General features: G+C 38.5%; 3 protein-coding genes across 3 annotated transcripts; 2 read left to right on the top strand and 1 right to left on the bottom strand.

The window, feature by feature from the left end:
• Positions 1-3,777: 3,777 nt before the first annotated feature.
• Positions 3,778-7,813, bottom strand: polr1g (RNA polymerase I subunit G). The gene is made up of 3 exons (XM_028465223.1): positions 7,502-7,813; positions 5,648-5,780; positions 3,778-4,749 (listed from the first exon to the last, which is right to left on the bottom strand). Exons 1-3 carry the CDS (start codon positions 7,581-7,583, stop codon positions 4,116-4,118), a joined length of 849 nt encoding a protein of 282 aa, XP_028321024.1. The 5' UTR covers positions 7,584-7,813; the 3' UTR covers positions 3,778-4,115.
• A 2-nt stretch (positions 7,814-7,815) lies between these two features.
• Positions 7,816-16,215, top strand: irf2bp1 (interferon regulatory factor 2 binding protein 1). The gene is made up of 4 exons (XM_028465222.1): positions 7,816-8,883; positions 9,725-9,928; positions 10,819-11,143; positions 14,795-16,215. The coding sequence occupies exons 1-3, from the start codon at positions 8,087-8,089 to the stop codon at positions 11,117-11,119; spliced, it is 1,302 nt and encodes a 433-aa protein (XP_028321023.1). The 5' UTR covers positions 7,816-8,086; the 3' UTR covers positions 11,120-11,143; positions 14,795-16,215.
• A 4,782-nt stretch (positions 16,216-20,997) lies between these two features.
• Positions 20,998-26,246, top strand: foxa3 (forkhead box A3). The gene is made up of 2 exons (XM_028465722.1): positions 20,998-21,373; positions 22,434-26,246. The coding sequence occupies exons 1-2, from the start codon at positions 21,302-21,304 to the stop codon at positions 23,745-23,747; spliced, it is 1,386 nt and encodes a 461-aa protein (XP_028321523.1). The 5' UTR covers positions 20,998-21,301; the 3' UTR covers positions 23,748-26,246.
• Positions 26,247-63,002: the final 36,756 nt, after the last annotated feature.

Below are 63,002 nucleotides of genomic sequence, written 5' to 3'. Positions count from 1 at the left end.
TTTTAATTAAAAATAATCAGCTAATCAAAAATAACCGGATGAATTTCTTCTTCTATAACCATCTCTCCACTCATCGGTGAGTCGATCCACATTGTATTTTTTGTGTATTTGTGTCGTGCCAGACTCCATTGAAATTCCTGCTAAAATAAGCTAGCATTAGCTCTGGAACACACGTGGTCAGTCTGACCATTTGCACTTTTTATTTAAATAATCTTTTTACTTTCATATTTATTAGCAAAGCTAAATTGTTTTTATTATATTAAGATAATACTAATAATGTGGTTTTGAATATGCTTTGACATTTTGAATGAATTAGATATATTTTGTGCAACAACAATGAATTATTTAAAAAATATGTTGAAGACATGCATGTTTATGATATGGCTTAGCTTTACAGCTAATGATTTTGATTTAAAAGTGCACTTTATTTCTTTTTGAACTATGAATGTATAAAATGAAGCTTCAAATTGATTACAATTAATATGGATTTTTCTGCTGTGATTTATAGAATGTATTTATAACTGTTTATTTATTTAATAAGGACCAGTTATTTAAGAGTGCTAAGGTCAATTTATTTTCTTCTTTAAAAGGTACTTGGGCTCATTTTATTAGCTTTTTGACTAATTGTTGACCTTGTTTCATAGGTTCGGTTTTTTCTTAGTTCTGGATCACCTACCACTCTCAACCACTAGATGGCGAGCCACCACCCAACCATCGCTGCATCGCGGTAGGAATATCTCATCTTTTTGTTTCCTGGGACACTCGGACCTCATACCTGGGATTTATTTCATTTTTTGTTTTCCATATATTTTTCCAATGCGAGAGAACTTTGCGGAACCCTTCACATGTCAATCAACTGCAAAATCAAACAAACTGAACTGAGACGCACCAAAGGAAACTAACTTTGAACTGAACTTTGATGCTGAATTCTGAAATAAATGATTTTCTTTGTTTTGTAATTGTTTTTTTGTTGTTGTTTATCATCTATATCTAATTATTAATAGCAACTCAATAATATATATAAAATATATACTGACTCCAAATATCTTTAATATACATACTAAAACGAAATTATTTTGTCTGTCAATTATTCACGCACCTATTTGTGTTTAGTCAGTTCCTGAGCTCATAGTGCGTTACAATAGCATAACAAAATACATTGTTCTCCTAGAAGTTCCTCTTCTTCTTCCACAACTCCTCCTATAGACTATTAATGCACCACTAATGACACGTATGTCATCTCATAAGGACAATGTCAAGGATGTGCAGTTGACCTTTTTTGGAGCCAAAATGTCAAGGTCGTGTCAAGTGATCTTTGCTCAAGGTCATATTTAAGGTCAAGGTCAGTCTTCTGTTTTTCCTGCATTATTATTTTCAAATTAATTAATAAAAAGAACAAACTTGTCAACAAATTCAGATACAAGTTGTTATTTTTGCCAGTTTTCTCAATTTTCAGTTGCCACATACGTATTTGTCTAGCCTTGGTTTTCTCTTGAATCTCTTTGTTTAATCCTCTCTGATGGTGTATTTTAAGACATAATCCGACTCTTCTCTTTATATATTTCATCCGTGTGAATGTATTCACGGTGCAGTAAATGTTCTCACAGGATCAGACACGGACGCTGAAATTAAACCTGGATCTCATTAAAGGTGACCAAAGTCTCTCCATCTCTGTTCCTCTCAGACCGAAGCTTCTATTAGAGCTGAGCTGTAGCAAATTATCACTACCTGTCACCACCAGTACCATCACCATCACCTTCATCACCAGTTGTCCTCTACCAGAGGAAGTCCTGCTGCTGTTCTTTATTCACCTAAAGCTGAAATAAGACTAAACTGTGATTGTATCTAATCTCAGGGTCACATGATCAACATTCATGTCAGTGTTTAAAATAAAGATCAATCAGAGCATTAACATCAAAGGGTTTATGTTTTATTTGACGTATTTGTTTTATTTTTGTGTTTTTCTTTAACTGAGGGATTTTATGCTATTTTGTTTGTTTTTGGAGAAATGTTGTGTACTTGTTGATGATTTAGTATTTTTTGTCATTACATGGGTTTTTTTATTTTGTTTTGTGTGAAATTTGTTTAGTGCATTTCTTTTTTCATTTTATGTATTGTAGTTTTGGGGGATATTTTGTGTGTTTTTAAGTCATTTATGTTTGTCATCGTTTTGTCTATTTTATGGTCTTTTTGTTTCATTTTCATCAGTTTTTGTCAAATAATTGTTTTTAAGTAACAATAGCTAGACTATGACTAATTAAAAAAAATACATGGTAATAAAAAATATTTTAAAATGTTTATAGTTTTATCAACAAATAAAAACTAAACTATAATTCCAGTAAAATCCAGCGTCTTTTAGCATCACTTAATTTACAGGTAAATCATTTTATTTTAGTCAGTTATTTTATTCATCAATGATTATTTTTTAAAGGAATAACAATTTCACATTTTATAAACATGAATTATTTAAACACTGGTCTTTGTCTAGAGGAAGGGGCGGGGCTTACCACATGTGATGATCTGCTGTTTGTCTCAAAATTCAACATAATGCAGGTGTAAACATGTATGTTCACAAGCAGAATTATAGAATTACAAATGATAATTCACTTGAAATGTTTCAAGTGTGGATATATTTGTTGAAATGCAGCATCTTATTAAAAAACAAACAGCTGGAGGCCTCGTGTGGATAACCTGGACCATGTGGAGGAGCTCAGAGTAGAGAGTGGTCCTCACTACATGATGTGATCCAGATCAGTGTGTGTGTAAGTTCACCTCACACACCTGAGGACCTGTACAGCTCACACACTGGTCCCACATTCCTGAGGATCCACAGAAACCTGGCGTTCATAGAAAGAGTCTGAACATCAAAGGGAGACTGACAGTTAACAATGACGTCATCACTTTGTGTTTGTGACTCAGTGAGAGCAGTGGACACACACACACACACACACACACACACACAGAGAATACTGATGTTTAACAGCTTTAACCTGTGCAGAGGCTTTAATAGTTCAACTCTTTCTACTGCTGCATTCTCGGTGATAAACTAGACTCTGGCGCCCCCTACCTATAAAACATCTGCATTACACCAACAGATTTATGTGGATTTCATTTATTTAGTGACTATTTCTAGTTTGTCTACAAATAAATCACCTTTACTGGTGAAATGATTAACTGCCGTAGTTTAAACAGTTTTCTTTCTGTTGTTTTTTTGGTTTGGTTTTTTTGTCATTTTGAATCATTTTCATTCCTTTTGTGTATTTTTCTGTGTTGAAGTCATTTGTCCATTTTTGCCAGTTTATGAATATTTCCGTCCTTTTGTTCAATTTTTTTTTTTGTCGTTTCTTGTGTTTTTATGTCTATTTTTATCATTTCGTGTATTTTTCAGTCCTTTGTGCATTTTTCTTTGTTTGTATTTTTGAAGTTATTTGTACATTATTCTGTAAGTTTGTGTATCTGCACAGATGCATCTAATAGAAATGAAATACAAAAGTTTATATTTTGTCATCTAGGAATTTGTAATGAAACAGTGACATTTTGTGGGAAATTGCAGGACTTTGGAAAAATGTGAAGTTCTTCCAACAATTTGACTGCGATCATGTTTTAAAAGCATGGTTAATTGTGATCCACTGCAAATATTACAATGATTAATCTTTTCTCTGTTATTTTAACTTTCTCCTGCAGGCTGACTATGGGGCTCTTAAGGGGCAGATTCGGCCCCCGGGCCGTAGGTTGGACACGTAGTAAAGCTGTGGTTAATGAAGCACGGAGTCAAACTGCAGGAGGTGAACACGAGGTTTATTTGGTGCTTTTTTCTGCTCGGTGGGCTTTGAAAACATCTCACTTCTTTTTTTCATTCTGTGTTTTTCAAACGTTACACAACTGAGTGAGTCACAACCCAAAGCCTGCGTTCATTCTTTGTGGGTGAAATCACAGCTTTGACCCAGAGGAAAATATTGCTGTTCAACTGCAGAACAAAAACACGCCTCACAGGCTTTTATTTTTAATCATACGAGCGACGCCTCGGCTGCGTCTACGTCTGATCTATCGTTACAGTCACAGAAATATGACTTCCTGCTCCATTAGAGTGAAGAACACACACACGCACAAAATGATTAGTCATCATTATGTTTGCTTTTCTTCTTCTTTTTCTTCTTCTTTTTGTCGTAGTTTTCCGTAACGTCACCGTACGATGAGTCCAATGGTTCAGATTTCACACTGACCTGCTCCTCCTTCACCTCCACACACTGTCCTACTCCTACCTCCTCCCTCTCTTTTTTCTTCTTCTTCTTCCTCCTCCTCGTCTTCTCGCCCTCCATCAGAACTTCCTCAACTTCCTGTTTCACCGTCACGCCTTCCTCCGCCTCCTGGAGTCTCTTTTCTTTCTTCCTTTTCTTCCTGTTCTTCTTGTTTTCCTCCGTGGTGGCGTTCCCGTCCACCTCGCTGAGGGCGGGGGGCGTCTGGACTCTACGCTTGAGTACCACTGGGATGGAAGGAGGCGGAGCCGCTGGGATGACGTGTGGCATGCGCTCAGCACTGCCGTCCTCATAGCTCTCACACACGTTCACCAGACCTGAGAAGGCGGGGCCTAACACCATGGGTTTGGATGGTCGGCAGTTGGCGGTGAGGAGGCGGAGTTCTGATGGGCTGTGATTGGATGCCAGGATGTTGTAGATCTTTTTCTGACCCCCGTCAGAGGGAATCCTGAAGGTCTGCAGTCCTGAGAGCGCCACCTTCACCCCCTGGAAACTGGAGGAGGAGGAACGGCCATGTTAGGATCATCATCATCATCATCAGGTGTGTGAGCGTGCTCAGTTTAACACACAAGGTCTGAAAAAGGAACCGTTTGTAGCTTTTTATACCAAACAATCATTGAAACACACATTGTTTATTACATTATTGTTTTCATTCACCAACAAAAAATAAAAAGGCATGTTTTGTTGCTTTGTGTGTTTTTGAAATAATTTTGTATATTTGTTATTTTGTGTGAATATGTTTTTTCCATTTTATGTGTTGTTAATTTACGTATATTTCTGTTAGTAGTTTTTATACTTTTCTTTAATTGTATGTGTTTTGGTTGTCGATGTTTTGGTTTTCCTGTTATTTTGTGCATTTTTGTTGATTTGAGCATTTTTTTTAAAGTTGTTTTTTGTATTTTTGTCAATCATTTCTATATTTATCTCCCATTTTGTGTGTTTTAAAAGTCAAATAGTACATTATTTTAATTCTGTGTGTTTTTGTTTTAAGTTATTCTGTCATTTTTTGTTGTTGCTTTGTATATTTTCCTATCATTGTGTATATTTGTTGTGATTTTCTATATTTGTCATCATTTTGTGGGTTTCTGTCATTATGTGTATATTTTGTTGTTTTGGGAGTTTGTGTGTATTTGTTGTAATAATCTACATTTGTCTCATTTAGTGTGTTTTTGTTGTGGGTTTCTGGGTTTGTGTTGTCATTTTTGCATGTTTTTTTCTGTCGTTTTGTGTACTTTGACAGTTATTTTGTGTGTATTTGTTGTAATATCCTATACTTGTCTCTTATTTTGTGTGTTTGTTTTGTGGTTTTGTTTATTTCTGCGGTCATTCTGTGTACTTTTTGTTGTTGTTTTGTTTGTTTTTCCTGATGCACTGTAAGGTGTGTGTGTCACCTCTCAGGGTTGAAGCCTGTGGGAGCTTTGATGAGCCATAACTCGCTGTTGTCGTCCTTCAGGCTTTTCGTCCACGTGCTGCGACATGGCTCGTGGCAGAACGTCACAAAGTCAGAGGGACACTGGTATCTTACTGTGGATGCAACGGTAACAGTTTATTATACTTCTTATTAATCACAAGAGATCAACCAGAGTTTAAATCTATCACCTTCACTTTCTCAGAGTGAAGACAAACCTGTTCTTGTTATTTCTACTTCAAACACTTTGCTATGACGTCATTTAAATATAATTATGATGTTTTTGGAGTCGTTTTGTTATTGGTTGGTGTATTTTTCTGTTACTTTGTGGTAGTTTTATGTGTTTTTGGCATTGTTTTGTGCATTTCTTTTTCTGTATTTGTGTGTGACTTAAAAGTAATTGTATTATTGTGGTCATCTTAATTATTTTTTCTGTAGTTTTGTGGTCCTTTGGTGTACTTTTGTTTGACATTTTGTGTGTTTTTAGAGTCATTTTTCTTGTTATTTGGTATATTTTTCTGTCGTTTTGTGTTTTTGTGGTCGTTTCGTGCATTTCTGAAGTAATTTTGTTTATTTATGTTTGTTTTGGAAGTCACTTAGCGCGTGCGCGACCGGCGGGGGTCATAGGTCAAGAGGGATATAAATGTAAACAACGTTTGTGCAATGCACTGAGATTTTCAGCTGACTTTTTGTACAATAATGGTCCCTAATCTGTCTGACATTCCAATATATTGTAAGGTCAACACTTCAATGAGTATTTGGGCTTTTATTTGTAATGGACAAGGAGTCGCAAAAAAATGAAGTGTCTGGCATAATCTATGGTTAGCTGAATGTGTCAATAAAATTGATGATTATAAGGTATATATATAATGTTTAATTTTATAAATGATAACTAAATATACAGTATATTAATGATAGAGGTACTATGAGATGAACAGAATATAATGTATCACCTATTTCTTGATTTGGTCTAATGTTAATGTGTTGATGACTAATAATTGATCCATATCACAGACATGTACTGTACATGTATATAAACTAGTCATTATATGACAACAGGCAGGTATTACAGTATGAGTTCTCACTTGGAAAAGATATATTTATGAGGTACACTATTCATTAACCAGGTTCATATGATTATTTTTATTTATATTACGCTATTTATTATATTATTTACCTTTAACAATGTGAAGGAAGTGCACAATATGGAAAAGGTCATTTCATTTACAAGTTTTCTTTGTGTAGTCTGCGTATGTATAACAATCATTAATATTAGTGTTGTTTTTTTAATACACCGCTCGGTGTTTAATAAAGTATTTTCTGATTCTGATTAAGTGAAACAGCACTGATCAGCTGAGTCATGTTTACAAAATGTGACAATAACCTGAGTCACTGTTGAAATGTCAGGAAAAACCGGAATTTTCAGCTCGTGCGCAGCATTAGCTTTAGTAGCATTAGCTTTAGCAGCTAACTTAGTCTTTCTGCCTTGGAAACTAATGCCACGTTTGCACACAAAATCTTTTAAGAAATAAACGCTCCAACGACAGAAATAATGTAAATCTGTCAGACTCGCTTTCTACATCGTCATCCATGGAGCGTTTATCCCTCTTGACCTTTGACCTAATGCGGAAGTACTGAACCAGAGTGAGTGTGTGAAAATGTTTACAGCTGAAATATCTTAGATCATGTTTTGTTGTTTTCAATAATCAGTTAATGATTTTACTTTAAATCATTAGCCAAACTTCTTAAGCTTATCACAAATACTTTAACACAAATTAAAAGGCTTTTAAAAAAGTAGGAATCATCACATATTCGGAGCTAAACCGTTCGCACTCACCGTTTTCTTTAATTCTTGATTCGGCGGGAGGAGCATCGGTTTCTTCTTCTTCGCTGGACGAAGATGAAACGTTTTTCGGCATTTCTGTAGTTTAAAAACTACATAAACTAAATATTCTAAGTGTGTCGTTAATGTGTTTTTGTCTGCTGAATCAGAGCTATGCACACGCACATGTCTGGGTAGAAATGAACTCTGAACTCTAATGACGTCACTTCCGTGTCAGACCGTGTTGTAGTTTGATGGGGCGGTCAGAGTATGAGATCGGGACATCTGAAAGACTACAACTCCCACAGTTTCCTTCGCTCGGTTACGTAACCTCACAACGTTCGTTGGAAAAGCCGTTGACAGCAGATTTTTTAGGCCGAGGCGGGTAAACAAATCGGAAACATGGAAAAAGAGCCGCAACGAGTCTGAAGTTTGAGCCCATTTCATTCTTAAACGATGTGTGACTTTGTTTTAAAGTGGTGTCGGCTTCGTTAACGTAGACATCTGTAGGTAAGGAAAGGACGTGCACCTGTCGAAGCTAACTAGGTTAACGCAGCTAACCCGTGCTAGCCGTTAGCTCGGCGTCTGTAGGTCCGGACCATGTCGTCGCCGTCCTCCTCCTCCAGGCGCCAGTGGTGCTACCTGTGCGACCTGCCCAAGATGCCCTGGACTGTGGTGTGGGACTTCAGCGAGGTGGTCTGCCGCGGCTGTGTCAACTACGAGGGGGCGAACCAGATCGAGTTCCTGATCGCCAGCGTCCGGCAGCTGAAGCGGACTCACGGGGTGCAGGACGGCGGCGTCCGCTCTTCTCCCGGTCCTCCGTCCAGTAAGCACCGGAGCGAGCAGGCGGTGGAGGGCGGTCGGCAGCACGCGGAGCGCTACGAGCGGGGGTCGAGCCGGGAGTCCACGGCGGCCCGTGTGCCCCCCAACGGGCTGCACCGGGACGGACCGCCACCCCCGGAGGTGAACCGTCAGAGCCCCAGCGGCAGTAGGAGACCCATGCTGGGGGCCGCCATCCCTCCCAGCCTGGTAGGCCAGAGCATCGCGGGCATCCCCCACGGGCTGCTGACGGGGATCCCCGCGGGTTTGACGGCCCGGACAGCACCCATGAGCTCCCCCATGATCTTCCCCGCCCCCGTGCTGGCCGAGATGAGCCGCAGACACTTGGGCATCGGGATGGGCATCCCCCCCTTCATCACCCCGGAGCTGGAGCGGGAGCTGAGCTCGACCCAGAGCCAGAACCAGCCCAAAGCCCAGAGCCAGGCCCACACGGCGGCCTCCGGCACTAAGAACACCGGCCTCACCTCCTCCTCCTTCTCCATGGCCGGGGGTGTGAGCCAGACCAGCCCCAAGCCCGCCTCGTCCCCAGCCCGCCAGCCGCGGCCCCTCACTTCCAGGTCTACACATTTCTAAAGTCTCTTCAATAATAATATAGTGTCTGAAAAACTCAAACAAGGCTTTATATGTAGTCCTGTCATTAATAATTAATACAGTGTGTTGTCATTTCATGTGTTTTTGGTGTAATTAATTTTTTGTGGTCTTTGTGTATTTTTCTCTCATTTTGTGCTTTTTATTGTTGTGTGTTTTTGAAGTAATTCTGCGTATTTTTCTCTCATTTGTCTTTTTTTGTTGTTTCGTGTGTTATGAGTCAATTTGTGTTTTTGTTGTTGTTTTGTAATTTTTCTCTAATATAGTTTTGTGTTTTGTTTTGTTGCCGTTTTGTGTGTTTTTTGAGTCATTTTGTGCATTTATGTAGGCTAGTGTGTACTTCTGTAAATTTGTATGTTTTTTAAGTCATTTTGTGCTCTTAATTTAAGGGCCACTCAAAATTAAAGGAGGGACCCATGTGGCCCCCAGGCCACAAGTTGCCTTTGTCTGTCTACACTCTCATCTTCTACCCCACACTCACACATACCTGTAGCACATTTTCCAATTAAATGCAAAAATGTATTTACACCTGTATGTCCAATCTTTAATCTACCCAATGCAATCTGTTCTCTTCTATTATATAATATATATTATATTTTCTCTTATATGTCTGGAACACACATGAACCTGACATCTAACTTTAAATTAAACATAGTTTAAAAACACTTTTTAACCTGTTTGATTTTATTCTGTTCTGTCCTGTGTAAAGTTCTTACTATTGCCAACATCTCTACTGTATACTGATAAATGATCTGGGGTTCTCTCCCTAATTAGTCTGTTTAATTTTGTGTGTCCGTTCTTCTTGTCCAGGTCCGGGGCCGAGCTGCTGGGGTCTAGCTCCTCAGCGGAGGCGGCCACCACGGCTGCGGCTCTGCCCCACAGCGGCGCCTCGGAGCTGGGCTCAGCCTCCAACAACAGCAGCAACTCCACCGGAAACACTCTGTCCTGCACCCTGTGTCACGAGAGGCTGGAGGACACACACTTTGTCCAGTGTCCGTCAGTGCCAGGCCACAGGTTAGTGTGTGAGCCACATGTTGAGAAACATCAACGAAACCATTGCTCGGTCAAAAACACACAGAGTGACAGAAAAATGTACTAAACAACAACATAATTACATTTGAATGACTGGAAAACACTCCAACTCTTTGTTGTTTCTTATGTTAATGTCCTCAGTCTGATTTTGTGTGGCCCCCAAATTAAATGCACAAAATGACTCGGAAAAATAAAATGCACTCAAAAGAACAGCAAAAATGACAGAGAAGTAAGTAGAACGACAACAAAAATACTTAAAATTACTTCCAAAACAAACATCATTTTAATAATGAAATGCCTTCAGAAATGCACACAAATAACAGTAAATACACAAAATGTTTAAAATGATCACAATAATACACAAAATTACTTTAAAGCCACACATACACAGAAAAGGGCTAAAATTAATGTACACAATGTCAAAACACAAAATATATATACAGTATTTTGGCATCATTAAAAAAAAACATTTTTAATTAATCCCAATTTCTGGTTAATTACTGTAAATAATTCCTATGAAAAGTTTATTTATTTTTTTAATACTCTAAAATGAAAATATAAAACATATTTAAAATATTCTCCTGAGTTTAAGTTCCTGTGAAAATTAGAATTATTGAAATATTAAATGAGGCTGAAAATGCTTGATGGGTGATTCATTAAGTTAAATCTGCTAAATAAATCTATTTTCTATGCTTCATAAGTCAAAACATTTTGCTGAAGTTTCCCAAAACATGTTAGTGAGGAAATAGTTGTGATTTCCATTTGTTTTCTGTAATAATGGAAAGTTTGAGTACCTTAAAAAGGTTTAATAATGAATTGTGAAGAATTAAGTGAAAATCCTACAAAAACCGTTGATTGTGGTTCCTGTTCAGGTTCTGCTTCCCCTGTACCCGGGTCTACATTCAGAGTAGACGAGGTGACGGTGAGGTCTACTGTCCCAGTGGGGACCGCTGTCCACTGGACAACTCCCCCAACAGCCCCCCCTGGGCCTTCATGCAGGGGGAGGTGTCCACCATACTCGGCACCGGAGCGCCGGGAGCTCCATCGGCAGCGCCGCCCGCTGCAGGCTCCGCCCCCGCAGCCACATCAGGAGGAGGCGGAGCGGCGGCAACATCTGGAGCAGCTGCAGGAAGTTCAGCAGATGTTACCGTCAAGAAGGAGAGGGAGACGTGATGGATGACGTCGATGGAGCAACAGGTACACACACACACACACACACACACACACACACACCTTCTAAATGTCCTTATTAGTAGATCTATGTATGAAAACACATTATTATTCACCATATTCATTTTATTTCCTCTTTAGGACTACTTTACAGTTTTAGAGCCTGTGTTCCTCCATCTTGAAATCATGTGATTGATGATGTCACACGGCCCCACTTCCTGTAAACATCCCATTGTTTTCTATTGGAGTGAAACATTCAGCCTGATTTTTAGATCATTTAGAAGCTTTTTCTCTTAAAATGCTAATTTGTAAGGATGCATTGATCGATCGACTCACTTACTTTGGGGATCGGCCGATTCTTGGAGTATATGTTTGCACAGCCGGAAACCATCGGTCTAGAACCCATTAAATTAGGACCCGTGGTTTAGGACCCTACTGCTATTTTTGCAACAGCACCAACTAAAGGCCGAATGTTTGAGAACGCAGGTTTATGAGCTGGACTTAGAGTGTGGGCTTTAGTCTCAAGATAGATGGTGATAAGCATATTTTTTAGTTCTGAATAATATCTACTGTAAATGATGCCTGCCACACCATCATGCTGCGAGAAGAGAGGGGGGGGGGGGCTGCAGCCCCAGAGCCGCGACCCCTTCAGGGACACAGGCCATGTGAAAAAAATTGGTGGTGAATTAAAAATAGCAAATTTATGCTAAACGTAGGAGGTGTTAATGCAATGGTCAGAATTTTTGTGTCATTAAAGCATCAAAATAATTAGCGCCCCATGCAATATCATTGCACCTGGCGTAGTGCTTTAATAATCATTAAATATAAATAAATATATCTGCTCTGTCAATGTGTTGTGCAATAGTGTGTTGTTTAGTGTGCTACCTAGGGCTGGGCGATATGGCCTTTTATAAATACCGCGATATTTTTAGGCCATGTCACGATACACGATATATATCTCGATATTTTGCATTACCCTTGAATTAACACTTTGATGCACAAAATCACACCAGTATGATGATTCTATATGTCTACATTAAAACATTCTTGATCATACTGCATTAATATATGCCAATTTTAAACTTTCATGCAAAAAAGGGGATATCACAACTAAGTCAAAGTTGACATAACTGTATTTATTAAACAGTGAGTGGCTCAAACATAAAATTGTCAACAGAAAGTGCACGTTCTGTGCAAAATTGTCACAGAGACATTTCAAAACAAGACATTAGTGCAGGATGCAACTCACATGGCATTTCAAAACACAAAATTAAAGTGCACTTTTTGTACATAATGCCACTACAATATTTTAAAACAAATAGTGCCCTTTTGTGCATGTTGTCATTAAGATGACATTTCAAAACAACACTAAATTTAAGTGCACCTTTTGTGCATAATGCCACTAAGATATTTAAAAAAAAAAAAAAAAAAAAAGTCCGCGAGTTTAACGGTATGGTCATTTTCAACACCGCACAGACTACAAGCTGCGATATATCGAGTATATTCGATATATCGCCCAGCCCTAGTGCTACCTTTATGCTTTAATCAGCTTATGAAATAATAACATTGTTTGGTTAACTGAGAGAATGCTGAGCTCACCCAGCATAGTGATGGTGTGCATGTGGGGTGCGCTTAACGGACCTGGGGGGGCGGGGAAGAAAGCGCCAAGCGGAGTGAGAGAGCGAACACGTGCAGCGCATACACGATTCCACACCAAAGAGGAGGACCTCATCAGAATCAGCATGGAGCTACCAGAAGTGATGGGCTATGATGTAGTGGTGTAACAATACATCCATCCACATCAATTAATTAATTAACAACCCATTTACATTGATGCACAATGAAAACATCGATAAACATCATCATCTTTAAGATACGCCTCCCTGTTTGGGGATGGTGGCATAATGTAGCAAAAGCTACGCAACAACAAAGCCTTGTAGTCCCTGCTGCCACCCACCCACATGTGTACACGGTGCTCTGCAGCCGCTGACCAGTAATGCCCCACTGCCACTTCCTGAATGTGGAGCTAACCGCTATAAACGCCAACGAAGAAGACACGCAAGTAACTCGAGAGCTGCACGGAACCTGAGTTGTTTACATTGTTGCTCTGCAAAACGATAAGGCGAAGAGAAAAAGCCACATGAAGAAAGCGGTAAAAATGATGAACGATATATCAGGAAATGAAATAATAATGAAAGCACAGCGCTACAGTAGTGATGCTGATTTAAAATAAGAATTGGGTTGAAGAAAGTTGTTTTACTAGTGGTTTAGCATGCACATGAATGCACAGACTGAGATGTGATACTTTCAGTCAGTGCTCGTAAATAGGTTTATTTATAATAACTCCTCACAACAAACAGCATCTGTTCATGTAAATAAACAGGACTACTGAATAACAAGTGTCTGGATGTTTACTTAAGATATTTATTTATTATTAAAGAAGGAAAAAAATGTATAAAAACCATATATGTAGCATTATTATCTGTGTACACTTCATTCTTTGATTATTACGTTTTAAAACCAAATCAAAACAAATAATTCATGTGGTTATTTTTATTTTACACAAATTCATCATTAACATGTCAATATATATTATTAATAACATGCCAATGTTAAAATAATAATATTATTAATAATAACATGCCAGTTTTTCCCCATCTGGTTCCAGTTTGTTACAGTGAAATCAACTGTTTTAAAGCCATATTTTTGTATTAAGAACATATTACACCGTAGTAATTTAAATAAAACTATTAGATACTTTTTATCACTCACACAATTCAAAGTCTACCACTTTGTTAAACGTTACAGAATGGTGTTTATACTGTTTATTTAATGTCTGAAACCTGAAAGACCTTAGAAATAAAATGGTCAAATCATATTCCAGTTGTTTTTTGGGAGTTGGTAAACATGTAAATGATTGTGTGAGATGGGATATTTCACATCATATCGATCACAGGCTTGTGAATCAAAATCGTATCAACATTGTATCGTATCGTGATGAAGCTAGTGACTGGGACTACCACCCAAAAGTCCTTCTATCCTCAGAGTTTGTGAATTTTCAACATTCCTTGGTTTACTCGCTAACTTCAGCCACCAGAGCGTGTCAGCGCACTGATTAAGGTTAAGTAATGGTCCCTTGGGAGAGCTCTTCTTCTCTGCTTCATTGTCAGAGTTGGAACTATCGCCCCCTGCAGTTATAGATTTTTTTTCAGTCACAACTTTTTATCCTCTTTCTGTAAATAAGAAGTTTACACCAACAACTTTAATTTTTCCTGATTTTTTTAGAGCAACTAAAAGCAGCACAAGTTATTTTGACTGAAAAAAGCTTTTAAATGATCTAAAAATCTACTAAATGATGTTAAAAAAAAAAAAAAAAAATCTACTAAATGATCTAAAAATCAGGATGAATGTTTCACTCTTATAGAAAACAATGGGATGTTTACAGGAAGTGGGGCCCTGTGACATCATCAATCACATGATTTCAAGATGGAGGAACACAGGCTCTAAAACTGTACTCTTATTTTTAAAAGGTAATAAAATGAATATGGTGAATAATAATGTGTTTTTATACTTAGATCTACTAATAAAGACATTTAGAAGATTTTAAGACACATTTGTAAAAACTTTGAAGGATCTTCTATCATTTCTACATGTGATGTTGACGTTGTTTCTCCTCAGAGTCGTACATCTGATGATGTTTTTCTCTGCGCTGCTGAAACACTTGAACAGGAAAGACACAAAGACCCGTGAAATGTAAAAACCTGGATTCAGTGACGTCATCGATTCCTCAACACTATCCCACGCCATCCACGGGAGTTTGTTTTTAATTGTCCTCCGTCTGACTCCATGTGTGCTCACCTTTACTTCTGCACACGAACAAGCAGCCACATCATCATCCATCCCATCATTCAACTTTACTCTTTATTCTGTTGGTTTTGTGGCAAAGATAATAATTATAAAGTAAACGTTGTTGTTGAACAGCAGGACGGAAGTTGTGATTAAAGTGTGAAAGCAAAACATCTAAACAGGAAGTACTTTTTTAATCAAATTTAAAAGGAATTCAAATCAAAGTAAATGTGTTTAATGATAATTTTAATGCGATCTCGACTAAATAATCAAATCAATCACATGTTTCTGTTGCAGTTTCTACTTTATCATGATCCCTAAACTCTCAGCGAGAAGCACAGAAACACTCGGCACAAATTCTAACCAATCAGCACGCAGACTGCACAGGCAGCAGAGCCAATCAGAGGACAGGTTTAAAGCGTTTTTCTATGTTTTATCGTTGCTTTGGCATCAGGTCCAGCCTGTACGCTTCACCGCGAATGTATACGAGTAGATATATCTATATAGATTTATCCAACCAACGGCCTCGGACTCTATTTTCTATAGTAGAATGTTAACTGTTCTATACTGTAAGGAGCTGTCGTAGTATTACGTGAGTCATAGTTTATGCAATACGTTGGAATACTTCTGTAACGCGCTGCTTTAAAACAAACGGTTTCCCCTTCGTCACAGATTCATTATCAGATTTTATTTATCCAACAGGAGCTAGTGCAGGGATCTCATGTTTCTGATCACGTAAAAAAACCAAAGCTTTGGACAAATATTATTATTATTATTCCTGCTCCGACCCTTTGAGATAAAACTTTTACATCAAACTCGTCTTTGCAGAAGTGTAATTAGGATTTAATTTGCACTGATTTGTCCCGCAATCCCTCGTGAAGTGCCTTTTTAGAAACGTTTACCGTGTGTGTGTGTGTGTGTGTGTGTGTGTGTGTGTGTGTGTGTGTGTGTGTGTGTGTGTGTGTGTGTGTGTGTGTGTGTGTGTGTGTGTGTGTGTGTGTGTGTGTGTGTGTGTGTGTGTGTGTGTGTGTGTGTGTGTGTGTGTGTGTGTGTGTGTGTGTGTGTGCGTGCGCGCGCCTCAGGAAAAGTCTCGTGCAGTCACTTCTTTATCGTCCGTGTTCCCTTCATCGTCTCAGCTTCTGTTTTCTTTGTTTTTTCTCGTGCCGGCTTCTTTCATTTGTGGGAGTTTTTGTAGGTTTTGATGGTTTTATTGCAGATTTGTGTAGAAAATAAAAAGCAAACATAAATGGGAATACGTTGTGGTGCTTGTTTTGTTTGTTTTATAGTCATAAAAATACGCAAAATGACAATACAAATGCACTAAAAACTCAAATGACATAAGAAAGGACAACAAATACAAACAAATGGTAGTTAGCAGAATGGCATGAAAAATACACATAATTACACAAAAAGTCAAAAGGAACACACAAAATAAAAGAAAAATACTCAAAATGTAAATAAAAACAGAAATAATGGTAAAAATACACTAAAGATGGGAAACTAATTAAAATGATTAAAAACACTGATAAATCCTTTGTTTCCTGTTAATGCTCACAAGTCTCGGTTCAGTCGCTTTATCGTTTGTTGTTTGCACGCTCTCAGCTTCTGCTTCTTTCATTTATGAGAGTTTTTGTAGGTTTTGAGGGTTTTATTGCAGATTTGTGTAGAAAATAAGCAAACAAATGAAAGATGGTTTGTTTTGTTTAATCATCTATCATCTTCTTTTCATGAGAGGTTTACGACTGTAAAGAGCTTGAAATGTTCAGTTATTGCTCCACTAAAGCTTTTCAAACAAGCATTGACTTAGATACAGTATATTGTGCTTTTATTTTGGAAGGTCATTGCTTATATTTAGCAAGCAGTGCAGACTATGCACGAGTAAAAAAATAGACACTTCCCTTATACACCTACTGATAATCATAAATATACAAAAAGACAATAAAAATGCACTAAAAACTCAAACAACAAAAGAAATGACAAATACACAAATATAATTAAAATGACTTCAAAACCCCACAAAATGACTAAAGATACGCAGGAAATGATGACATGGACGGTACACAAAACAGCAAATATGTCAGCAGAAATACACAAAATATTCACAATAACAAAAATACATAAAATGACAAGAAAAACACAATATTAAAGAAAAGTACCCAAAATATAAACAAAAATAGACAACGCAATATAACAATACAAAAAATGATTTCAAAATCACAACAAAAATACTGAAAAAGTCAGAAAAATAAAAAAAACAATTCCTAAAACGTATAAAAACCAACAAACAAAAAAAAGACCTAAATGACAGAAAATACATTAAACAATTCCAAAAACTTATAAAATGAGTTTCAGAATACAAAAAAATACTCTAAAAACACAGAAAATTGCAACAAAAATACTCAAAATTACATAAACATTTGTAAAAATGTACAAAAACTAACAACAACCCTGAAAAAAGACTAAATGACATGAAAGATACAAAACACAAAAATGACTTAAATACAAACAACAAAAATGCTTTGTTTCCTGTATTGATGCTGATTGGTCATTATTATAAATGCTGACATGAACACAATGTATCAGATATGTTACAATAATAATTTCTAAATAATACATTAATAAATCTTTATTTTAAACTTGAACATGAGCTTGTTATCAGCTCTCCAGGAACAGAAATAACATGAAGCTGTTATTAATGTGTTTATTTAAATGAATGCTGTTTATTGCTGATATAGTTTGTAAGTTGTGTTGATAGTTTTATATTATTTTTGTCAGTGAAATTATTATTACTCAAACAATTGAACCACCAGATGGCGCACGAGGCGTCATTTTGTGTATTAACAGTTGTTATAAAACTGACTGTTTTAAATCAATAACATCACGTGTGTAATAATAATAAGCAGGTCAGGAGCTGATCACTCCCATTAGTTTCCTTTGTTCAGCCAATCATGGAGGCGTTAATGGGGGGCGGGGCTTCACAGACACACCAGCACAGATGTTTATTACAGCTGCACATCTGGGCCTAAAGACCATGCAGCAAAACATGGAAATGATTCAACATATGTTCAACACGTGATATTTAGCATTTATTGATTTATGTTTGTCTAATTTATGCTTTTGAAGTAAAAGCTGAGTTAAATGTAAGCAACATTTAATTTATTAAAATACATCAGCATGTAAAGAATGAGTAAGAACTGATTTCACTCAATCAGTTGAGATTTTAAAAACAGGATTGATTATTCACACGTTTATTTTCATTTCAATTCAAGATGTTTGATTAAGTATTCTTTTTTTTTATTATTATTCTAATGGGGGCCAAATCAGACACTAAAAAAATACACACAGAACGGCAAGAAAAATTCACAAAATGACAACAGTTACACACACACGATAGTTAGATGATCAAAATCACTTAAAAAACCTATAAAATTACGTGAAAAAACCACAAAATGACCGAAAATACAGAAAAAAAACTCCAAAAACACACGAAACGAATATACACTAAATTTCAACTGAAATGCCCAAAATAACAAAAATACACAAATAATGCCAAAAATATACAAAATGAAAAAAAATACTAAAAATGTAAACAAATACACACGAAATGAGAACAAATATACACAAAATGTCAACAAAAATACACTAAAGACAAAAGAAAATTATTAAAATTATTCCAAAATTTTTTTGTTGGTTTCCTGTGTTAATGCTCACATTGGTTATTATTCTAATGCTGATATGAATGTTGATCATGTGACCCTTAGATCAGATACACTGCATATGTTTAAGTGAGTTTACAGCCTATTTTCTATCCAGTCTTTTGTTTCCTGTTTGCTGCTCTTTAATTGGATCCTTTGGAGGCCGTGCACGGTGCACGTGCACGTGTGCTTCCCAGCTGATGAGGATCCATTCACAGCTCAGATGTGGATTCTGTCCTGGATTAGAAACTCTTTGTGTTTAATGGACCTGCAGCAGAGCACAGCAGACACAGCAGAGGGCCGCGCACCACCACATGCTGCACAGGTCAGTGGTCGTCCGCAGCAGCCAATACGCACATTGAATGCACGTGCTCTAATCAAGTGGTTCCCAAACAGGGGTACGTGTCCTCCTAGGAGAGAGAGATTCAAAATATGGGGCTTTATGTTTATTTTTAGTTAAAAATTATAATCATACTAAGTATTATCAGCACAAAACGACAACAAAAATACACAAAATAAGAGAAAAATATACTGAACAAAAAAAGAACAGACAAAACAACAATAAAATACACAAAAACACACACACTGACACAGAATCATGTAAATACCAACAACACACATAATGATGATGAAATGATTTTGATTAGAACATGAACTGAAAATACAAAGATCAGTGTTGGTTCCACATCAGGAGGGAAATGACTGGAAATGAAAGAAGCTATAAAAAATAAACCTATTCGTGATCCACTAAATACTGTTTATTTCACTTGTTTATAAAATGAGATTGTACATCGTTATGATCTGTAGATAATTTTCTCACAGAATTCTGATCAAATTGTTGTAGTTGGACATAAGGGGGGGGGGGGGGGTCACATGATCGACATTAATGTCTAATCTGATCATTAACACTGGAAACAACAAAGACTTTGTGCTTGTGGGTTTTTTTTGTATATTTTTGTTCATTTGTTGTGTAATTAAAAAAAAAAAAAAAACTTTTTATCCAATTTTGTGTATTTAATCATTTTGTTGATTGGTTAAAAATAACTTTTCAGTTAATTTGTGTATAATAATTCCCATTTTGTGCCTTTCTGCTGTTTTGTGTATTTTTTCTTCTCATTTTGGCGTTTTTTGTGTGTATATTTGTTGTCGTTTTTGTTTATTTTTCTTTGCGTGTAATTGTTTCCACTTTCTGTACTTTTGTTGTCCTCTTATGTATAAATATATATTTGTATATATACATATATATATTCATGCATTTTGGGGTCATGTTGTGCATTTCTGCTGTTTTGTTTATTTTTTGGTTATTTTGTAAACTTTTCAGTTATTTTGCCTATAATTGTTCTCATTATCCTTTTGTTGTCCTGTTTTGTATTTTTCTGTATATTTGTATACTTTTTAGAGTCATGTTGATCATATTTGCTGTTTGGTGTATTTTTTTTCTCTTTTTTTTTTGTCTATTTTGTGTATTTTTCAGTTATTTTGTGTATAATTGTTGTCCTTTTTGTTTATTTTTTGTGAGTTTCAGTTATTTTGCGTTCAGTTGTTTTGTTGTCCTCATGAATATTTCTGTAAATATTAATAGGTCCTTTGGAGTCGTGTTCTGTATAACTGCTGTTGTGTATTGTTTTTGGGGTCATTTGTACATATAATGTTTCTGGCCAAACAAAACAGACCATTAGGGCCACATATGGTCCCCGGGCCACCTGTTGCATATCTATAGCATGAAGAAAAGAGTTTAACTTATTCACTGAGAGAGAGATCTGTTGATGTTTATAGCTAATCAGTTCATATTGCATCCAAAATATTATTTTTTCGAGCTTTCATTCGTGATGTATTTTGTGTTTTATAGAAAAAAGAAGGAAAAAAAACACATATATATATATATATATATATATATATATATATATATATTTGTTATGATATAATTTCTAAACATAGACATTTACAATAGTTTATATATTTTTGGCTACATAATTATATTCACAAAAAGTTCCCCTATATATGTTTAGATGTTTATTTATTTATTCTGGTCATTTAACTGTGATGATGCATTTTAATTATATATTTGTTATTTTATGTGAGGAAAAGACTTTAATTTTTGCACAGATTAATCTGTGAATCACTTTGGCAACATCTGGTTTTTTTGGGGATGTTGAACCAAACGCTGCGTCAGACTGGGTCAGTCCTGGGGGGTGAGGGCCAATCAACAGCACGCCAGGGGGCCTCCGCGGCCTTCCTGCTACTTCCTGCTCCTCTGTGATTGAAATGTGGGGGCGGGGCCCTCAGCAGCTTATATAAGAAGGGCTCGTGCTCCTGCGCAAAGTTTGTTGTTGCACCTTCGTTTGCGCACACACTCTGCGTCCCTGAAGGGCCCTGGACGCACACACACACACACACACACACACACACACACACGGGGGCCACGCAAAGAAGAAGAAGAATTATCAGGAGCCTCTAAACAATGGATGAGTGATTTTAAAAAAGAAGAAACTTTTTCACTGGTGCAGAATTTTCACTCAATATTTGGATTTTCCTTAGGAAAAAAAACAGACTTTTCACAAAGCGAAGGATTAATTTTTTTCCAACATTTTTAATAAAAATCTGGTGACGGAAAAGTTTTTCTCCTGAAGTTTTTCATTCTGGGATGTTGAGCTCTGTGAAGATGGAGGCCCATGATCTACCAGAGTGGACTACTTTCTACAGCGACGCCAACGAGGTGAGGACCAATAAATCACATATTATTTATTTATTCATTTATTAATTATTAACAAAAAAAACTGAGTGCGGGCTGAGGAAAAGTAGAAAAACGACTAAAACCGTTAAACGCGTTTTTCTGATCAGCACAAAACCACAAATCGATTTTATGAGAATAATTTATGACGTTTTAATTTAATGTGTGTAATTGTGTGAAGGATGAGGTGAAGGCCTTCATTTCATGAACAAAAAAACCCCAAAACGATTTATAATCATATATTTAACGCATTTCTACATTTAAATGTATTATATATATTTTTTAAATGTACTATAGATATACATATATATATATATAATTGTTTATTGTGTGTTTTTAACAGTTATTTATATTAAATAATTCCCAGAAGCAAAATGTAATTATTTAAACCTTTTGGAGGAAATACAGATATATATTAGATTTATTTATTTTGCGTTTTAATATTCTAATATTTTGTGTGGGATTTAAAACCGACGCAGCTTCTTTCTTTCTTTTCGGTTCGATATTAAAAACGTGTGAATGAAATGCAGTAACTCTTTAATTTCATCAACAGCCTGAGTTTCTCACCTCGTCTCGACCTGATGAAATTAACAGAAAGATAAAGTCTGATAATATTTAACTCGTTCTCAGTCAGCGGGGCGCGTGCACGAAGCTGAGCGCGCAACAGCAGCAGCAATAGAAAACTAATAATCTGATTCATCTGAGTTTCTGTTGAATTTAAAATCGGAATATGGAGAGAAATTAAATAAAAAATAAAGTCTGTGTGTAATGGGGTTTTTCATGCAAAAGCTCTTAAGCGTCGTGAGTTTTTGTTAATCGTGACGCACTTTTTTACGCACGTCCGTGTTCACATCGCCGTGTGAAATCCACGTCCTGTGCGCGCACACTGAGGCCTCTTTGTGCATTGATAAGAACTCAGAGTGAAGCTCAGCGCCTGCTGCTCTTCCTCCTTCACTGAAGTTCACATAAAATCACATTTATTTGGATTATTTAAGAGTTAAAATGATGGTTTCTGTGGATTAAACGTTGTTCCTTCTCCTTCCAGATGTATTCCTCCCCCAGCTCCATGAACTCTGGTCTGGGCTCCATGGGCTCCATCAACAGCTACATCAACCTGAACCCAGCCACGGCCTCCCCCGCAGGCATGAACATGGCCTACTCCACGGCCAGCCTCAGCAGCTCCCCCCTGGCCTCCATGGCGTCTGGACCTGGTCACATGTCCCTCTCCCCCGTAGCCTCGTCGCTGGGCTCCAGCTCCCTCACTCAGCTGGGCTCAGCCGCCCCCACCTCCCTGGGCTCCCTGTCCCACTACCAGAACATGGGTCAATCCATGGGCCAGCTGGGGTACGCCTCCACCGCGTCCATTAGTCGGTCCGGACCCAAAGAGATTCCGCCCAAGCCGTACCGGCGCTCCCTGACCCACGCCAAGCCACCGTACTCCTACATCTCCCTCATCACCATGGCGATCCAGCAGAGCGGCTCCAAGATGCTGACCCTCAACGAGATCTACCAGTGGATCATGGACCTGTTCCCGTACTACCGGGACAACCAGCAGCGCTGGCAGAACTCAATCCGCCACTCGCTCTCCTTCAACGACTGCTTCGTGAAGGTGGCGCGCTCGCCGGACAAACCGGGCAAAGGTTCGTACTGGACCCTCCACCCGCAGTCGGGCAACATGTTCGAGAACGGCTGCTACCTACGGCGCCAGAAACGCTTCAAGATTGAGGAGAAGGCGGCGGCCAAGAAAGCCGCCAAGAATCAGGAGGGCGGCGGCTCGGGGAAGGGCGGCCACGGCGGGGATCAACTGGTGGAGGACCACAGTCCCACCGGAGGGTCCGAGCCCGACTCTGCCCACTCCGACAACTCCCACCCGGGGTCGGCCGACGACCAACCCCCCCACCCGAACGTGCTGGTTCCTCTGGACTGTCCCACACTGAGTTCCTCGCACCTCCAGAGCCCCCCGGCGTCACTGCCATCCCCGTCCGTCTCCTCTTCCTCCGTCCCCCCCCCCTCCTCCATGTCCGTCTCCAACCCGCTCCTCCACTCCCAGTCCCTAGCGGGCAGCTCCCACCTCCTCCCCAGTGTCATGCACCACCACATGGAGCTACAGAGCGACGCCCTCAAGTCCCTGGACCCCCACTACAACTTCAACCACCCGTTCTCCATCACCAACCTCATGTCCAACGAGCAGAAGATGGACCTGAAGTCCTACCAGGACACCATGATGGCCTACAACAGTTACACGAGCAGCTCCCCAGTCGGACCCAAGCAGATCTACGACAGCCCGGGGCCCAACACCATGGACTCGGGGGCCTACTACCAAACTCTGTACAGCCGCTCGGTGCTCAATGCCTCCTAATGTGGACTCACCACGTGTTCCAAAAAAACCACAACAACTTTTTACCAATTCCTCCCAAAGTGGGAGACTGACTGGTTACATGGAGGTCAACGCAGAAGAAGAAGCTGAGGATGAAGAGCTTTTGTGTGTCTGTGTGTAAGTGAATGTGTGTGTGTGTGTGTGAGAGAGCTTTGTGTAGAACCTGTACCAGGGTGGTTCACAATATAATGTTTTTTAAAAAAAAGACTTTTCCATATTTTGTCAGATCGTATTTTGCCGTAATTGTTCCTATTGCTATTTTTTGAACATTTGGACAAAAAATTGAGCCAAAACAATCGGGGCTTCAAACTCATTTTAGTTCAGGGGCCAAAAATGGAGCAGTTTGATCTCAAGTGGACCACAGATTTTATTCTGAAAATCAAGTAATTTCAACATTATTATACCTTAGTTTACACTTCTGCGTAAATACAAATTATGTAAGAAAACGACAATATCCAAGCAATAAGTGACTTTAAACTTAGTAGATTTTGTGTCTAATTTCTATTTAATTAAGGAAATATGTCATCATTTGAGGAAAATTGAAGGATTTCGTAAGAATTTAGTTTTTTCAACAGTTTACCATTAAAAATGACTGCAATCATACAATATAAGCACAAGGACTGAAAATATTGTTGAGTTTCATTTCCACAAAGATTCACGTTTTCCTGGTCATTTTTCCGTTGTCCTTTGGGTTGAATTGGATGCTCCAATGGGCCCGATTTGACCCCCGGGCCATGAGTTTGACACGTGCAATATAACGTCAGTAAAGGGTGGCACACTTTTTCACATGTTTTATTGCTCAACTGAGGTATGCGTAACTTTCACAGATATCAGAGAATGTAAAGATAAGAAGGGAAGTATAGGTCATTAATAGTTTCTCCATATATTTATAGTAAATGAGTAAAAACATTAGAACAGTTCAAACACTATTCCTGACAATAGAACAAACATCAACATGGTGAAAAGTGTCATCATTTTAATTATTATTCCCCCAGAAAATCTTAAAAAGGGGAAACTTTTAACCCTTTTTACATATTTCCTTTCTCCCATTTTTGCCTTTTTTTAAAAAAAAAAAAAAAAAATTCTGACAATTTTTTCAGACTTTAGCTTCTTTTTGGAAATAACTATCCCCTTTTCCATATTTTGTTGTCCATTTTTGAAAGTTCTTCATGCTTTCATTCACATTTTGTCCTTTCTTTCATTTTTTTTGGCCACTTTTCATCCAAATAAGGTATTTTTGCCCAAAAATTTCACTTGTTTCCTTGTTTTCTACATTTTGCCTCTTTTTGTTCCACATTTTTGCCCTTTTCTACTATTATTTTGCCCATTTTTTGGCCACTCTTGACTGCTTTTGGCCCATTTTAGTCATTTTTCTTGCAAATTTTGGACTTTTTTTGGACACCTGTTACCATGTCTGCCTCCACTCTCTCGTCAAACGTAGCAGACCAGACCATCCCACTTTGGGTGGACGGCCCACCAGGTCAGTCCACCCCTGGTGCCACCCCTAAATGTGCAGCGATTGACTCCATTTTTGGTAATGGATGCTTATACAACGTCAATGTGAACAAGGTAAAAAGTGTTCTGGCAAAATGTGGTGAAAATCAATTTTGTAAACCACCCTAAACTGTCGTGTACATACAGCTAACATGGGGGAGAAAGGATATTTGCATTTATTTATGAAGGGAATAAAGTTTTAATATATCATTCGTATATATTTGTGCGCTCTGTCGACCAGTTACAACCCACATGGGACTTCTCTGGACTGGAGGGAGTCGGGTTACTGCTGGGCAGGTTGTTACTGCGGGGAGACAGATCAGCTCGTGTTTGTGTTACAGCTTTTGGTTTGATGATGATGATGATGATGATGTAAATGTAGCTTATGAAGTTTGTATTTAGAAGGTTAGTTCAGAGCGAGAGGATTAGGAAGTGAAGCATCTGTGGATGTGTTTGTGTGGTGGAGGGGAGGAGGCATTAACATACAGTACTTTGCACTATGGAGCTGATTGTGTGTGTGTGTGTGTGTGTGTGTGTGTGTGTGTGTGTGTGTGGTGTGTGGGTGTGTGTGTGTGTGTGTGTGTGTGTGTGTGTGTGTGTGTGTGTGTGTGTGTGTGTGTGTGTGTGTGTGTGTGTGTGTGTGTGTGTGTGTGTGTGTGTGTGTGTGTGTGTGTGTGTGTGTGTGTGCCCTCCTCACATCAGCTCAGTGGAATCATCAGTGTAACAAAGTCAGAAGGTGTCGAATGAACCCGTGAAGTCTTTTCCTCTCAGCGATCAGGAATCAATAACCCTGATCAATGGATTGATTGATTGGACACACACACAAAGTCTCTTATTTAAGCTAAACCTCGTGGCTTTTTTCCCCCGACTTTGAAATTGTGCTTATATAATATATTGTTGTTATTATTTTGTTTTTTTCCGACTGTTTTAAATGTGATTTTAATGATTCGTGTTGTTTCATTTTTATTATTAAAAAGGAAAAAAAAATGTGGGTGAAAAAGTGTGTCTGACATTTATTTTTCCAGAATTAACACAAATACAACTTATATAAAAGTATAAACAAAGTTATATCCAAGTTATTTGTTTATTACAAGTGTGCCACTATCTGCGCTCTTATTGTGAAAGGCTAAAAGGTGAAATGGGTCTTTAACAATAAAAAAAGGATGGGCCTCCACAAATCAGACCAAAAAAAAAAAAACATGTAACAGGTCAACAAAAATATATTTAACTCCAAAAACACACAATAAAAGAAAAAGTGGGAAAAACTTATAAAACAACAACAAAAAACACAAAAGGTCAACAAAAATATATATTTAATAAATCCATCTAATATTGGTATTTGTTTTTTAGGGCTGTTTCATTTAGATTTTTAAAAAGGGGAAAAAAATGATGAAAATGTATTCTTCCTGAATTAATACAACTTTATTATTATTTTTATTACAAAGTGGCTGGTAAACAACAATAAAAGTTACTGTATGACATTCTAAATTATAAAGGTATTTTTAAAACTTTTTTGTTAATTACAAGTGTCTGGGCTTTTGTTGAAATGGGTGGGTGGCCTCACAAAACCTACTTTATTTTGTGTGTTTTATCTATTTAACACATCAGATGTTGGATTTATAATCAGGCAGGCACCAATGTGCCAGAACGTTGTAGGTTTACGTCCTGCTGGGCCGTATTCTGTGTGACTGTTCTCCTCACTACCTCTAACACATTTCATTTTGCCTTTTAAGGCGACCAGTGACGCACATCCTGCAAAAACAAAGCTAAAGATGTATTTTTCTCTATCCTGCTGCGTGATTGGCAGCGTGGTCGCGCTCCATCAATCAATCATGGCCGTGGTGGGAATAGCAGCGTGTTGTTGAAACGCTGACCGTGGTGTGTGACATGTAGGACTGCTAGACTAAACATGGCGGGATCACACGGAGAGGCTCAAAGCAAAGGCCTCAGCACCACGGAGCTACGTATCTGACCCGACTCTGACCCGCCGCTACAAAAACCAGCAGCGAGACGAGCAAACACAACAAAAACACACGCCGAGGGTTTGAGATCCAAAGTGTGGAAGCAGAGCTGGACTTTTTACTCTTTCTGCTGCGTTAAGCTAACAGCTTCTGATGCTACGTACTCAGTTAGCGTGTAGACTCGAGAAACACAATCAGACACGAAAATACGCAAAAATTACCCCAAAAATACACAAAATTTTTCTGGAAACACACAATAAAGTAAAAAAATACACAAAATGACTTTAAAGACATGCAATCAGACAAAAACACACAAAATACCTCCATAAAGACACAATAATTCAGGAAAAAAAAACAAAATGACTCCTGACATCCAAATAAGGCAAATAAAACCACACAAAAGGTCAACAAAAATATATCTAATTACTCTAAAAAAAATGTATAGTACAACATAGGTACCTGAAACACACTAAAGTACAAAAACAGACAAAATGTCGAAAGAAATACAAAAAATCACACAAAAAGAGGGAAAAGATACACAAAATGATTCTAAAATGGGATCCAAGAAGGAATCGTAACTCGATCATGCAAAAATAAAATTCATTTTAAAAATCTGTAAGACGAATACGTATTTGGCAATTTGAAAAAATTGGCAAAAATGACAACCTGTATCCGGTTCTATTTCATATTATTTCGTGAGATGTCTCACTATGGGATGTCGCCTCTGCTACATTTCTCAGAATACCTATTTCACTTTGCCAATCCTGATTGGCCAGTGAAGCGCATCAGTTTGATGGGAGAACCTCCCACCTCCTATAAAGGATGGGACGAACAGATGAGAGTCATTCTTAAACTTTTTCTCGCGTGGTGAGCGCTGTCCTTCACTGCTGCAAGGCGTGAAGCTCCGAGCTCCAGCTCCGGCTGTCTGCACCCTCCAACGCTGCCGCTCCAGCGTGCTCGTTGGCCTTCAGCGGCCTCTCACTATGGTGACAGCCCAGCTGTTAGCTCTGTGCCACAAGACCAGAGCTCGCGGACCCCAACTCACCATAGCTGCCATCCCAGACCACGGCCCTCGAAGCCGTCTCCCTCCTGGGCCCACACCGCGGTATTCGGAGCTCCAGTCAACGCGGTCCCCGACATCTTGGACGCTCCGGTACATGTTGGCCTGAATCCCTGCTAGCACCTGTGCTAGTCGCCATGTGGTAGCACAAGTTAAACCACCTGTTCTCCCACCTGCGTCAAACAGTGATGGAACGTGATGCGTCATGACTCGTCTTTGTCCATGGGGTGGAAAAATATTCAACAAGGACAGACACAAGGCCTGCTCTGGATGCCTGCGAGTCGAGCATGCTCGAATGGCGATCGAATCCCCGGTCTCCTGTCTGCACTGTTCAGCACCCGGTGCCTCCATAGGAGACTGGCGTGGCGTCTCAGGCCTGAGAAAGGCCCCACTTCCTCCACACACGGCACGGCCATGGTGGATGCAGTGAAAACGGTTCCCATGGAAACTGCTGCTGTTCACGGCTCAAGCTGAGGCTCTCAGCTGAACCTGGCAGATATCCTGACAAGCTCTCTCCTTCTTCCCCGAGCTGCATGAGGAAGTGGCTCGTCCTTGACCCGCCCATTCACCGAGAGGGCTCCAGTTGCAGGCTCCTCTGTCCTCGACTGTGAGGCCATGGAGGCCAGGATGCTGCAGGTGGAATCGCTCGTTGCGGTGCACCTGCTTCCACGCCATAGGCACGCACCCACACTCATGTCAAAAACACAGTCATGTGGTCATCGCTCACACCTCTAGGCCAAAGGCCATAGGCAACCCAATGTGTGAAAGTGTTGCAAAGGGAGGCTTTGCCCCCCTTCCAGTTGGACACGGCGCTCCTCCCGTGGTCACTCTGTCCCCCAGAACAAGCAGTGCATGCTTGCTCCGGGGGGTATGGTGCTGTCCTCCCAACAGGGGGCTCCTCCACTGTGGGAGTAGTCCCTCTGGGGTTGGATGGCCGGCCGCCAGCAGGGGGCTTCACCGCGTCGCGGATGGATTCCCCCGTCGCGTGCAGCCTGCCGCCACCAGGGAACTCTGTCACTATGTGGGTGAGCTACCTCAGGCTATGCGGATGCCCTCCGGCAGAGGGTGCCATTTCGCCGTTCTCGGACTTTCTGGCTGCATACGGCCTACCTCCGGGAGAGGGCGCCACCGCACCAATGACGGTGTCTCTCACAATGAGGGCTCCGCTGAGGAGGTGGGGTGTTTGCCTGGCTACATACCTGGAGGATTGGCTGCTTTTGGCACAATCAGAGGCGAAGGCGAAGGCGCACGCGCGCATTCTGCTGGATCACTTGTCAAATCTGGGATTTGTGGTGAATGCGGAAAAGAGTGTGTTGTCCCCTACACAGGAAATAATTTCCCTGGGTCTGTCCCTGCGCTCAGTGCCGTTCACTGCGCGTCTTTCACCGGAGCGGGTGAAGACGTTTGTGGCGTCACAAATTGTTTTGAACGGGCACATCTGTTCAGTTCAGATTGTGGGGTAACCTGGTAACCAGGTAACGCCAACTCTGACATTTTCATCGGCCAACAAGTACTGACACCATTATCATTGCGAAATGCGGATGTTTATGTGCCGTAAAGGGCCGTTTTGGAAGCAGGTAGAGTCGAGTAGTGTGTGTTATTTTACTGGTTTGTTCTGATGTTTGATCTTATTGATTGTATTTTTTCATTGAAATATACAGCAAATTCATTGCATTTTCCAGCTGACAGTAATTCAGGGGCTATCTGATCTGGGGGGGTTGTGAGCTTTTCAATTACAGAAAACTTTGTGCGAGAGTTGTTGACATTTTTAGCAGCTGCATCACTTTGAACAAGCCATCATTGAATTTTTGCAGACTTATTTTGTACAGTTCTAGATGAATTTAGAGTTTTGTTGATCTCCATTTACGCTCAGCTCTTCTACAATCAGATTTCAAATTCTGCATTATCTCAGTCCTCCTCCAAGGTGTTTTCTGTGTGTTTGGTTTTCTCTTAGTTTTGATTGGAGCCACCACATCTATGACATTACAGACTTTTGTATTAAACTCATCCAAAAGATCATCAACTGTCTCAGCACTCAATGTTGGTGTCATTGCTATGGCTTCCATAAACTGTGCACACGTGTTGTCATTTATGTAACTTTTCTTTAAACACACATAACTAGGGGGAACAGATGTTACAGTCTCTAGGTCAAAAAAGACACAGAAATGATCAGATAGAGCTAAGTCTCTTACATCAACAGCAGACATATCAACACCTTTAGAGATAACCAGATCCAATTTTAGAAGCAATTTCCCCCTGGGATTAATAAAGGAATTCTGATTCTATCCAAAGTGTGACCTTGAGTGTGTGTCGGATCAGTCACATGTTGTATAAGACCAAAAGTGTCCATTAAAGCATACACTTTGGCAGTACTAAGAATGATCTGTTGGTTCCATCCTTTATAGGAAGTGGGAGGTTCTCCCATCAAACTGATACGTTTCACCGGCCAATCAGGATTGGCAAAGTGAAATAGGTATTCTGAGAAATGTAGCAGAGGCGACATCCCATAGTGAGACATCTCACTCATATTACTCATAAAACCAGGGCTACGAATGTAACCTATAGATTTGTTGACAAGTTTTTTACTAATTAAATTGAAAGTAATACAGAAGACTGACCGTGACCTTAAATATGACCTTGAGTGAAGGTCAAGGTCACACATTGAAAGGAAATGTTGTTCAATGGTACCAGTCTGAGCACTGGATCTCAATGTGTGGCCAAGTATTAAGGAAAAAAGTATTTTTTTTGGGAAGTCATGAACTTTGACCCCTACGATCTTTTTACTGGTAGGTCGTACAGCTTTGGTCCAATTAAATAAAATACTCCACATGAGATGAGCTGTTTATAAATGTAAGCATAGAACTTGTACGATAAATATTCATAGAGATACGTTTTTGAAAACACACACACACACACACACTGTGGTTTTGATCAATGACTCATGGATCCCACAGACTCATAATGCAACCTGTTGCTGCGGCAACTCCAGCCTCGACCTGATAATTTACCTTTATATGACCCAACATCAATACACGCACACACACACACACACTGTGTGACTAATCTGTGCATTACTTTGTTAGTGTGTGGAACACACGGATGGGCAACTGGTGGCCACAAAATGACTAAAAAAAGCACACAGCATGGCTCCGGAAACACACAATCAGACAGGAAAATACACAAAAATGACTCCAGACATCCAAAAAAGACAAGGAAAACACACAAAATGTCAACAGATAAACACATAATAACGCTAAAAGTACACAATAAGAGAAAAATTGGGAAAATTACTCCAAACACACAAAATGACAACAAAAGCACAGAAAAGGTCAACAAAAATATATTTAATAACTCCAAGAACATACAGTACAACAAAAAATACCCAAATTGTCAATAAAAACACACAAAATACTTCTGGAAACACACAATAAGGTACAAAAGATACACTAAATGACTCCAGACATCCAAATAAGACAAGAAAACCACACAAAATGTCAACAGAAAAACACAAAATGACTCCAGAATCACACTATGATGGCAACAAAAAACAATGATTATACAAAAATGCACAAAAACACAACAGAAAGATACAAAAATACACATAATGACTCCAAAAAACATACATTACAGAAAAACAATAAACACTTTTTTACTTTACACCCACAAATAAACCCTTTATAACACTACAGAGTATAGAGTATGTACACCTCTATGTACATACAACCTTCAAACACATACTCGGCCATAATTGACAACTCTACTTAAGCTCCTCCCACTATATGAATAAATCCTTCCGGCAGGCACTGTGTAACGTAAAGTAATGTAAAGTATTGTAAAGTAATGGCTAACCTGGGGCTGACCTACTTTCCAAACGTGACACTGGTATAGAAACGCTGCTGATAACAGTCTGGATGTCACAATGGAATAATCTGGAGTTACAAACGAGCACAGCAGCGTCAGCTGAAGATAAGAGTGGGACTGGGATTAGCATTAGCATTAGCATTCCTGTGGTTAGTTATTCCCATCAAAAACCTGCATTTGTCACCGAGCAGTAAAAGTGTGAGTGTGGTGAAGTTATTTAGTATAGTTGTGTTCCTTCTTCAACCTAAAAATAATCACATTTAACCATGTGACATCTTTACGTTTGCATGGATTTAATGATCTTAAACTGGATGTAAAACACATGTAAAAATATTGTTTCTTTGCATCACTTTCCAAAAGATGAGAAGTTGTATCTATTTTATATTAGATAAAAAGATTGGAGTAATAATTCTGAACTGATTTCAGATCTTAAACCGGATTAAACATCGTGATCTAATCCTGTTTTCTCAGAACTCTGGGTTTGCCTTAAAAAAGACAAGATTTTTTTTTTTAACAATTTGAGCCCATTTGTGCTCATTTTTATCCTTTTTCTGCAACTCCACCAAACTCACCATAATTTAACCTATTTTCATCACTTAATCTTGCAATTTTTTTGCTCTTTTAATGCATTTTTGCTACTTTATTCCCATTTTTGACACTTCTACATCACATTTTCTGCACTATTTTTCCACTTTCCAGACATATTCAGCTCTTATAAACCCTTTCCAACACTTTTCAACCTAAAGACACATGTTGACCCATTATTTTAACCTATTTTCACCATATTTACTGGTTATTTTTGCCAATTTAACCACATTCATGATTTGTTATGCTCAGTATTAATTGTTCCAATATTGACACTTTGAATCCTTTTTAGCATTTTTTCTATCCGTTTTTGTCCACTTTAATTTACAACTTTTAACCAATTTCTATGGTTTTTAAAATCCCACCTTCACCACCTTTTCCACCATTTTTGTCACTTATAACCCATTTTTTTCTGATTAAAACAGATGAATAAATAAATGTGGTTATCACAGATTCATAGAACAATAGACCATCATTTTACTGACTTTATGGATGGACCCCAAAAATCTCTCCTTTATTCCCCCTTATAGATGGTCCTGTCTCCACATGACTGTTCTTCAATGTTCATGTCTGTGTTCAACCACCTTCAGCTACAGTGGGGGTCCCTGCTCTATGGAACCTTTATTTTGGAGGGTCCCCGCTCTCTGGGACCTTTATTTTGGAGGGTCGTGGTCTGAGTTATAGGATCATCTGATAGACAGAAAATAATCTGGTGTTTGCCGTCCTTGGTCGGGAAGGATGAAAATCTGGGAAAAAAACTTCATCTCCTATCTTAAAGTGTTTCCACCTTGTCACATGATGCATCCACCTCTGCTGTTAAATCAGTAAAGATGTGTGTGTGTGTGTACTTGAAATCAACAGTGTATCCATTGTGTGTTTGTGTCAACATTCTAAAGGCTTCATGAGAAGAAAAGTGTCTCAATTCTTTTCTTTCTATGCAAATCTCTCCATCCTCTGTGGTGACTGTTGGACAGATGCCAGATAAAGATGCAAAACACCAAAGTCAAAGATAACTGTTTCTGTGGTGAAGGCTTTGCTAAGATAACATCTCACCAACTACTGGGTTATGCTGCACTCAGGCCACGCCCTCTCTGTCATTGTCTACTCTGGACATGTTTCACCTGAGGTCCAACAGTTTTCTGTGCTCGCTGACAGACGCCTTTAGGCCGTACCATGTGGGGTTCATCATCCAATCAGGAGGGTTTCTGTTCTGCTTCTGTCTGAGGCGTTTACGTCGCACGGTAAAGAACGACAGAGTAGAGAAATAAAAGGGTGTGAAAGGGTGGAGCGTGTTTTTAAGATGTGCAATGTCAATGGTGCAGTGCATCCTGGATCCTGTTGGGATGAGATGTTTACACAGCCTGAGGAGGAGGAGGAGGAGGAGGAGGAGGAGGAGGAGGAACCTAACAGTTCAGCCCCTCAGGTTCAACAGAAACACAGACGTATCATATCTCAACTCTTTAAAGAACAAGGATCAGTCGTTGTGTTTATGATTGAAAGAAAATTCAACCTTAGACTTATATTATGTATAACATTACTTTACTCTGATTCTGACTCATGGGCGGGGCTAACAACACACATTCCTATTCATTCCTATTGGCAATTTACAGACTCAGAGTCTAGGTCATTGATCAATAAATCAAAGATGTAAAAGTTTGTAACTGGAATGTTTATTTTCTGCTCTACTGTGAACCTTCTCTTATTGACATTTGGTGCATTGCATTGTGGGATGTGGAGTCATGTAGACGGATACATAGAGGTGTTTAAACTTTATTCTGCAATGCATCATCTATGGACGTGGTTCTCAACCTTTTCAGGCCACGAGAGTGGGGACCCTCCAAAATAAAGGTCCCATAGAGTGGGGACCCTCCAAAATAAAGGTCCCATAGAGCATAAATCTTGGTTTTAATCACTAATAAAATGGTTCAAAGTGAACAAAAATGGTAGAAAAGGTGAAATGGGATTTTAAAACCACAGAAATTAGTTAAAAGTTGTAAATTAAAGGGGATAAAAACAGACAGAAAAAGTGGTAAAATAATCATGAAATATGATGAAAAGAGGTTAAAAGTGACAATAATGGGTCAACATATGTGACATTAGGTGGAAAAGTGGTGGAAAGGTTTTATAAGTGCTGGAAAAGTGAAAAAATGTGTAGAAAAGCCATTGAAATGTGATATAGAAGTGTCAGAAATGGGAGTAATGTAGCAAAAATGCAATAAAAAAGCAAAAATATGGCAAGAAAAAGTGATGAAAATAGGTTAAAATATGACATATTTGGTGTAAATGCAGAAATGACCCTCGGTCTCTGACACCTTTGTTTTGGGGGTCGTGGGTTGAAAAGGTTGAGAACCACTGGTCTATGTGGGACTCCACATCCCACAATGCACTAAACTTTACAGTGAAAATCAAACCAAACTTTTGAGCTGCAACTTAAAATTATTAGCAAAGTTGTCCAAAAGTTCTTTCAATCTGAAGTTTTAGTGCTTACACCTTAAAACAGGAAGTCTTCGCTACCATGGCAACCATCGGATGCCTCATCAAACAAGTTGAAGGTTACATAGAATTGTGTTTCTGTTGAGCAGGCCTTTGTCATCTGGTGTTGGTGATCCCTTTAAATACAGTATAAGTGTAAACATTTATATTTAAAGGGATAGCGAGCAGCTAGAGAACAGAGGGATGACGCAGTGGATCATAAACGAGCCTCAGACGAACAAAGCCGTAAAGAGGCCGTCAGACAGATGGTTACAGCCTCAGCAGACACACGCAGATAAAGATGGAGCTCATAAAAAAAGATGATATGCACAATAGATTATTTTTATCACATCCAAATGGAGTGAGATCAAGAAGAAGAAGAAGAAGATTGTTTTCTTTATTACTTTAAAAGAGCAGCAAGGTCCAATATTTTTATTATTAATGTTATGAGAAAAAAGACAAAATTCCGACTTTTTTTTCACAGAATTTATTATTTTTCTCACAACATTAACAATGTAATTCTGAGATTTAAATGAGAATTTTGAGAAAATTCAGATTTCTGAGTTTAAAGTCAGAATTTGGAATTCTGACTTTTTTCTCAGAATGAGTCATGAGTCGTCAGCTTTCCTCAGATTGACATGAAAGCAGACACACACACACACACACACACACACACACACACACACACACACACACACAGAGTCAGAGCTGATAAGCTGGTGGACTTTGCTCAGTCGGCTGTGGGTGTTGCAAAGAGGCTGCAGATAAACTACTGCCCTGAGAGGAGGGGGCGGGGTCTGTGTGTGTGTGTGTGTGTGTGTGTGTGCGTGCGTGCGCTCAATGGGACGGACTGGGCGTACAATATTGATCTGAGCGGGAACAGCGAGTGGGTCTGATGCTGTTGAGCAAAGCAGTAGGTCAAAGGTCAGCAGCAGGTTGGTGGGGTGGTATCGATGGTTCTAATACGTGTGTGTGCGTGTGCGTGTGTGAGTGCGTGTGTGCGTGTGTGCGTGTGTGTGATTGGTAAGTGAAAATTTTTAGTGGAGAACAGGAATCAAGCCTCAAAATTGACACATGCACCCCTTTGTTGTTGTTCTTTAAAATTCTACATTTCCCACAATCCTTTGTGCTTCTCTGTAGTCTTTGTACTCCTGGCACCAGGGCTTTAAATTAACTTTGTAGATCACCAGCCAGCACGGATAGTAGATTCTTAAAGTTACCAACCAGATTTTCCACCAGTGAAAAATAAACTACATTATGAGCCACAGAATAGATTTAAGCGTTCATTTATTTAAAGAGGACATATCATGTTAAATCCACTTTTTTAGCCCTTAAATGCATTTTGTTGTATATTTAAAGTGTTTAGAAGTACAGAAAAGTTCAAATTAGTCTCTTCAGGTGCTCCATTGATATCTTTATATCTGTTTTGCTCATATTTTTCAATCTGTTTCTATTTTTCTATTCTCTATTATGTTTTTTGAACTATTACGTCACAGTATTTGCAGCAGAACTGCCAAATTAGTTCATCAACTCCAGGTCCAACACTTCGAGCAATCCGCCATTTTTATTTCTGGCTTTTATTTTGTAGTCCAAGCTCCAGGATGCAGAAGTTACGAGAGGATAAGTCAAAATGTTGGGTTGTTGGATGTAGTAACCCACACGCTTCATTACACCGTCTCCCAGCATCAGAACCTTTTCAAAGTGTCTGGTTGAGTTTTATTTTTTATAGAAATGTACCACATCTGTGGATAAGGTCATTTTTGTGTGTGTGAAGCACTTCAATGATGACTGCTTCATCAACCTCCACCAGTATAAAGAAGGATTTACAGAAAGACTTTGTCTGATTGAGGGTTCAATTCCTTCTATCTTTGGAGACGATGAACAGAGCACTTCGGTAAGCTGTAAATAACGCTAAAAAGTGATGATGATAAGACGTCCCTGTCATTGTTTTGTTAGCATTAGCAGTTGCACCGTCTTCATATGTTAGCGCTGTGTGCTCGTTTTAGATCCTTGATGATATGGCCTACGTGATTTAATTTAAGTCTAAAGTTTTCATTAGTCATTTCATTTTGACGTTTTTGTCTCTGAAAAAACTGCATTAAAATGCATTTCGCTCCGCTGGGTCAGACTCTGGCTGGAACATGTAAGGCTGGATGGACAAGTCTTCTGTTCTTGACATTGTGTAAATAACGTGTGAATAAACATTTTCTGCACCGCTACATCGCCGTATCTCTTCTATCAAACTACAAAAATGGCCGAACAGGGTGGAGTTGAACCGAGTGTCACCTCTGCAACCTGGAGAGGGGGCGGGGTATGAAGTGTCTCATTTAAAGAGACAGCACCAAAACGAGTTGCTCTCAGAAGCACATCAGAAAAGGGTAGAAAAGGGGTGGAGCTATAATAATGAGGAATAGACCACAACTGTATGATTTAAATGTAAAAAGGAAGGATTTAAAACCATGATATGTCTCCTTTAAATAGTTTTTATTTTAGTTGATTGCAGAAGTACATTAAAATGGTAAAAATATAAATATTTAATTATAAACAATGTTGTAACAATGCCTAAAAGGTGTAATATGGAACTGTAGGTGTGTCGGAGAAGTGAACATTTTATAAAGTATATTCTCATAACTTAATAAACAAACTTAACTCAGATGAAAATGGGATCCATGGAACACTGAAGTTAGAAAGAATAGAAGTAATCAATTCTAAGAATTACATGTACTGTAGAGAAAACATGTTTTACTAACATGCATGCTCTTCAAATCTAAACAAACTGTATAGTGCACATTTTAAAGGTGTAAAAATCCATGACATCCATTTAGTAATAAAACTCCTCAATTTCTTCTTCTTTTCAGATCGTTTTTCATCTTCATTTTCCCTGAGTCAGCAGCAGCCTTCCTTTTTTCGCAGTTCAGTTTTTTAACACCTGATAAATATCTACACGTTTGTTTGTTTATTACTAACTCATCTTACAACTTAATTTCAGATTTTGTTTTGCACCGTTCCATTTGTCTTCTCTGATACCAAATCATAACAATCACGCTAACGTTAGCACATTGTTGAATGACAAATCACCACATAGTGTTCATGGGAAATGTAGGATTAGTACAACCAGCAGTGTTGCCAGATATACATTACGTTTTAAAACCTAAACACACAAAAACCCTCAAATGCCTTGATGGAAAAACAGTCCAATCTGGCAACAATGATTGGTTGCTTTGTTTCTGCAGCCTGTCGATTCAAACAGATGCAGTGGTATCTGTTTCGTTCTTCATCAGCCAAAATGGCTGGTAACGCTTGTTACCCGCCAAAGTTCATTTTTACCCGCAATTGTCGGTTGGCAGGTGTTATTTAAAGCCCTGCCTGGGACGTGTTTTAAAGGTGTTGGTACTGTTGTAGCTCGTCTCCACCTTTTCTCTGTTTCACCAGGAGGTGAAATACAAGGCGATGTTACATTTAATGCAGGTGATGCTAACCTGGTAAGATCCAGATTGATGTGTAGCCCCGCCCTCTAACTCTGGGTCTGGTCAATCCTTTCAGAACCAGGGAGGGACATGAACAGAATGCTTGAAGCTGATTGGGCGAAGTGCCTGTCCACCATGATTTGTTTTAGCCAATCACACGGTAACAAATGATGATGTCATCATTGGCATGCGCCGCAGAGACGCTGCTACAACAACAAGCTTCGCTGGTGAAAACGTTCTATTGGGATAATAATGCTGCGGTCATTATGTCGTTGAGTGACTTTAGCCGTTTTCACAACACAAGTTTATTGTAATGACTTAAAAGTTTCATGGTGTTAAAAAAAATCCATTATTTTGAATTTGTAGATTAAGTTTTAGGAAAGACACAGTTAGGTTTAGTAGTGCCCACTGTTCCACATATGAAAAAGCATATTATATTATGGAGAAGGTACTTATGATATGGAGAGGGGGAACACAAAACTGACCAAAACAGGAAGTATCTGAGATGACGTAGAGTGCACGGCATTATGGGTGATCAGGAGAGCTGCCGACGGCACAAAACAAGACTTAAAAATGAGCAGCAACTTATTGCTGCTCTTTTGTTGAATGTTGTTTAAAAAACATTCTGTGCATTTTTGTCTCATTTTGATGACATTTTGATGTATTTTTGTTGTTATTTTGTGAGTCTGGGGCCTTTAGTCTATTTCTTCTTATTTTGTGTTTTTGTACTCATTTTGTGTGTATTGTTACTCTTTTGTGTATTTATTAAAGGAGACACCTATCCCATAGGTGGTTGAAGAAGAGCTTGTGAAATATAAACTTATAGTAAACCCATTCATTAGCTGCTCCTCATGTTTGATCCTTATCTAGATCAGTTTGTAACATTCTGTTATGACTCTAAACCAAACACCTGCTGGTTTGTGAAGTCCACATGTATCACTGTCTCTCTGGGTTCGTCCTTCTTTTCGTGCCGCAGGCTTTTGTGTTCGCTCAAACCGGCTCCACCTCTTTTAGTTTTAAAGATGTTTGTATATGAAGATGTGAAAATAACATCCTCAGGGCTTTGTTCTCGGCTCTAATGGTGTCTGAGCACCGCCTAAAGCTGCTTCCAACAAGGAAGGAAGGAAAACCCCAGCAGTGACTGTTTGGACGACTCCAATAAACCATGATCGATATCACTGCAACAACTTCCTGAATTTTCCGCTGCAGATCTATGATGTGAAACGATATCCGCACATCAACTGCAGCTCATTGGTTTTATTGTAATTATCAAGACTAATATTCCACCCTTTTTTGTGCTCTTTTTATTTATTTTTAATCTAGGATGATAAATCTTAACTTACTCAGACAAACATTTAGCAGAATGTAGTTTGCACTTCTAATAGTTGAATATGGTTATAAATGATAAGTTTAGCAGGATAAGGGTTTGAAGGCATGCACACTGACGGATATGCACAGTTAGCACAGAGTAGCACAGTTTTAAACAGCTAGCTCTGTTAGCTCTGTTAGCTCCATTAGCTGCTCCTCTGCAGGAGCATACAGGTATAAGCAGCTCTGTCATTCCAGCCACTAGAACATATAAAACAGGTGTGATTAAATCAAACACAGAGTCCCTCCCTGAAACGCTGATCATCGTTCCGGATAAAAAGTCCCTCTGATAAAGAACTCTTTTGGTGCCCTGGGCTCATCTGTGAAAAACAGTCTCAGAAACCTTGGGGTTGTTTCTGAGAAATCATTGTCATTGTCATCAACTGACTAGAAACTGTTTTTATCATCAGAAATATCTCCAAAGTGAGGAATCTGTTGTCCTAATTAGATCTGAAAATAATCATTGATTACTGTAATTCTGTTTTCTCCTGTTTTAACAAGTCGACTCTAAAGAAACTTCAGATTGTTCAGAACGCTGCTACCAGACTTTAGACCAGTGCTCCCAGAACATCCCACATTACCCACATTATTTACAGTCTTCATTGGCTTACAGTTATTTTTCATATTGAGTTTAAAATTCTAGTTGTGACTTTCTGTGCGATGCATGGTCAGACCCCTCATTACATCACTGACTTGCTGTACCCCTACACTTCAGTTGTAGGGGTACAGCAGGCCAGGGTCTCCTCATGACCCCAAAAACACATTTTAAAACCCAGGGTGACCTGGCGTTCTAGGCGGTAGCACGCTTTCAAGACAGTGGAGATGATAGCAGACTTCAGGAAGAACCCAGCCCCCCTCACCCCCCTCACCCTGGGAGACTCTACAGTGAGCTCTGTGGAGAACTTCTGCTTCCTGGGGACCATCATCACTCAGGACCTCAAGTGGGAGCTGAACATCAGCTCCCTCATCAAAAAAGCTCAGCAGAGGATGTACTTCCTGTAGCAGCTGAAGAAGTTCAGTCTGCCAACAAAGATGATGGTGAACTTCTACAGCTCCATCATCCAGTCCATCCTCTGCTCCTCCATCACCATTTGGTACGCTGCAGCTACGGCCAAGGACAAGGCCAGACTGCAGCGTATCATCCACTCTGCAGAGAAGGTCATCGGCTGCAATCTGCCCTCCCTCCAGGACCTGAACCCCTCCAGGACTCTGAGGCTGACCCCTCCCACCACGGACACAAACTGTTTCAGTCTCCCCCCTCTGACACAAAAACAGCTTCTTTCTTCTGCTACCATCCTCATGTACACAGCCCCAGCCCACCACTGATGACCCCCCCCCCCCCACCCCAACCCCCGATCACCACCTCCATGAAGACAATATTACCTGCTGCACTGTATATATATATATATATGTATTATTTTTTTATCATATTGATCCTATATATTTTAATCTTTTATTTTCTATCTATCCTTTATTTATATCTCATCCTTTATATTTATCATTATTATAATTATTGTTGCTGGCTTGTTTCTTTGTTTTTTGTTTTGCGCCAACGACCAAGTCAAATTCTTTGTGCCTTAAAAACTGTACTTGTCAAATAAAACATTTCTGATTCTGTTTCATATTGTTACTGACTTATAGGTTTTAATATGAGATAAAAATGCATAATAAAGGTGATTGACTTGATTTTTTAAAGTCTAAAGAGAGTAATTTTTTTTAAACCTTGTGGACCATAACAAATTATTTATTATATTATATTTCAGTGTTCATGAAAATGTACTTTGAATATGACGAGGTCGGCCCATTTCCTCTTTTTTAGAAATCAAAATATGGTGACCCTAATAAAAGATGTAACGTATTATTATTCATAATAAAAAAGGATGTGTAGTGAATGAAAATACATGTGTGTAATATCTTCTCTTTAGATTCTTATCAGTGAACAAGTTCTGCTCAGACGCTTATCAACCTGGCTCCGCCCACAGCAGACAGGTGCAGAGGTACTGTTATCTTTTATTCCCCCCATCATAACAATAATCCTGATCAGTGCATGAAAGCACACACACATTTCCTCGTGCACATAAACACAGAGAGAGACGGACTGGAGAACGTCCAGCGGTGTCTTCATCTCTGGGTTTGAGATGGAAGGTCCACCAGTGTGACGAGAACTTCAGGAATGTTCAACAACATCTGGAGAGCATATGTCTGCTGTGTGTGTGTGTGTGTGTGTGTGTGTGTGTGTGTGTGTGTGTGTGTGTGTGTGTGTGTGTGTGTGTGTGTGTGTGTGTGTACGTGCACGCTCCTGGCTAGACTCTAAGACAACATCACTTCCATTGACACAATGGTGGCCACTGCTGCAGTAAATCACAGATGCTGTTACACACACACACACACACACACACACACACACACACACACACACACACACACACACACACACACACACACACAAAGCATGTCAGAGGGTGACTTTGCCACATTGATAGAAGAAGACAGGGTATCCATCCTTGGACCAATGAGAGCAGCCGATACAGCCATGTGTCAGATTCCTCTGTTGAATCCGGCTCTGCTTCGACGCCTCAAAGTTTAAAGTTTACACTTTGACTTTGTGTTCGGGTACGATTCCCAGCGTCCAACAAGGCCTACGGGTCAAATCCAACTAATTTACCCACAATTCTCTGTAATACCAATAATAATAATAATAATAATAATAATAATAATAATAGTACTTATAGTAATACTTATAGTAATACTATATGTGAAAAACTGATCTGTGCTTTGAGTTCTGGAGCAAAACAAACATCATTTTTATTGTTCGGCACATCAACGTCATATACTAGTTTAATACTTTGATCAACTGCTTTATCACTCATTGACAGAGATAACACAATAGACAAGAAACACACACACACACACACACATCTACAAAATGACGCAAGGGAGGAAAGATATATACAATTACACAATACAACAACATAAATAAACATAAATGACCGAAAACATACACAAAACAGCAAAAACACACAAAATGTCACAAGAAACATACACGTTTAAAACAAAATACACAAAAGGACAACAAATAATGCAAAGAAATATCTCCAAAAACTGACAAAAAACTAATTTCAGTGCAGCTTTCCCAAGATGCTTTGCAATGTTGTGGTTTCACACGTTTCACACATGCTCACTTGTGCCCACGTGTTCCAAAAGGCCACATGAAGCCCCTCATCCTGGCTTCCAAAACCTACACACAAATTGACCCCAAAAACACGCAAAATGAGAGAAAAACTCTTATAACAGCAAAAATACACAAAATGTCACAAAAGATAGACAAAAAGAACCCAGATAATAAAAAAAATATCAATAATGACTCAAGGGAAAAAAATATACAAATCGACACAACACGCCAACAAATATACAGTATACAAAAATGACAGAAAAACTACACAAAACGACAACAAAAACTGTATTAATGCTCATTATTCTAAATGCTGACATGAATGTTGATTATGTGACTAGGCCTGTAGCGACGCGTTGACGACGTCGACTACTCGGCTCTAAAATATTGTCGACTTCAAATCCGGAAGTCGACGGAAGTGTTTGTTTTATTTGTTTAAAATTTTTTAAAAGTTCTTGACATTACAATTACAATGGTAAAAAATACTGATGAGAAATACAAGTTCATTGCATTTGAAAGGGTGTACTTACATTATTATGATGTGTTATCATTATATTTGTGGTTAATTTGGCCTAAAAAAATATTGTTTATCAGCAATAATTTGTGGGACAATATATCGTTCAGCAAAATCTGTTATCGGCCCAGGCCTAATTATTGCCAACGTTTGCTAAATTAATTTCACGTTTGTGTAACGTTAGTAGTGTATTGTGAAATAAAAATACCACCAGCATTGTTTAGCTAACGTTAGCTAGAAATATCATATAATGCTGGCATGAATGGTAACGGTGGCTAACTTACAGCTAACAGAACACAGCTATCGAGCCACAAGCACCACCAAAGTGTAGAGCTGCTAGCTACCGTAGCTAGCAGACTGTAGTAACGTATCTGTTCAACGTTACGTTTGCCAATTGATGATTTGCTTTAGCTCAATCATGCTGAGGTCGTTTCCGAGTCAAACACAATATTAGACTGACGTTTGCTAGCTTAGCATCATGATTCACTACACGAAAGTTAGTTCACCAATGAATGTCAACTAACGCATATTAATGACGGGCCTTTTATTTTGTATAACACTACTTTTATTTTGTGTTAAGCAGAAGATGTTTGGCTTTGGAAAACCATTGTATAATAAAAGTCATTTATTAAGATTTTTTTGTTATTTATTTGAAATTTTATGGGTTTTTTTAATCGTGCAACAGAAAAATAATCGTTAGATTAATCGTCGAATTAGTCGTTAGAATAGTCAACTATTCGATAAAATAATCGCCCAAATAGTGCAAACCTTGGTGTTCTCTTCTATTGTTTTTATCTGACAAAAGCAAACTTCTAACTTTTACCCACATTAAGCAACAGGTTTAAACATATGGACGTTTCTGTTGATGAAATACAAATGTAAACCCTAAAAACCAAAATAAAGCTAATTTGTGAATAATACAGTTGAAATGCAAAGACGTCAGTTTGTTGAATGTCCGCATAGCACTGATTATTTGCTGCAAATATTTGCAGCGAATCAGTGAATTAATCTTTGTTTACAACTCAGACGGTGTCTGATTGTTTGATTGTGTACCAGAGGAAAATAAAACGTGCCCTGAGTAACTTTTAATCCGTCTTTGAACCAACACGAGAGGAGGTGAAGCTCTGTGGGAAAAACATGGCCGTATAGAGGACTCCATTAGTGCATGACAGTGTACACACACACACATATTACAGGTGTGCGTGTTAAACAGGCCACGCCCATTATTACCACCATTAAACAATAGAGTGGATTTAACATATAATGAAGAATAATCAGGACCAGGACGTTATTACAAAGTTTCCCAAATAAATCATATATAATTAGTTATATAAGATAAAATAACTTGTTTAGGCTTTGAAAGGAACAGGATTTGAATCCACGACCTCTTGATCAGTAAAAACTCTCGATTAGGGTCTGTTAGATATTATCTGTTTATAGATACTGTATATCCAAAGTGGCAGACATGGTAGCATGAGGCCAAAAATGGTCCAAAAGTGTCAAAAAATGTGGCAAGAAAAGAGTGGGAGCAACAATTATGAACTGGAAACTCAACTAAAGCTAACTATGCTAACCTAACACACCGACAAGCAGATCTAATGCTAACCACGAGCTAATGCTAACCACTCCATATAAGGAATAGACCAAATAAAAAGTTGTTTAAAGTCAGATTTAACACTTGTATGGAAGGATAAAAGCTAAACATGTCACACGTTGTGTGAAATAAATGTTATCATAAATACTAATGTCACTATTAATCCGTCTCAACTCAGCTTGATCTGGTTTAATTATAGGAAATCAGAGTTATTTATTTATCATAACTTTATGTAACTCATGATCAAATATGAAATAAACAAGATTCAGCAGCAGTGAAAACACTATTGGAGTTGTTTGTGCTTTTCATGTACTTTTTTTTTAGAAAATAACTTCATTTTAAGTGAGGAAATAAAGTCACAGTGTGATGAGGCAACGCAGCGTGTTCTATCATTCATAATGTTCTCTGTGTCCACCTCAACTATTCATACCTCCACCTCACATTGACTGAAATTTGTTTTATTTACTCCTTTTCCCCTCAGTCCACCATGAAATTTGTATCCGTGAATATTCATTCACCTGACCTTTAATAGGCACCATATGGGCGGAGCAACAACTTTCGAGTTGATTGTGATTTATAAATGGAAAAAGGCGTGGGATGTACGTTTATAAATTGTACAAAAAGAATTGTACGTACTTCCTGGTTTTTATCGTACGCCAGCTGATGTGTGCTTACCTCGGCATACTTTTATTAATGAGGCCACAGATCTCCATGTGTTCCCTCACAGGTGAAGCCCGTCTCCCTGATGACCCCTCACTGATTCAGCTCATGTCTGCTGACTTCCTGGTTTTCTTCTTTGTTTTCTTCTTTTAATCTTTTCTGAGTTTGTTTTCTACTTTGTTTGGACTGTTTTGGATTTGAACACCTCACCTCCTCCCGTGTTCCAGCGTTGATTCACCACATCACATCCATGAGGTTGGTCCATTGTTTTAACTTCCTTCACCAAAAATTAAGAAAAACATTTTTTACAATTTATGTAATTTGTCCAAACCAGTATTAAAATCATTCAACAGATACTAATTTATCTCCTTACATTTGATTTAAAAAAACAATTTAAGATTGAAGGTTCTCAACACTGAGAGGGTTTCCAGATGCCTTCAACAAACTAAAAATATTTTTTGAACAATTTCAGCTCATTTTTGCTTATTTTTACCCTTTTTCTGCAACTACATCAAACGTGTCACATGTTTAATCTATTTTCATCACTTTTATTGTCATATTTTTGCTCCTTTTAAAGGTGCAGTCTGCAACTCTTATAAAAGTAACTTTTTGTCATATTTACTAAAGCTGTCACTATGTAAGGACAGCTTTACATCAAACTAGTAGTTTGTGTGAAAAAAACAGACTCATTGAGCCCCGCCCCCTGCTGCTCCTGCAGCCTTTGGCAGATTCAAGCCTCACCTGGGCCATCACTGTGGGATGTTGAGCGAGTCCCTTAACCCTGAACAGCTCCCCAGGCACCGCAAAATGGCTGCCAACTGTTCCCCAGGGGATGGTTAGTGAATTTCTCCATTGTGAGATCAATAAAGTATATAAAATTAAATAAAATATGGCTGGAGCGCCATCTTTTTTACAGTGTATGGTCTGGAGGAGTAGAACGTGGAATTAGCAACTTTTCTCTGTGGTTCATGTGTTGTTACTGTGCACGCAGCAGCCTCCGTGTGGCTGCTTTACGTGACACTGTGTTGTTGCTGCTGCTGAGGTGTGTACACATTGAGAGAGAGAAGTGCTGCAGTAATATGCTTTTAACAGAGCATGTTATATTATTGTGATGTTGCTGTCGGGCTAACGTTAGCTTGTTAGCTCCTCTGAAGGTGTTCAACAACCTTCAGGTACAGTGGGGGTCCCACGGTCTCTGGAACCTTTATTTTGGGGGTCGGGGGCTGAAAAGGTTGAGAACCACTGATTTAAGAAATTATTTTCTTCTAACTTATAACAGAGATTGTTGCATTTTTAATCAGACTCGAAACACTTTGTTTTTATCTTTTTGTCTTTAAATATGAGAACACACCTATACACACAAAAAGTCTTTATTGTCATAGTAGAAAAGAACATAACAAAACACAAGAATTCTATTTAAAAGAAATACAGAAAATATTCTTATAAGAAAATACCTTAACTAATGTATTTATTTCATTCAAAAACATTAAATAACAGTGTAAAACATACATACCAACAATAAGAATATTGTCTCAAAGTTTGAAGGTTTTTCATCCTTCGGCCTTTTTCTCGCCACCTTTGGTCTGACTGTAATAAAGTATATAGTAGAGTTACAGTCGCAGCGTGGTGACAACTTTAGTCAAGAGCTCTCCTCATTAGCCCAGTGTGTGTGTACAGCTGGACACACACACACACACACACACACAGAGGCAGGGACCCCCCAAACAGCTGGAGATGGGGGACGGAGATAAAAGTAACACACAAGTTAAAGAGTTTCATCGTTTGTCAGAGAGAGACCTGCAACCATGACAAGTGTCGAGGTTCATGAAGAGCTGAGTCACTGATAGATGAACACGACACAGCAATATGACAAAAAATGATAACTGTGTTGTAAATGTCATCCTAACGTACTACTCACACTAACGTACTACTCACGCTAACGTACTACTCACGCTAACGTACTACTCACGTTAACGTACTACTCATACTAACGTACTACTAATGCTAACGTACTACTAATGCTAACGTACTACTAATGCTAACGTACTACTCATACTAACGTACTACTAATGCTAACGTACTACTAATGCTAACGTACTACTAATGCTAACGTACTACTCATACTAACGTACTACTCACACTAACGTACTACTAATGCTAACGTACTACTAATGCTAACGTACTACTATTGCTAACGTACTACTCATGCTAACGTACTACTCACGCTAACGTACTACTCATGCTAACGTACTACTAATGCTAACGTACTACTAATGCTAACGTACTACTCATGCTAACGTACTACTCATGCTAACGTACTACTCATGCTAACGTACTACTCATACTAACGTACTACTAAAGCTAACGTACTACTCATACTAACGTACTACTCATACTAACGTACTACTAAAGCTAACGTACTACTCATGCTAACGTACTACTCATGCTAACGTACTACTCACGCTAACGTACTACTAATGCTAACGTACTACTAATGCTAAAGTACTACTCATGCTAACGTACTACTCATACTAACGTACTACTCATACTAACGTACTACTCATGCTAACGTACTACTCATGCTAACGTACTACTAATGCTTGTCCACGTCAACCAAATGAGCTAACTTTTTCCCAATAAATACCACTTGTTTCCTTTTTTCCTACATTTTTCCTCTTTTTCACTATTGTTTAACACATTTTGCCCATTAAAGCTCCCCATTGCCATGTCATTCCACCTGGTTCTTCTTCCACTCTTGACTGCTTTTGGCCCATTTTAGTCACTTTTCACTTGTTTTTGCCACTTTTGGACCATTTTTGGCCACTTGTCACTTGTAATGTATTTTTGCTCTTGTTTTGTGTATTTTTCTGTCATTTTGTACATTTACTTTAGCATAAAATTAGACCGATGGTCACATGTGGCCCCCAGGCCGCCAGTTGACTATGTCTGCCCTCCATTGTACTACTGACAAAACATCCTGTTAACTTCAAAACAAGAGCCCTATTTACAAAAGCATTAAAAAAACTAATGGAAGACAAGAAAAGATTATTTATTGATTTATTTTGAAAAGAGGATGTTTGACTTTTAGCTTGAAGCCGGTCCAGGGACCATTTTACATTCTGCTCGCAATGCATTATGGGGCCATAACCTCTAGGTTAAAAAGCACGGCATTGGATATAGAACCTATACCAGTTATCCCAAAACTGTACTTGACATTTTTACAGTAAATTAAGATCAATGTATTTATTGAAAACAAATAATGTCATATTCCTGTTTCCTTTTTAAAGAACACGCTGTGAGCGCTTTGGACCAATTGTTATCAATTAGAAGTTTATCTATGATGACATTCTGTATTCTGTTTGTATTGTTCATATTTGGTTATGTTGTTAAAATTATTAAGACTTCAATGCAAACATTTTGTGGGGGGGTCTTTAGAGGGAGCCCATATTACTCCTATTAGTAAAATAGGAGGGCCCATATTCCATGCCAGCTGCTGCCTCTCCTCTCCGTTTTTTTAATTTTTTTTCATGAAAACGTAAAATAATGATTTATTATTATTTGGAATTTCCAGTGATGGGTGAACAATGAGGCAGGTGAGGCCCCGCCCCTGCAGTGCACGTCCCTGCACGAAGCTATCGATGTGCCTTTGAGCTCTGAAATCATGAAGCTAATCCTAACAAAAGCAGTTTCACCAACAGACGGAGTCAGAGCTGTGGTGAATGGGACGTGCACCTGTCAGTGGTGCACAGGTGAACCCCACATTAGAGCGTGTACAGACAACGTTTGATTGACAGCTCTCTGGTGACTCACTGTGAGGGCGGGGCTTTGTTTTTATTACATTTAGGAGGTGGTGAAGGTTCTACCAACAGAGGCCACATTTGTTAAGATTCAATTGTAAATTTTGTCAAAATGTGTGTTTTTTTTAAACACAAATATCAAATGTTGCAAATGAAAAAAAAATATTTGCAATTTGTTTATATTTATTAAATAATTATTTATTAAAAAAAAAAGTCAGTTCACCCAAGTGTAGACATAGGTGACAGAAATACACAAAAACTCTAAAAAAAATAGAGCATATCAGCATAATTATAGCTGCGGTGCAGCAATGGTCTTTAGCCAAAACAAGAGCAGCTGAGACAGATTTCACTCTTAACAATTCAGTTATTAAGAGAAAAATCTGAAAACACACATACCTACACAGCATAAAGATGTTGGTTTTAAGTTTTTAACAATGATTTTTTTTTTGGCTCATTAGTGGAAAAATATATATTAAAAAAAATACATTTTTGCATTGATTCCAATTGTTTGCATGAGAATGAAAATGGCTTTTAAAATTCATTTTTTATATAAAATTTAGGTATTTTTATAATCATCTACAAAAAAATGTAAAAATTGTCATTTTTTTGTGATAAAATAGATGCTGCTCTATTCTACAGAGCTCCATGTGTGTGGGAGCGAGCACGACAGGGGCTCTCCAGGACTGGGTCATGTGACAGCCAATCAACTGCCAGACTTATTACAGAAAACGTAATTTAATAGAAAAAAAAGTTTAAAAAATACTTGTTTGGATTTAATCAAAGGTAGAATTAACCTCAAAAAGTGATTTATTTATGATGTCTTTGCATTTGCAGTTATTTGAGCATAAAGAGGAGTTTTGTAGTGATTTAAGAGGAGGAGGAGGAGCCTTCATCACCATCACTGTTACTGTTACTGCAGCCATGGAGAGTTTTTACAATCACACCCCCTGTAGAGGACCAATTAACACACACACACACACACACACACTCCCCACCATGCCCTGGTTTCCCAGCTACATGCAAATTAGCCCCGCCCCTGACCAGAGGAGGCAATCAACCTGGAGCAATTTGGCAACTGACAGACACATTAGTGGTTTATTTAATTACACTGCAGAACAGCATATGTATATATTGGTTAGGTTGGCTACGACCAGAGTCATAGAGATTGACAACCTTTATCACTTTTATTAATATTCATCTCAGTATTTAGAATAAAACCAATCTGAGCAATAATACAGGAAACAAAACAACAAATTGGGGTTATCTGTGTTTTTTGTGTCATTTTAATTGTTTTCCAGTATTTTGTGTATTATTGTTGACATTTTGTGTTTATTTGTTCTCATTTTGTGTGTTTTCACCATTATTTTTGTTTACATTTTTAGTAGTTTTCTGTCATTTTGTGTCGTTCTTGTCATTTGTCACTTGTTGTTTTTTTCTGTTCATGAATGTGTTTAACATCCATTTACCGCAAACAAAATAAAATGTGTTTATTCATATGGCTTTAAATGTGGTTGTGCTAATATTTAAAGAACTTTATTTCTTGTTTTTTTGTTGTAAGACCTGGCAACCCTTTTCCTCTGGTGTCTGCATTTTGTGTATTTATTTTAAGTGTTTTTCTTGTCATTTTGTGTGTTTTTGGCAATATTGTGTATTTTTGTTGTCATTTTGTTTGTTTTCCTGTAATTTTGTGTACATTTGTGTTTTTTTTTCTTAAAGCACGTGTTTATGGGGCGCCAATTGTAAAGTTGTGCATGTTAAAAGGAACAGCAACTTTTAAAAACATTTAGCAACAAAACACATTTAAAAAACATACGTGATTTATTTTTGTTTGATCAGATTTATTGCAAAACTTATGAAATTGTTAAATCTAAAACTATATGTAAAATATTAAATTTAAATGTTACATTTCTATATAAATTTTAAATGTAAATGTTAAATTTAAATGTAAATGTTAAATTTAAATGTAAATGTTAAATTTAAATGTAAATGTTAAATTTAAATCTAAATGATAAATCTAAACTTAAATGTTAATTGTAAATGTTAAATTTAAATCTTAAATGCAAAATCTAAATGTTAATTCTAAATATTAATGCTAAATATAAACAATGAATTTGCATATACTGTAAACTAAATATTTTGTTTCACTCGTGACATTTATATTTAACATTTAGATTTAAAATGTAGCATCTAGATTTAGATTTAAAATTTAGATTTATCATTTAAGATTTACATTTAACATCTAAATTCAGCTTTAACATGTAGATGTAATGTTTTGCATTTAGATTTAACATTGACATATTTTCACAAAAAAAAATATTACAAATTTCACAAATATTGCTGTAAATCTGGTCAAAAGAAACATTAAATATTAAATGTGGTTTGTTGCCAAATGTTGCAAAAAGTTGCTGTTTATTTTAAACATGCACAACTTTATAATTGGAGCCCAATACATGTTTAATCTCCATTTACTACAAACTAAATAAAATGTGTTTATTCATGCGGCTTTAAATATGGTCCTGATCACATTTCATGCTCATATTTATTGAACTTTATTCCTTGTTTTTGTCATAAGACCTGGCAACCCTGTTTCTATGGTGTCTGCTGTGGTTCAAACTGACCTTTTGTGTATATTTGTTCTCATTTTGTGGGTTTTTCCCATAATATTTGTGTATGTATGTTTACATTTACATTTACTTTTCTTTCATTTTGGCCTTTTTTGTTGTCATTTTGTGTAATTCTGTTGACATTTTGTGTACATTTGTTTTCATTTATGAGTTTATTTTCTGTTAAAGCGCATGTTTAATCTCTATTTAATGCAAACTATATAAAATGTGTTTATTCATACAACTTTAAATGTGGTCATGATTACATTTCATGCTCATATTTGTTGAACTTTATTCCTTATGTTTGTCATAGGACCTGGCAACCCTGTTCCTATGGTGTCTGCTGTGGTCCAAACTGACCTGCAGAACGTTCCCCAGGTTGAGCTGAGAATAGAGGAGCGGCCTGTCTTCCTCCTGCCATGTGAGTGTGCTCACACACACACACACACACACACACACACACACACAGCACTCATTCATCCTCGTGCCCCCCCCCCCCCCCCCCTCCATCTCTGACCACTGCCCTCATTTATACCCCTTTATTTTTTCCTTCTTCCTCTTCGTCTCTTCGTTATCCTGATCCAGACTTTTACGTTCATTTTTACTTTTTAGGAGGTAGAAAAAACATTGAGACGCAGACACACTTTGGCTGGTTTTAGAACGTCACCACAGACAGGAGATGCTGCTGGTTTTGGGGACTTTAAAGGTGTTTTTATGAAATGATCCTCCTCTATTTAAAGTCCCGACTGGGAATGTGGGGAGGAATTGTCTTCCAGGACATTTGGCTGCATCCTGATGGAGTTTCAGTTCATCACAAAACAAACACAGCCTGTGAAGTGGCCAAACCTGTTCCTGAAGGGCTGCAATCCTGCACGATTCAGCTACAACTATTCTAACACATAAAAATAAATGAAAGCCAGGAAGATAGTTACAGAGGAATACACACAAAATCAGACGAAAAGAAGACGCAGAAACTAAAAAACTAAAGTAAAGATTAAACCATTAAAAAAGTGTAAAACATTTTTTTAATGTAGATCTTGATAATTAGATAATGTGTTTATTCCATTCATTTAGTGTTGAGTTATAGTACTTCCTGTTTCAACAACAGTAACAGTTATTCACTCACATGGAGAAATTGATTCATTCAAGCCCAGATTTGTGCAAAAATTGGGACTGTATTCATCAATATTATAACTATAACAAACCATTTTAATGATTAGATTCCAATTACGATTTATTGTTGTTGCCGATTGGATTCATGATGATATTGATTCATTTAGATCGATTCGATCAGTGACTTGAAGTTGATTCAGTGACTTTTAATCCAAAGAATACTAACGTGTTCAATGAAATAAATCCCTGATCCTGGACTGACAGGTGAACTTAACAGATTATTGATGTTTGTTCTAAATTAATAGTTTATGAATTCATTATGGACATAAACAAGTAAACAACATTTTTGACAAATATATTCACCTTTTATTTGAATAAAGTTCAACCCACACTTCAGTTTAAATGAACAGGATGTTATGTTTATCTGACTCTTCTGCTTGTTTTTATACATAACAATAATACAATATTAATATAAAAAATGATGTGTTCATGTTAAATGAGCAGTGGTTGAAACTGATACTTTTCCTTTTAAAATGATGGTTATCATGAAGCTTCTACAGAGCTAATGCTAACGAGCTAACGTGTTTTACACACTGGACCCAAAGGTGGATTATTGATCAATTTCTCCTCCATGCTTTGTATTTTTCTGCTGGTACGTGGCGATGATGTCACAGACAGTAACGTGTTAATTATTAAAAACACATCCATATAAAGTCTGCTGTGCTTAAAGGTAGGGTAGGCGATTTTCAAAAAGCTAGCATGATTTCGAATGTAGCCTCCTTGATGGCTCCGCCTTTCCCCCCTCCCCTCTGTGCTCCATCTCACTCACATGCATGCTCCCAGCTGCTGCAGAAGAGGAGCTCAGCTCATCACTTGTATTGTGTAGAAACGTTGTTGTCTCATGTTTCATTCAACAGTAAATAAACAATAAACTTTATCATTATATATGTTAAAAAACGTGACTAAAAACTCTGTTTTAACTCTGTCAGCGGTGACGAGTTTTCAGTGTGAGCTCGTGTATGTGAGGGGTGGAGAACGAGCAGCGAGACAGAGAGACGTGATTGTTAATTTTCTTCCATTGGTTGAAGTTATTACAGATTTACAGCTGCTACAGATGATGGATTTTCTTTGTTCCTTTTTCAGAGAACATAAGATCTTCATTTCTATCAGGACATAAAGACAATTTCAACCAAAAATATAAAAGGTGTATTGGAGAATATTACCTACCCTACCCAGATTGATATGTGTCATCAGGAAGGACAACTTGCCGAGCACAGATCTATGTAGTTGGATCGTAGGAATATAAATTGATCTAATAGATGAATCGTTACAGCCTTAAGAACTATTATTGTTTTACAACTTTTTTGGATGAATCTTTGTCTGAAAATGAACCTCATTCAGTCATTGTGTGACTCGTTTATTGATGTTCAGGGTCTGGTCTTCAAACCCACAACCCTCTGCTTCTATATCAGACATGGGCAACTGGTGGCACGAGGGCCACGTGTAGCCCTTGGTCTAATTTTACACGCCAATGTACAAAATGATAGAAATAATTACAACAATGCAGGAATATACAGTAAAAGACAAGATAAAAACCCAGAAAATACTCCAAGAATACACAAAACTACTACAAAAATGAACAAAACGAGAACAGTAATACACAAAATTACTCAGAAAAATATAAAAAAATTACAGAAAATGACAACAAAAGTTCACAAAAAGACAAGAAAAACACAAAAAAATGACTCAGCAAACCCACAGTATTAACAAACAAGCAAAATGACAGCACAAATACACAATATGGCTCCAAAACAAACACATCTTTTGGGCCCTGCTGTGATAAAAGTTGCCCATATTTGTTTTATATCTTTAACATATTTATTTACGAAGCCTCGTTTGTTGGTAAAACTTTAAAAGAAGAAAAAAGGCCTTTTTCTGTAAGTTTGAGGAAAGATCGTCAGCTCGTCGTCATTCTTTGGACTTTTTTGGAATGTGAAACTGTCTCTCTCTTCCTTTCTCATCCCTCGCTCCTTCTCCTCCTTCTGCTGTTGTCGCCCCCCCCCCCCCCCCACCCCCCCTTCAAAATAAACACACTGAGTGCTGCTGCCCCCCACCCCCACCCCCTTCATTCAGGCTGTGTGTGTGTGTGTGTGTGTGTGTGTGTGTGTGTGTGTGTGTGTGTGTGTGTGTGTGTGTGTGTGTGTGTGTGTGTGTGTGTGTGTGTGTGTGTGTGTGTGTGTGTGTGTGTGTGTGTGTGTGTGTGTGTGTGTGTGTGTGTGTGTGTGTGTGTGTCAGGTATTTATAACACAGGCCTTCCTCCGGCCCATGCTCGTGGTATCTGACATGGCCTCCCCACCACTGGCTTTTTCTCCGTGGCTCAGCGTTCCTGGCAGATAGAGGGGCCGACCACTGCTGGGGAAACTTTCCTGGCTCGGGGAAGCGGTCGGTGGGACAATCACACCTTTCATGGGCCGGAGAGAACGCCGTGTCTCACCGTCCAGGGAATTTCTCTCCCTGGTTTCTCTCTGCGCTCCTGATCCTTTTTCGTTCCTTAAAATTCTGTCACTTGTTCATTTCTCCTGTATTTCAGAAAAACTCGCTGTTAGCAGCACATGATAAAGCTATGACAGATTAAAACAGGGCTTCTCAGCCCGCAACCTCCAAAATAAAGGCCCCAGAGAGCGGGGGGAGCCCCACTGTCTATATAAGGGGGAGATTTTTGGGGTCCATCCATAAAGTCTGTAAAATGATGGTCCATTGTTCTATGAATCTGTGATAACCACATTTATTTATTCATCTGAATAATATCCACTGTTATCCAGGAATGTTTATTATTTGCTCTATAGTATATAGTCATCAGAAATTAAAATGTGTTAAAAGTGACAAAAAATGGTTGAAAAGGTGGTGAAATTGGATTTTTAAAAACCACAGAAATAGGTTAAAAGTGCCAAAAAATTCTTGAAAGTGGAAAAAAATTTGCAGAAAAAGCATTAAAATTTGATGGAGATTAAATGTGTGTAATGTAGCAAACAGTGGCCAAAAATATACAGAAAAAGTGGTAAAAAAGGGGTCAAAGTGTCAATATTGGAACAATTAGTTTAAACTGGCAAATAATGGGAATGACAAATGGTGAATGTGGTTAAATTAGCAAAAATAATCATGTAATATGGTGAAAAGAGGTTAAAAGCATAAAAGTGGTAGAAAGGGTTTATAAGTGCTGAACATGTTTGTAAAGTGGAAAAGATCTACAGAAAAGTCATTGAAATATGATGTAGAAGTGTCAGAAATGGGAGAAATGTAGCAAAAATACATTAAAAGGAGCAAAAATATGGCAAGAAAAAGTGATGAAAAAACTAAAATTCTTCAGAAAGTGTTCCTAATTTCTTGAAGGCATCTGGCGACCCCCTCCCAGTGACTCAAGGGTTCATTACTCACTGGTGTAAAACAACCTGAGTCTGGCTACAGTTACAGTATGTACTTATGTTTATTGAAGGAAACAAAGTGGTTTTGTTAGAAAAAGAAAAAGAGAGTTCAGCACTTCTATCTGTGTCTACGCCGCAGGCCAAAAGCTACAGGTTACATTACAGCTCACACAGAACAACAGCATCAGTGTAGCTACAGTTGAATATCTCCACCGCTTTAATCGAGAAACAACGTTATGAACAAATCTACAGATGGTCTGTGTTCTGGAAACAGGTAGAATTGATTAATAAATTCATATGACTTTGTTTTGCATTTATGCTATACAAATAGAAAATACATAAAATAAATGCATTGTCTATAGATTTCTCAGTGTTCCTTTTTACCTGAAGCTAGATTCAGGCCAGAAGTTTGACTCCTAAAATCCAGATTATTTGGCTAAAGTGTAAGGCTGCGTTGACACAGAAGGGTTTGACGCCCAATTCTGAATTTTTTTTTTTTTTTGTTAAAGCTGCAGTATCTAAGTTTTTGGGGGTTTTTGGCTTAATTTGGTAAAAAATCCATAATCACCTTTGAGCATATTGTAAGACATTTAGATATCCTGGAGCGTGAAGCAACTTTTCAACCAATCAAAGATCTTTTTCCAAATAAAGTGCTCCATGAGCAGTTTTGGGGTGTTACTATTGGCTGCCCGACAAAAGTCAATATACAGTAGGTTCTCGTCCTTTAAGTTCACTGGTGGACGTTGCAGCAGGAGAAGCTTTCATCGCGGCGTTAGCGGTCACACTCCAAGGTACAAACAACTCGGGTGGAATGGTTAACTTTGTATCCTCGCGGATTCCTGTGAATGTGCAGGGTCTGCCCCATACACTGGTGTCAGAGAGGGAGTGAGAACAGACGGGATACATCGCATGTAAACCTAGGAGAAGCTTATCCAAGGTGGAGAGAACAGACAATTCATTTATCTAAAACATCAGTAAACTCTCCAACAACATAAGATAAAGTCCCTACATTTGTCACGAGTTTCTACGTCTAAGACCTCTCTGTTTGGAGCGTTTCACAAGGACACCAGTCACCCTGGATTTCCTCTGGATGCGTAGCTGCACCATAACTGCTGCCAAACAGCAACGCAGCTGATCAATTTCCACCGCATGCAAATCTGCACCAGCACAGCACTGTAACTGCTGAGTCATACTGGAGCCCTCTGCAGCAAATACGCAGCACTTCTATTTCTGCTGGACGCTGAAGTTGTGCTGCAGCAAGTTAACAAAAATAAACCCGTAGTAGTACATAGACACAGAATAAAATATCTCCAGCAGGCCCATTATAGACAAACCAAAAACTATAGAACCTGTCCACTAATACCATATTTTTAAAAAAATTTGCACTTTTTTTTGGCCCAAAAATTGTGTGTTGCCTCTCGTGGGCGTAATTCAGACTCTACCCAAAAACCAATCACATATTCGGACTCGGGGGACCAGATCTTTCTGTTGATACCATGGTTGGCCCGGTCCGAGCTCTTTTAAAATCGTATTTCACATATAAATATTGCATTTATCCATGGTTGAATCACACACATACTGTATGTATTGCGTGATTACACGTCAATTAGTGGGATATTCTGAGTCCATACTGCAACAGATGCACAGCAAAACTGGAGGCGGTGGGGATTGCTGGACTGTAATGACAGTTACACAGCAGAGCATTTTCAGAGCAGATACGCATCCAGTGGAAATCCAGTGTAAGCGACCAAGTTTTTGAAACTGGGAGGGAAGGGGGCGAGCGTGGTTGTTTTTCATGATTCTACAAACTGCAGCTTTAAAGCCAAGTACCACCCCAATGCTTGAGGATCATTACACCCCAAAGCCTCAATGGCCCACGCGCTGTTTAAAAAGGTTGGGCGGAGTCCAAAGAACAGGGGATCCAGTGTTCATCATATTGAGCTGATTGTTTAAAGCCTCCATGTTTTCTTTTCCTCATAACTCACGTATTTCATTCAAATGGATGAGTTTTAATTAACTCTCCTCTTGGCAGGCAAACAAGCCGCGAGGCGTTGTGTTTGACTTTAGTCAACCTCATTCAACTTCAAACAAAACCCAGATGGAGGAGGAAGGAGGCAGGTGCTCATCATCAGCTGATGATGAGCAGAGGAGAACATGCAAGCTCCGCTTTCATTCATAGAACAGTGAATATACACAAACACAGAACATCCCTCTGTCCTCATTTATTGCCTCCATCTTACACTCTGGGATGGAACATTTCCATGTAGCTTTGTCTTAGCGTAGCCGTCATTAGCTTCTGCTTAAAACCAGCCCGACCAGTTCTCTCCCAGTGCTGCTGTGTTTGCTCTGAACCAGCATCTCACTGGTTGCTCTGTCCATTGCTTTCACTGAACGTTTGAACATTAAAGCTTTCATTGTCATCTCTTTAAACAGAATAACTTTCAGTCTGATTCGTTTCCGGCAGAGCTGGAAGGTGATAGAAGATAGATAAAAATAATAAAACCATGTGAACTTTTGTTTCCTGAGATGACTGGTGGAAGGTCTATAAAGGACTGAAGGTGGTCAGGAGTACAATGATATCTTGCCGGGTCTTTTCAAGGCTTTCTAATGTGCGTTCACATCGGACACGGCACTCATTTTTGTGACACGTGCTCCGTACGAAAACTTCTGCAGGATCAAAAAACATTTTCCTCATATTCGCGTCTGAAGCAAATATAAAAGCTCCACCAACTAGACTCACTTTGTTTTCAGCATCAACTATGGAGGACATCAGTAAAACAATGTTCTTTACCTTCTGTGGAAGATGAAGAGTCGTCAAAATGTCAGCGTTCCTGATTCACCAGGTTAACCAGCGACGCATCAACTCCATGAGTTTCACTGTTTTCTTCAGGAGCAACAAATCCTTCCTGGAGCTCAGGGTGGTCACACACCACCACCATTATTTACTCCTCCGTGATTGAATGGTTGAAACGACCAGTGTCTATGTTGACGATATCGTCAACAAGGATTCTGATTGGTTTTTGCACCAATCAGAGCCAACGCTCTTACCGCGCTGATCAAACCGTGTCGCCCAGCAGGAGATGGATTTGCCTCTTACTGCGTCCATCCCATTGACTTAGTACGTAATCTGGTCATTTTGTGACGCATTCGGTGTGAACACAGCATAAGAATGCGTTCACACCGACGAATCCTAGAGCATTTAAAACGCTCTAGGATTCATTTGCTTTGATAGTCCTCCCTGTGAACGCAAACAAATTCTAGAGCAGATCAAACAAGGAGAATTCTAGAGCGATTGTTTCTGTTGGTTTCTGAGCATTTCCATTCAAAGTTTAGGAAAGGAGTCCCAAACACGGTGCCCGTGGGCCCCAGGTAGCCCGCATGGACCATATGAGGGGTCCTTAGAAGCTCTAGTCACCAATGAGCTCCATCTAAAATATGACAGATGTATTTAGTAGTGTTAAATACTTCTGCACCTGATTTTAGTATTATTTATTTATTTTCACTAAAACATTGTCATCAATGTTATTTGGTGTATGGGATGTGGTATGTTATATAATGTGATATATATACTGTATATACAAAACTGTATACATTGTTTTTTGCTATGAAATGTGATGAAAATGAAACAATTGCATACATTCAGAGAGATAAAGTGTTGCATTTTAAAACGTAAACATTTCCAACCTGTTTAAGTTACTGCTATAGCCTTCCTTATTATCTAACCCTCTAATTAAAGTGAGAATATTTAGTTTTTAAGAAGTGCTTTTTTAACTGGTAGCCCTTCAGATTATTCAGTGCCTACAAAGTAGTTCCCAGTTTCAGAAAGGTTGGTGATTCAACACGTTGGAAGGAATCTAGAGCTTGACAGCAGCAAAATGCACGAAGTACACAAAAACATACACAAAAATTAAAAAATACACAAAATGACAACAATCACTAAAACAAACAAAATGACTACAAAACACAAAACAACACAATACAGAATAGCTCCAAAGACACGCAAAGAAAAAAAAATACTGAAAGTGACCCCAAAAACGCACAATTCGACAACATAAATGCAGAAAATGACAGAAAAATATACAAAGTTACAACAAAAAACACAAAAAACAAAAACACAAAATGACTAAAAACTGATAAAACATCAAAACTACAGACAAAGACAAAATAAATAAATTATTCAATTAATTAATTAAAATTCCCCCTGATTGGTCATTATTCTAAATGCTGACATGAATGTTGATCATGTGGCCCTTGCATCAGATACAGTCACTATTTTGTGGCCCCTGCTGTGACAGAGATGCCCATCCCTGCTATAGACAATCCTGCTTCAACCAATCTTAATCTTTCCTGTGGGTTATTTAGTTTTTTTGGCATTTTAATCTTTTGTCAGATTGTATCAGATGACAACAAACAGCAGATCTAAACAGCACAAAGTAACTTAGCTTTTTCCTAAAAGAATGGAAGTGTGTGTTTCACTTCTTCTTACGTTCATAAATCTCCAATTGTTGCTGCATCAATTCTTACAATAAGCTCAATAAGTGGCATCTTTCCTTAATTGCGACGATGTGAAATGCAGCGTTTGAAATAAACACATTGACTGCACCTGATTGGCTGATGTAAAGCTGAGACAAGGCCGAGACTCTGGACAGTGTGTGTCTGTGCGTGCGTGTGTGACTCATGCATGAGTACACATTGTTAGCACGGTAAAAATCCTGCAGGTTCCTGGAAGAAATTAAGAAGGATGACGTGACACCAGGATGCAAGACTTCACTACAGGTCGGGTCCCACCCTCTGTGTGTGTGTGTGTGTGCGTGTGTGTGTGTGTGTGTGTGTGTTGCACAGTTGAAGTTTAGTGGAAGAAACCCTGCGGCTCCTCAGGTTGCGTTACCACTATGCAAATATCATCCTTCCTGTGCAGTTTTAAATCAGCCCTTCAAAGGTGGCCCAACCTCAGCAATGTAAATACATTATTGGTAATTGATGATCAAATGTCATTATCTTTTGATCACATTGGAGGAAACGAACAGAGCTGTTGAGGATGTAAACGTTGGATGGTGCTCCAGGCATTTATCTGTTCCAATGACATGAAATAATCCACAAACGTTTCCTTTTCCACATTATCAGTGAATATTTGCAATAGTTTGGTTGAGTCGTGTTGACTAATGTTTCTTTTCTGACTAAAACTAGACTAAAGAAAGAAGAGCACACAAAGGTAGGATGACTAAAATATACTTATTTGCCAAAAAATTAAAGCTTGAGGAAAATTATCTTGAAGGTTAAAATACATTAGTCTTCAAAGGGGGCGGGGACAGGTTGGAGTAAAGGGGGTGGAGCATGATAATATCTAATTCAGGCCTTTAGACAGTCACCGTCCAGTTATGGGTTAATAAAGGTCAATAATTATTGGTAGCCCCGCCCTTGAAACCTTTGACCCTGCTCAGCCAGTGTAGCTACATGCTAAGCTAACTCAAACATGTTGGACTATAGTCAAAGACAGCACATTTACTGACATTTACATTTGTCTTGTAGTTTCCTCATCCCTCACATGGAAACAATGCCAACAACACGTTTTGGTGAATCTAAAACAGCCGCTGCACAGATTGCCAGAAAACGCCCTGAAAGACGTGTAGAGACACTTTTTATATTTACAGGTAAACATATGCATGTTAATGTGCCTTCAGGGAGGATTTGGTTCATGTTTCTGTATTTGGTTATTTCCCTTTGACAGGAACAGATCTATTCTCTATACATCTGTGACAAAAGATGGGAACAGATCTATTCTATATACTGTACATCTGTAAGCAGTGACATGACGTGACCACTAGGGTTGGGTAGGCAGGGTGTTCCAAATAGAGACCACCAATGTCAACACCAATGACAATTCCATATGTTTCTGCGGGCAAGTGTTAATTCAATTCAACTTTTTTTGTATCTCAATGCACTTATCAAAATATGAAATTCATAATAATAAAGAAAAAACCCAACAAGATCCACATGAACAAGTATTTATCATCTAACAAAATCAACATCATAAACACCATTAAAGAAACATAAACATTATTTAATATAGCCTCCATACTCTCCAACAACATAT

Source organism: Gouania willdenowi, chromosome 13, assembly GCF_900634775.1.
Source record: "Gouania willdenowi chromosome 13, fGouWil2.1, whole genome shotgun sequence".
Classification (NCBI taxonomy): domain Eukaryota; kingdom Metazoa; phylum Chordata; class Actinopteri; order Blenniiformes; family Gobiesocidae; genus Gouania; species Gouania willdenowi.
This window is presented reverse-complemented; position numbering and strand designations above follow the sequence as displayed.

Excerpts from the sequence above, each read along its gene's own strand:
- polr1g (XM_028465223.1), bottom strand. The coding sequence starts at position 7,583 with ATGCCGAAAAACGTTTCATCTTCGTCCAGCGAAGAAGAAGAAACCGAT. Across the intron at positions 5,781-7,501 it reads ATCAAGAATTAAAGAAAACG|TAAGATACCAGTGTCCCTCT; the intron begins GTGAGTGCGAAC and ends TTGCATCCACAG. Across the intron at positions 4,750-5,647 it reads ACAGGCTTCAACCCTGAGAG|TTTCCAGGGGGTGAAGGTGG; the intron begins GTGACACACACA and ends CTCCTCCTCCAG.
- foxa3 (XM_028465722.1), top strand. The coding sequence starts at position 21,302 with ATGTTGAGCTCTGTGAAGATGGAGGCCCATGATCTACCAGAGTGGACT. Across the intron at positions 21,374-22,433 it reads TCTACAGCGACGCCAACGAG|ATGTATTCCTCCCCCAGCTC; the intron begins GTGAGGACCAAT and ends TTCTCCTTCCAG.
- irf2bp1 (XM_028465222.1), top strand. The coding sequence starts at position 8,087 with ATGTCGTCGCCGTCCTCCTCCTCCAGGCGCCAGTGGTGCTACCTGTGC. Across the intron at positions 8,884-9,724 it reads CCGCGGCCCCTCACTTCCAG|GTCCGGGGCCGAGCTGCTGG; the intron begins GTCTACACATTT and ends CTTCTTGTCCAG. Across the intron at positions 9,929-10,818 it reads CCGTCAGTGCCAGGCCACAG|GTTCTGCTTCCCCTGTACCC; the intron begins GTTAGTGTGTGA and ends GTTCCTGTTCAG.